The following is a 72,089-nucleotide window of genomic DNA, read 5'->3' as shown; positions in this document are numbered from 1 at the left end:
GGTTTTGTCCCGGGGTGGGAGGAAGCGCTCTGTCTCTCTAGCTCTCTCTTCTGGAATTTTTTTAAAGCACTTTGCTTCATTAATTTGTTCCCGCCCATGCATAGGTGGAAAGCTGCTTCACTAGTATTTACTTTGGAAAATAGCGATCTGATCCACTGCAAACGGAGAAAGATTCCAGCGCTAAAGTTAATCCGGAACATTTCCAACGTGGAATGCACTAGTTTATTTCCCTCCGGTTCTGGCAATAAAGTAAACAAACAAGCTGGAACCCTCAAGAAGCAAAATGCTCTGAGCTAAAAATATAAATTGTTTTTTAAAATCCCGTCCCACTGCATCCGCATTCCAGCTGGCGGGCTGGACTTGAGATAGAGTTTGGAAAGCACGCCGATGATTGCACCCAACTCGAGAGCAGGATGGCTCCTAGCCGTCTGATCTGACGTCAACATGTCTTTAGGCTCTTGCTGGAAGATAGAGGGAGCAGAAATGGGGGAGGGAGAGCTATAATCACTCCCAGATGTCTCTAATAGCCGATATAAAGACGTATATCGTGCCTAAGAATAAATTTGTAATCAGTGCTCTACAATCTGATCATCAAAGCAACAAAATTTCCTGGAGAAAAAACGGGGGAAAAACATCAGACTGCATTGGGGGATGCCAGGGGAAGGGCCACAGCGACTTCCCAGAAAGCAACAGGCCTTTCAAATCCGAATGCTTTGTAGAATTTATGTGAATATGTAATGCAGATAACAACTATGCTTTAATCTCGATTATACCGTGCAAACTGGAACAGCTGAACAGTAATTGGCCAATTAGAAATGGAAAAAGATTGGAGCTGGTTTTGAAGGGGAATGTATTTCATAGCCAGCAAAAAATGATAAGCCCTAGTTATTACAGAGTGGATTATAGTTGAAGAAATGTGGGATTCGTTTCCTTTCCATCACTTAATGAAGGGATTTTTTTCCGGGGGTAGAGGTGAGGGAGGAAGGATTTAAAATATGTTTCCAGGCGCAAAAGATAACATATTGTGTCATTAAAATGATGCAGCGTCATGATAGTGCTGAGGCTTCATATTTGTTCTCAGAACCAGAAATCCAGGGCTTCGCCCATTTCCATCTCCCACCTTTGCCGAAAAGCCTCATCACACCTATTCTGACACCATCTTTGAAAATGATGAATTCGCCATAATTATCTACTCGCAGATGGGTCACTGTAAACGGATATGTGAAAAATCGGCTCTTCGTAGTCTTAGTCTTCTTGCCCCAGGAAAATACAAATTAGATATAAATCTAACAGGGTGGAGTGCTTATAAACCCACCAAGAGAGACAACTAGGGTTCCAAGAAGGACGGTGCCAAAGGTACATAACACCTGAAAACTCCCACGCTCATTTCTGCTATTTAAAAATCAAACAGCTTCCTTTTAATATTCAGACTCCTTAATATTACATCAGAGCAACCTCAGTGATGTTAATATACTTTCCCAAAAGATTTGAATTGTACAAAACTTAGGGCTTTGCACACACCAATGTGCTAAGTATTACCTAAGGATAATGTTCAAGAATAACTATATAGACGGTAGACCTAATTTATCCTACACAGAGAGGTTCTATCAATAAATCCACACTCTCTACTAATTATATACTGTTAAAAGAGAGACAACCGGTTTCATTTGTACATTTGAACCAGCCATACAGTCCCCTTGTTTCAATTTCATTGCAAGACTTAAACTTTTAGAATGACATTTTAAGAATAAATGTCATCTCCCATCCATTTGTTATTATCTAAAAAACAAGAAAAGGACAAATTCTGCTCCCACTTACATCCACACAAGGGCTCGATCGACCCAACCCAATGAAAGTTTTGCCTGACTTCAGCGAAATCAGATCCCGGATTCCTGAACCCAGATTCACACCAGTGCAACAGAGCAGAATCTACTCCATTAAATATTCACACAAAGCTAATTAGAGATTCCTTGCTTAAATACAATTTTACATTTAATTTTAGAATCATTAGTAGCCTACTTCCATATTATTTTGCGTTAAAATTACGCCCTATAAACCCTTAATCACCCAGTAGTCCTAATGAATTCAGTGGGACTACTGGAGAGGGAAAAATTTCTTACTCAGGTGAGTAAGAGACTGCAAAATATAGAGGCCATCAGAGTGAAGCAATTTTAAAGCAAAGTATTTTTGTTGCTCATATTACAAAAAAAAAAAGTTACTTTGAGGCAGAGGACACACCATTTTGAATTAATTTCCCAAAACAATAAGTGAAGAAGTATTCTCTAAATATGACCGGTGAAATACCTAAAATATTGTCTAAAGACTGAAAATAGATACAAAAACTCTTTAATTTGGCAAACTGTAATTATACAGTTTGGTTTTACACCTCTGTCCCTCATTATCTTTTCCTCTCAGATTACCTGTAGATTAAGATGGAAGGATTTAGCAATTATTAACTAGCAAGAGTACACGGATATTTTCCCAGTACCATCTGTTTAAAAGTGTCTTTATATCAGCGAACAGTCTGTGTCACTGAGTAGTTATCAAGGAGGGCAGCCGTGGAATATATGAGGAGGCAAATATGTTTAGTAATGAATGACCTTAAGAACCTAGATACAGTGTCTTTTAAAACTTTTTTTCCCAGAGAGCTGGCGTACGGGAGGGAAAAAGCTTCTGGTTCACCATTCAGCATGTTATCAGCCACACAGCTCCTCTAGGAGATGTGGGGCCGGGGCACACTGACATCCCAATCTACCATCAATTTACCTTCCACCGCCCTGCTTCCCCGTTTAGCTTTTAACGTCAAAACCTACATTTTTGTCGGCTCCGGCCTGTCTAGGGCTCTTGTGATTTAGCTCCAGGAATGATTGCTCCTGAGAAAATGGCAACATCCTCATTACCAAGCAATTAAAACAGACCCCTTTTAGCGGGTGCAGCCACTTTGAGAAATGAAATGCAAAGGGAGCGTTTATTGTTCTGTGTATAGGAAACGCCAAAAAAAAAAAAAGCTGCTTTCTTCACAATGACATCCTGAATTTGCGAGAGGCATCATAGCCCAGAGAAAAGAGAGAGAGAGACCGCAGCCCTGCATAGCGTTGTAAGTAAAAGGAAAGGGATAGACCACAAAGAAACCCCCCCCCCACTTTTAAGAGCATTTTCACTCGTGCCTAATGCAGCAAGAGGGCCTTAGCTCTGTTTCTAAAGGACTGGCTTGCGCTTAAAGATCACCAATTAAACTCGTGTATTAAACACACAGCCTGTATGAGGATTCAACTGATGGGTAAGAACAACCGGGTATTTGCAGACAGTTATCGGCAAATACCTCTCTAAATTGGAGCTGTAATTAGTAACATCTCAATATAGCTCCCATTTGTATAGCTGCACCAGTGGAGCCTTTAACCTACCTTGGTAACATTAGCAATGTCAAGCACAAATGGAGCAGTGGGAGATCTTCCACTATCAACTGGGAAGCTAGCAGGGAAGGAAAAGAAAACAAAAGGGAGACTCTTCTCTCGAAGTGTTATAAACAAAGGCAAGTGTCTGTAAACATAACCCTACGCCCAAACACAAACCCAGCCTGCCTGACCCGAAGGGAGAAAGGGCACATCACTTTTGCTTAGTTGTTCTAACCCTTCAACCTTCCCATTGTCAGAGAAGACTGGCAAACGTCGTAAGGGCTCTCTTATCTTTTTATGGGCAATTGCAAATCTACCTTCTCTTATTGTCAGAGTTGGCCACAAGCCACTTAATTAGGTATTACCATAAAGGAAGGAGCGCAGGTATATGCGCCTGGACTTTGTAAGAGAGCCGGATTGATTTAGGTTACTGGCAGCCTGAGGCCACAAAAATACTAAATTGAGGTTTATAGTACAGATAGAAAGCCTTTGCCACAATTCTTGAAAGCTTCCTTAGGCAAATTTAAAATTATACTGAAAATCACTTAAAAAAAGATAAGCCGTTTACAAGGTAGGATTTCAGGATGTAAATACCGTAGGAAGAATCAAATCCCCAGACCGATGCAATACACTCAACATTTGCTTTGGCTGGACTGGCGACGTGAATGGTCAATTTCAAGGAGTGGTGTTGGACCAAGATGGTGGTTTTCAACTGCTCAAATACAAAGGCTGGAAGAGAGGGCTGGGGGAGGCAGTTTTTACGTATTAAAAGGAAAGGGGCCAAATCGCTGGCAGTTGCTAGCCTGGAGAAAGGAGAGGAAAAATGTGCTCACTGTGGCAGATTGGAAACGTGCTACCCAGGAGAATTTTGGGAACCGCAAAGTTAATATTAAGTTCACGGCACCTCATTATAAATCTTACCGCCTCCCCCCCCCCCTCTTGCCTTGTTCACTATTTCTTACTTGACTTAAAATTACCTGTTACATAATCACTTATAGCAAAGCTCTAAGCTTCCTCTGCCGGCCCCCAGCCCGGCCTAGTGAGATGGCTGGCATGAAATGGCTGGAATGAAGGTTGGAGTCTTCTCTATATGACCCCATATAACATCTCTCTCGTTCTGGGCTTTGCTGTCATCTCGGGAAAACAAATAACTTGCTCTGGTTGCAGGAAATAAGCGCCAAGATTTAATCAATGTGTACGCTTCTCCCTCTACCACACTTTTAAACTACACTTTTAGCAACCAAACTCAAATTATATTTCAAATGACTCCTGTTTCGAGAGCTCATTTTAATGCAGGAATTTGTCTTAGGAAAAGATCAATAATTACTTATTTGATCAAGGGTTTGTTACTATTATTCTTATTTCACATTAGCATTAAATCCCATGCCTGAGAAACACTGAACACAATAAATTAAAATTAGGTTAACTGTATTTCCCCCCCCCTTTAACCCGCGCAATGCTGGTGAAATCTCTCCCCCGCTTTCACTCGGTGACTTGCTTAGAAATAAATTTACAGGCAATCTTGATAACTTAGTTTACTTCCGAATATCTTAAATATTATGAAAACTATAAACAATGTCGTTATTTAAAAACATTTGAGGTATAAAATATAAAAAGATTTTTTTTGTAAAAAACACACACAGTGGTTTATTGAATACTTACAACGTTTACACCTTCAATATTAATTAAACTCCACTTTTCCCCCCCTTAAGGACGGAAGTGCACATAACAAATACCGGTTGAAAACATTTTCAAATACTGAACGACCACAACAAAATTACCATAGCAATATCAAGCCAACTGAAACATTGGTGCAACTGTTTCTGTTGAAATATAATTTTATAATCCCATGAATATTTATATCCAAAAGGCCAGGTATTAAAGATACACTTCACATACACACTAATGCCTGGGAGTCTTTGCCTCCTTTCTTTTCTATTTTTCCCCGTGTGTTCTATACAACAGAGAAATAACATTCACCAAACTATTGAGACATTACCCCTTACCAAGCTGGAGTTTCCTCTTCATATTAAAATATGGAATGCTTTTCGTCGAATATCCACATTTTGGGGGGGAGGGGGGAGAAATTGCACATAAATAAACTGGAGGATTCCAAATACAAAAAGTCCTCAGATCAAATCTCGCTAATGAGTCTAGGAGATTTCCTTGAGTCCTTCAGTCTTGCAGCGCTCACTGCTTGAGCTCCAAAGCCCAGACATGTTGCGGCCAGCCAGTCCTTCCTTTGGTTTTCTTATCGTTGCTGCTAACTGTGCTTTTCAAGATTTCGTTCTGGGAAGACAACGGGAAAGAAAGTAGAGAGAAACAAAGCAGAAGTTTAGAAATTATATTCTTATACCATTTAAGTAACCTCCACCACCCTTACTTTTCTTTCCTTCTCCCTCAGAAAAGAGCAAGCTAAAGCTGGCGATAGAAATCTTCAAAGATCTATGTAGGCTTCCAAGCTACGGGACAAACTCACAGCTAGAGAGTTTGACAATCATCTGTTCGCGGGCTTTTCGTAGAAAGCTGCGGGTCCCTTTTGTTGTTGTTGGGGTTTTTTTTTTAAACAGTTTGTATGTTGCACACTTTGCAAACCAGCCCCTGTGCTGTTACTTTGAGTGTTTGCCACCGGGACGATTATTGCAGTGTAAGAGCGATTCATTCCCAAACGTAACAAAGCTATTCGAGCTTAAAAGCACATCCACAGCCTACTTTTCATTGCTGGGTTAAATTGGCCTTGCCCATTAGATCTCAGGACCGTATATTTTATTTCCAACAGGAATTACATTGCTATATCTATAAGCTATACATTCCGACAGTTAGGGTTTCAATGACAACTTGTAAAAGGACCCACATTACAAATAGATCAATGATAAACATTCTAGTTAATGTCAGCATAACATGAAATATATTATGAAAAGTGAATAGATTATGAGAAGTGCACATCCACTCAAATAAAGCCCCAGTCTGTCGTATTCTGAGGTCAAATCCCTAATGAAATCACTGAGAATTTTGCCTGGGTAAATCAGCAGGCCTATACCCAGAGTTAGAGGCCACACAAAAAGTTATTTCCCCTTAAATAAAAGCAAAAAAGCATAAATCACAAGAACGGTCTACAGTGAAACTGCGTGGCTGTGCATTATTTGCCAAAGATTTAAAATTGTGCTACAGTTGAATTCAAGTGACACATGCCTTCCCTGCTAGCAGAAGTTTTTATTTGAGCAGATTACAATGTGATTCTGCGCTATGAAAGGCTGCTAGTCTGAAGGACGGAATTATTAGAAATTGCATTTCAAATACTATTATTTGTAAAGACATTTTAGGGATGGAGTGGGAGAAGGTCCTGAAGGGTTGCTAATAAGAAATAGCATGTACAAAATATGATTTTGTGTTTAAGACATTCGTGTTTCGCTGCAAGGCATGGCCTCGCAATTTTGACAAATCTCGACCCCACAGCCGACGCCAGGTTCCACCCCAACTGCATTTCATATTTAACCCCAGCCGCAGGTCACTTGGAACGGCTCCTACGCCGAAATGAATTGAGTCTCCCCTTCCCTTTATCAGGGATAACGCACACAGTTATGGGTCCTTCCGTTCACACGGCGTATCGCTAGGCGTACACACCACAGGTCAGGCGCAGAGAGCCCGTAAACATTCATACTCGCTGAAGGTGCATTACCCGAGGCAAACCGAGGGTGTTTCCCCCGCCAGCTTCCCTAAGTGCGGCAGCGGGTGCGCGCTGGAGAACACTCGCAAGGATCGAATTAGGTCTGGGCGAGCCGGGGCGCAGCCCGCAGCCTCTCCCCGAGCGGGACAGGCCCGGCACCCCAGGCGGAAAGGGCGAGCGCAGAGCGAGCCTGGCAAATAACCCCCCACCCAGCCACGCCCGGGGCTGCACTGACCAGCTCTTTCTTCCTCTTCTCCTCCTTCACGTCCGTCTTCTTGATCTCCGCCTTGAAGGCCTCCGCCTCCCCGTTCTGATCGTCCTTGGCCAGCAGGTCCATGAGGTAGGCGATGTAGCTGGTGGCCAGGCGGAGGGTTTTGATCTTGGAGAGCTTGGTGTCGGCGGGCACGTTGGGGATGCACTCCCGCAGCTCGGCGAAGGCGCTGTTGATGCTCTGAGTCCGGCGCCGCTCCTTGCGGTTCGCCGTGCCCCGCCGCTTCACCGGCCGCGGCCCCCCGAGCCCGGGCGGCCCGCTGCCCGGCGGCCCCGCGCCGTAGTGGGCGTGGTCGATGCCCGGCGCCCCGCTGGCGTACTCGGGGCTGTAGGACAGGGCCATGCTGTAGTCGGGCGGCGACATCTCCGGGTGGCTGCTGATGAGCCAGCCGTGGAAGTAGGGGTTCTCCTCGTGGCCGCAGCGGCTGGCGGCGGCGGCGAAGGGGTAGCCCTCATGGTGCACCACGGGGTGGTGGGGGAAGCCCCCCACCAGACTCATCCTCGCGCCCCCCTCCCGCCCCCGGACAAAGCCTCCCCCCCGGCCCGCTGCCTCCGCCCGCCCCCTGCGCCGCGGCCCCGCTCCTCTCAGCGCCGCGCCGCCCGCCGGCTCCCCATAGAGCGCTGCAGGGCCCGGCTCAGGGCCAGCGCGATCCCCGCTCCCCGGGCGCCGGGCTCGGGCCCCCGCCGCCGCTCATGCGTCGCGCCTCCTCCGCGCGGGGCCTCGGGCTGCGGCGCTCCGGCCGGCGAACTGGCTGGAGCTCGGCCCCGGGCTCGTCAGCGCCGCGGCGGGGTGCGCCGGGCCCCCGCCTCTGCTCCCGCGCGGGCTGTGGGCATGAGCCGGGCTGGCAGCGTCCCGCTCCCCCTGGGCCGGGGGCTGGTCAGTGAGCGCCGGGCGCATCCATCGCTCCTCGCCCGCGGGCAGCCCGCGGGGACGCCAGCAGCGGTGCAGCTGCCCCGGCGGCAGGGCAGGGAGATGAGGAAGGCGGCGGCGGCGGCGGCGGCGAGTCCCCCAGGCGTGGTGCTGCGCTGGGCACTGGCACAATTTCCCAGCCCGAACTCCATGTACAGCTACATCTTTAGGGCAGCTCGGGTTAATATATGTCGTCAGAGGCCGTTTCCGCCAATCCGGCGCTGCGGGGGCGGGGCCTCCGGCGCTCCGCAATAAAACTTTTTGATGTTCGCGTTGCTAATTGCCGAGCTCCTCTTTTAGGATTGGCTGCCCCTTCGTATCCTTAATATAATTAAAAGAACGGAGGAAAAAAAAACTTCTATCATGGAGGCAGAGGTTAATGCAAGTGTTTAGCAGATGCTGTACTGCAACATTTTCTTTTTAAATAAACTCATTAACTATTGGATAATCTCAGCCCAGGTACAGTATGTCGCCAAGAATTTTGATGGAAAAAAATAGCGGCTCGATCAGCTCACAAAGTGTATCGCTGTACAAAGTGCTTTGTGTGGAACTAGCAGAGGAAAACATAAAAAACAGCTTCGGGAGGCTCTTACCGATTAACCAATGCTGAATTCTTACACCAGAACCACTCCGGCTTCTTGCTGGTTAATGCACACAAAGAACTCCCTAGCACTAAATTTTCACGAGAAGAGAAATGCAATTATTATGGATAGCCAGTGGACATGAGCTGCAAGTTCAGAACAATTGGATCTGATTTGATAGCAATTGACTTCTAAAATAAGCAGACAATAGCTCAAGGTTTGGCCACGGAAATGGTTTTCAAAGAATGAGTTGCTTTAGAACAATAAAAGCAAACCAAATGATTCTCTTCCAGCTCGCTGAGTTAATGTACATACCACGACATCTATTCATCCGAACCAGTTATATGCCTGAAATCAGTTGCATGCTTGTTTAACTAGCCTGATTGGTAAGTAACTGAATATTTTTACAGCATGTTCAGAGCTTATTTTCTAGTTTTTATTAACAAACATATAAATATCGCTCTGCATTCCTCCCTCACCAATAAAAAAAACCAGGCATCCGTGGAAAGCAGGTTTAGTTATCGAAAGGGAATAGTTAAAGGTTTGTTTAACAGTCAGGCCCGGAGGAAATCTAGTAGATATTTAGCTATTTTGGTTTTGTAATCCTGCACACATTATAAGAGGAAAATGGATCTCAGGTTGTAATTCGCAGGGAAACTGCTAACTTGGAGGCGAGACTTGCGCCAAGAAGTTGCTGTCATCTTCAAATGGAGCACAATATTACTAAATGGCTGCGAAATATCAAATACTCACCCTAGGTGTCTTGGCTACTGGATAGACTGCTTCAGTGTATATTACAATGCAATACTACAATATAGTCAGTGTGGAAAACTGTGTCAACAGGAGCCAGTAGGTCGTAAATTAAGAAAGAGAGATAGAGATGCTGGAGTTTGCAAGGAGCCTAGAAGAAACTCAAGTCGAATTGCTGAAAATGCTCATTATCGGAAGATATATTTGGGTAAGCAACAAACACTTGGGACGAAAACAACAAGCAACCCCTTCTTCCTGTATATTGTTATTCCGGGGAGAAAAAGCGGAGTTAAATAAGAGCTGTTACATACAACAGCATGGTCGAGTCAGCTTTCTAATTTCTACTATGGCAGTAATACTCTATTTTTGCACTTAAAGAATTGATAGAAAACATAAAAAAGACGAGTGTGATACTGACATTTGTTGGCACAATGCTCAGTTTGTTAAGCTTGTTTCTGCTCTACAATCAAGAAATCAAGAACTTTGATTTCTAATGAAATCAAGAACTGTCTTTCGAGTTAAATTTGCATTGACACAGGCAGGAGAAAAAGCCAATGGTAGTAAATAGAGGATTGTTGTGGTGTGAAAACTCACTGAACAATGAATCCCAAGACATACATATCTCGTCCAATAAAGGAATAGAGATTAACTAAATATGCACACCGAATGATACACATTAAATGAATAGTTGATATAAATATAAGCATATTCATTTATATGTATTTGTGTGTAGAACTCTGTATGCATATGAACACTATTCAAAGGTTTAAAATGTTTCTATACTTAAAAGCAGGATACTGAAAATGGTTGACTCAAATTTTCAATATTTCAAGGAAAGAATGTGTGTACAGTACAGTACTGGGATTTTACACATGAAAAATGACCGCGTGTATAATATGCCAATGTCAAAGACTCAAAATACTGTTTGCTTGTTGCAGTGATCCAGTCTAGTGATTTTCTCTAACGTTTTGCTACTTTTGTCTTGATTAACTATTTTGGTTTATGAGGAGGGACAAATATTTGTTTCTAAATTCTCCCGCCCCGGCTAAATTGTGCTTAATTGCAATGCCTTAGGAGCTTTTCAGTATAATTCCGACTGCGTTGTAATTGTGAACGTTTCTGGTGAACCACAACTATTGTCCCGATAAACATCTCAAGTGATGAAAGAAACGGAAAACACAAGACAGAAGAAAAAGTACTAAAAGATGCTCAGATATTGATCGGAACACCAGTCTACAAAGCTAACATTGTTGCTTAATTATTTCTCTACAAAAAGGCTCACAAAACTTAAGTGCGGGACAAGATTTTAAATACAAATGTCCAGTACTTCTTTAGATACAAGTTATAGATCATGTTTGAGAGCAAATGCAGTATGTGTGCTTTCAAACATAACTAAGTTATACCCCCCAGAACAGCTTGTTTTGCAATACTCTTTTTATTTCTGATCAGCGTATATGAAATCGCTGAAAATAAAATTAATTAAAATAAAACCGAATTTCTTAGCTCACCAAGTTTCCTGTCAGAAACATAAGTTAATGACGGCATTGTCATTATTTAAAAAAAAAATAATCGTTTATTTAAAAAATTCGACTTTCCTGGCGTGTCACTGATTTAACTGTTAAAATGATCGCGAGTTATGTTATCTCGATCTAAATATAAACAGATATTTACTAGCTCACTTAAGCAAGATGTCGTGGTGCATACAAAGTTGAGCTTTGACTTTTCAAATGCCTTTTGTCTCTTGCGTTTCAGGAATAATGCAGTACATTAGGCTGCTTCGTCCACCAGTTTCAAAGTCTTTTCGAACTGGACGCCCAAGAAGGGGAGTAAAGGACGATTAGTAATGTACTGGAACCGAGTACATGGCATTTTGTCATTGTACAGTTCAGCGGATGATCTGTGCCAGCAGGAGGAATCCTACGGAGGGCGCAGTTCAACAGCGTCTTCTTCGCTTTCCTGAAGTGCAATAAGAAATGCCCAGAAGTGTATAGCTATCTGTTTTACAAGACACCGTGCACCAGAGTCTCCAGGCCAAAGAAGCAAAGCATCAGTCCCAGTGGTTGTCATTGTACTTCGTCATATTTGCACTCACACTGTACGCTGCCCCTTCCCTCTGGGCAACAGACCGGGAGCAGCTCACACAATCTATTTTACTTGTCTTCCTTCCCCCCTCCGCCGAAAAGATTAAAAGTGCATGATAGAGGCTGGAAAAACATGTTTCAGTTTTGTTGTGTGAGATATTTTTGAAAGAAGTCAGAATTAAACTAAATATTCTAAAAAGAGAAGATAGTTCACGGTTGTGTGAAAAATAAGTATCTTTTCATGAACTTCTTTTCTTCTGTTTACATAAGAGAAATAAAAGTAAACAGGCCTTAAGGTTTAATGGAATTGAACATGTCAAAGGAATAGAACTGCGTGTTGTGTGGTTTAGGAGAAAGATGTTCTAAGTCCTTTACTAAACAGTATTTTAAATTATTTCAGAAATAGAAAACTGAACTGAACAAACCACAAACACACAAACGCTCCCAAAGGGAAGAAGAGGAAAAAAACTGGATTAAAATACAAAGTAAAGAATCAGTGGAATCTATAACTTTGAAAACCGAAATATAGTATAATACCTGATAAAGTATAGAATTTCCCGCACAAACATCTTCCCGAAGGAGCCAAATTCACCCAATATTGGCCAATTGTCAAGATTAGTTTAATAACTTAAAATAATAACCAGTGGGGTACATTGCCTTGATAGCTCTATTCTGAAAAGCCTTACTAGCACGTGTAATTCTTACTCAAGGAAGTAGTTACACTTTCTGAATGGGACAATTGTCTTGAGTAACAACAGCTCAAGTAAATAAGGATTTTTCAGAATCGGGCCCAAATAGCTACATTAATAAGTTTATGAATTGGTCTACTCTGAGTTTAGCAGATAGTAATATTCTTTGTTCCTAATTAGGTTCTAAGCATTCTAAACAAAATGTGCAATTTTATGGTGTTTAAGCTCTTTCACCCTCGAAAATATTAAGGAACACAGAATCTTGGCTTTGTGAATGCGGATTTAAAATTTGGCGTGTGGCTGGAAATATTTAAAAATAGGTACTTCTAGCTACAGTATCCGGCTGAGAGCAGATGAGCAGAAAGATGGGTCTTTTTTTGTGGATGGTTAACACTGCAGGCTTTTACAAGCCAACTATGGGTTTGAACCCTTCAGTTCGTTGGAAGAGCCAGAGTTCCCCTTATGTTTGCTTGTGCCTCACTACCTCACAGCTCTGTCTCCCCATGAATCGCTTTAAAAGTTTAGACATGTTCAAATTTATAGAGTGCATAATGTCACTGACCTGAGACCAAATGTATTAGAAAGAGAGATAATTCTCAAATGTATTTTGAAGTGTCTAAGTACCAAGTGCCCTGTGAATGGCAATCTACATACAACAAAACATCCAGTTGGAAGGCCATAAACTCAACGCAACATAGAAACCCTGCAATCATATGGAGTTTTGAAGGGACGCTGGAGAAATATCATTTGAAGTAAAATCTGTCAATTCGTGTTAATGAAAATTACTCCTGCTTCGTTAGTTACACTCATGTAGTCACATCATTGATTTCAACGAGCATAGCAAAGGGCAGAATTTGGCCTTACAAGTCTGCTTTAATTGCTGTGGAGGACCGTAAAGGAACCCTGGTGTTCGTTACTATTATCGGTACTGAAGGTGCAAATATTTAAGGCCCGATAATCTCTGCCATTAAGTGTGTATTTTATACACACACGTAGATAAACCCCAACAACAAGATAGCATCCACTTTGTAAGTTTAAAGGATGTGCAATAAACACATGAGCGTACCAGTTTTACCCTTGCATGTGTGAACAATTATTCAAAGATTGCTTCTATTTGGGACCAATGATACGAAGTTGAGTTGATGCCACATAAAAGAATTTAAAAAACCCAGGGAGCGCCAAAAGAAGAATAAAGACTTCATAAAAATACTAAATCGAACAGACAGTATTTCTTCTTGCGTTTGTGGTGTTCACGTAGTTGCTCGTCCTTTAATATTGTTTGCATTCCTTGGGGACCTGTGTTTTGAGGCTGCTTTTAAGATCACTGCTGATGGAATTGCTTGGGTGACGGGAATTGTTTTGATCAATAAATATTTGTCCTGAGAATATTAGGTTTACGTGCTCGCAGGAACAAAGATTAACCTGATATTGCTTTGGTTCTAGACCAAGAAAAAGCAGTACTTTTATTGTCAATATTAATGGAAAGCCTCAATTTAGAAAGTTTGGGTTTAAGCAGTGTTCAGAGATAAAAAGCAACATTACGTGACCTAAAAATATCCCACTGGAGCGTCGACAATTAACTGTAATTTTGCCCAAACTGCACAAGCCAAAGTGTTAATGTCTTACTTTCCGTGCCTGTCGGTTCATCTACCTGCTGTAACATACTGAGCTATGACTTGACCGCTAATTATTCAAACACAGAGTAGTTGATGAAAGCAGCTGCTTACTGCAAATGTCGTGTAACACACTTGTTCAAACGCATCCGTGTGTTTAGCTGCACCCACCACAATTCCTATATATGTATATAAATGTAATTGACCTAGTTGAGTGACGTCTTTTTGGTAATTTGGATACACCAAGACTCCAGTTAATGACACATAATCAGCCTGTAGGTCACTTGGTCATTCTCTTATTACAAACCCCTCCTGCTCTCTCTGATCTCCTTTCAAACTAAATTTCACACAAACAAATAAAATAAGACAGGGACAAGGGAGAAATATTGGAAAACTCCTGATACAGAACTATAAACATTTGGGAAGAAAATCTAAAAGAGGATAGGAAAGAACATCTTATCAAAAAGAGAGCATTGTGTACAAAACATGAAGAGAAAAGGTTCTGGCTTATGTTAGAAATGACACAAAATTAAAATAAAATAATTACAAACAGAAATGTCATAAACACAGAAGGCAGAAGGGTTACTGGAAACGCGCAGTAGTAGTGTAACTTATTGTAACAGATTATACAACCGATATGTGATTCGAAAAATGTTTCTTTGACTCATTCTGAGCAGCAACAGTGGTTTATTTTTTAAATTTTTTTATAAAGAGGGACATTGAGAAATAAAGATCAGAATTTATTTTACTTGCAAAAATCTACAGGAAAAATGAAACAACCGCATGGTCATAGCATTAAGTGTTAAAGTGACAATAAACATATTTTACATAACTAAAGATCTTAACATTGTTTTTCTTTTTTTACTAAAAGGAACTAAAGAACCACTATACTAGATATTTTAACAATATTCTTTTGATCCAAGGCCAGATGAATATTTTCCGTAACAAAAACTCTGAATGTTGTATATGTACATAAGAAACAATGCTATTTAACACTATACACACACACACACACACACACACACACACACACACACATATATAACAACAGAAAGATATATGTGTCTTATGTAACCTTTTATGTGCCTTATAAACTCTCTGCAATATATTTAGAAATGATTTTAATATTACTAAATTAAACTTGAAGAACATATTATTTAAAAAAACAGTTAAAGCAACATAATTCAAGTGTTTGCACTTATATAGGAATTCTAAAACAGGACTAAATTCCAGATTGCCATTCAAATATTAGCAAACGTCAAAATATTATCAGCAGTTTTTCCCAAATATTTCATTTGTATTTAACAGCCATAGGATTTAGACAGGCGCTAATTGAACTTTTGCAACTTTTAGCATGACATACTGAAAAAAAAATGGATGGACTAATACACTGCAAGGAAACTCACAAGGCCCCCCAGTTATGGCAAACCTTGTTATGTGTTCATTACATTCACAATGTTTTCAGGCATTTCTAGAACACGTTTTCATCCACATGTGAAAAGTTCACCTCAAATAGTTGTGCTTAATAGTGCTATAAACCGGTAGAGTAAATTAAATGGCAATGTCTTGAGAAATCCTGTACAATATAAGCTTGCGTTTTTGTCTCCCTGATAAAACTCCGAAGACAAGTGTGGAAAGTGTCTGGTTGGTGATCCACGTCCTCCTTCTCAATTATATTGTCAAATATTGCATTTCAAGGGCCAATGCTTCTCATCACAAAATATCATACCGATTTAATGCCACCCACTGCACTATGAACATGGCGTGATCTGCCAAGCATGCACATCCAATAACTAACTGGCCAATTGATAACTTAGTGGGCACTCAGCTGGGAAGGAAAAGGAAGGCAGCAGTTTTAGACACTGGAGGCTGGGAACAAGCACTGCTGGAGTAGCATGCCATTGGGTTAGTGTTTCGCTCCTGAATTAATATTTAGGCTGAGTTTTGACCGAGAAATTAAAGGAATTAGGGTTGGAACAGAAGCCGTTCAAGGCACTCGATTTACGCGGGCAAGGGAGTGCACCAAAATGCCATCTGCGAGAGGGGTGACTGCCAGCGTGCAGCTATGTCACTCCTACAGTACCCCTAGCGTGGCTTGTCAGAGGACACCCCCCGCTCTCATGCGATGGACCAAGGCAGGCCCCGCTAGCTCAGGTAGTGCTATGTAGGCTGGGGACCTCGGGCGCGCGGGTGTGTGTGTGTGTGTGTGGGGGGGGGGGGGGGATTTACAGATTCTTTTAACCCCTCGTGGTCTGTTATGGGCGAGGTCGTTGCTTGACGCACTCTCTCGGGGTGGCGGTGGGACACTGCGCAGCTTCCCCACCAGCCCCTCCATTGCCCCCGGCCTTTGTCTCCCACCAGCCAGTCCAGCTGGCAAACGCTCCAGCCCGGGGAGCGGGATTTCGCCTGCTGGTTCCCAGGGAACGCCCGCTTTGCTCTCCCCGCAGCCAGGTGCAGCGCAGAGCGGGTGACGCGGGTTCCCCTTGGAAAAGGCGTAGGGCAGGGAGAAGCCAGCCCCGTGCTGCGCGCCCCAGCTCTGAGGGTTGCTCCTTGAAAGCTGCGTTATACGCCCCCCCCCCCCATAGCCTTGCGTCCTCCCCCCGCGGCAGCAATCAGCCTATGGATTGCTCTGGCCATCGCTAGAAGAGACAGACCTCCCCCCCCCCTTCCCCACAAATACCCCTGTCCCAGAGTGAACCCTCCCTCCTTTCCCCCTTTCAGTGGGTCTTGCAAGCGGGCGATCAGCTCTCGTCGGCCCGGAAAGGGTTAACTGCTGCCCCTCCGCCTCCTTCACCTTCCTCGAGCCCCCTGAATGCCACCGCTTTCCTCCAGAGGTCTCATTAGGGAAACCCTAACTGCTATTTTCAACATTTCCTCAATCAAGCGCCTTTAAATAGAGCTCCACAAACAAATTGGCGGCAAAAAGCGTAGATCTTGTCACGAGAGAGCCCAATCCAATATTTCACCCTTGTTTGCTTTGTAATTACTGCCTGGCTTGTGGCTACCTTGCCCCAGTGGAGCAAACTCCCCCCACCCCTCCGCCCTTTAAAATGTGGGATGAACCAGCCTGTTGTGCTACTAAATAAGTGATCTCAGAAATTTAAAACAAAACCCTCCCACATGCAGCCTTCGGGCCATTCACTGCAGTTCTAAGCCAACTGGCCTGCTAGTCAGGCTTGTGAGTTTTCCAAGCCACACTCTCTGCACATACAACATTTTTGCTGCGATTCACAAGCCGGCACGCTGTGCCCTTATAGGTATTTGTACGTGGTTAGTCTTCAGCTTACTGGAATGATTCCCTCTGTCTCTCTGTTAAACTGCTCCTATGATTTGTGATCTTTTCCACAGCTGCTTATTCTTGTTCGACTGTTATACAAAGCCGCTTTAAATCTGCTGCAGGGAGAATAAAACTTAAAGCTGCTTGAATGGATTCCTATAGACTTGTGAGCTAGCCCTGGCCCACTTTAGTTCCTGCCTAACAAGCCCTCTGCATAAATCAGGCATGGAATTTCTGCAGGCAGGGGCAACAATCAACTAGCTAATATCAACAAAAACAGTAGTTAACTCAAATTATATAATAAGCCTTGCATTTAACAGAGAAAAGGCGGCACACTATTAACAAAGTGGGTATATTTACTTTGCTGTGAACTGAAAGAACTTTTATGATAAAGGCAAACAGTACAGCACAAAAGGGAGCTATGACCATAAATCTCTTTTTATGGATTCTCTTTTTGGCAGAAAAACATAATAATTCACAATTTTATGATTCAGCTATAGTGCAGGTACATTTGAAGTTATTTATATAGTGAAGTATGAATAACACACAGCACACACTCTTTCTTACTTATAAGGGACTGAATCCACTTCCATTGAATTCAGTGACAAAACGCTCACTGACAACCATGGGATCAGAGTTGATTCCTATTTAAATATAGTGCACATATCATCACTGTGGGTACACATTTTGAGATTGTCACTTGTCTCATATGAAGCATCCTTTCAAAATTTACACATCTATTATGAAGTTATAATTCTGCAATAATTCTATCAGCTAATCTAAAATGGACGCATTGAATTGTCTCTCTTTTTACACCAGAATTACTGTTTGAGATTAAGCCACCCAATACCATACAAAGATAAGATATTAAGAACATAGTGTCTTCAGTGTCAGAATTTATATGTTCAGAATCTTGTCTACTATAAAACAACCTTAATACTTTACAAAGCTGTTTCATTCACTACTAGCATGTTAGCTTCATTAGCATTCATTATGAATATTTTGATTAATCCTGCTTTCTCTGTGTCTTGCTTTGGTTCCTGTTTACTATCCTAATGCACAATCCTGCATTCCCTGAAGACCCAGGCCACTGATATAAATGAAGAGAATAGCAAGGAACACAGGATGGGGCCTATGGTTTGGAGTTTAATACTGCAGACCTGGGAAATGATTATTTTCCCTAGAATCCTGTAAATAACACACACACAACAGGAAAACCTCCATAATAGATGTGTAAATTTACCAAGTTTTGTAACTGGCAGTTTAGAAAAGCAAAAAGCAGTATTAGTTTATGCAGTTTAGTTTAAGAGATATACTCTTTAAAAGTATATTTCTTTATGGAAGGACTATTCCCACATATTGTTACATAAGAGATGGAAAATTACTTCCCTGTTTTTATATTGTATAGAGTATGCAAATTATTACAAACCCCTCCATTTTTTTTAAAAACATTTCAAACTGACTCAGTGTGTTTTTAGCACTAGTATATGATGGTTATATTTTGGTTTTTTAATCCAATACTGCAAACTGTTATTCACATGTGCAATTATTCTTCCGTTCAATGAATCTCATTAAAGTCAAAGGGATTACTTATCTGAGCAATGATTAATCACATTAATTAGGGACTCAGGATTTAGCTCCTGACACCATGAAAAACTTTTGACTTCAGATGAACTGCTCACAGTGCATAAAATTGAGCATGTCTGTTGTAGTGGAAGTCCAAGACGCAGCACCCATTGATTTCAGTGTTACTCTATTAGGTTTTTATTCATAGTGCAAAAATATATGCACATAACTGTGTCATGCCCAATGCACATGACCAAAAGAGGGTTAAATGTGCGTGGAAAAAATGGGCATATATGCATCAGGCTTTTTTGCATATGCACTTTTAAAAATGTGGGGTCTATAAGGGTATGTGTACACTACAGCGTTATTTCGAAATATCTTATTTCAAAATAGTTAATTTGAAATAAGTTATTTTGAAATAATGCATCTACACACAAAATGCATTTCAAAATAGCATTTGGCTATTTCAAAATAGTGCATCCACACCAAGTGGACGCTGAATAGCATTTAAGGCTGGCCAGAACCAGGTCCGGCAAGACATCAGGTCAGGAATTACTTTGTGTGGCTGCTACCTGAGGCTATCTGAGGTCTGTGCTTAAAGCGACCCCACCCCTGGACAGCCGGTTCTCAGCTTTCCCTGCTTGCTTGCCTACCTTGATGAGGGACAGCAAAGCATTTTGTCTCTGCGTGCTCTGATTGCCCTCACTTGGGACACCCTACCACTCTGCAACATGGAGACAGAGCTGCCCCTGGGCACTCTGGTGCTTCTCTTGGATGCGTTGCTGCGAGCCTGGCTGCACTTTCTGCAGGCTGCCATTTGGGAGGTCCATCGGGGGGCTGTCAGTATCCTGGAGGCCCTGCGGGAGAGCTTCCACCTTGAGGAGCACTAAGAGCCTCTCTGGGGGCTTGTGCCTATTCCTCCCTCTTGTCCTTCCACTTATGCCTCCCTAACCCCCCTTCCTGATGTCAAATAAAGTACATGTATTTTCAGGAACACAAACTCTCTTTATTTAACAAAACTGGGGGGAGGGGGAATGAAACTCTGGTGAGGCTGGGGAAAGGAGGTGGGAGAGGGGAGAAAACACCTGGGAAGAGGGAGCTGGAAGGGGGAAACAAGAGGAAGAAGGGGAGGGGAAGCTCAGGGCTCAGGGTTGGGGGGCTCGCTGGACCAACTTGATTTTCATGCAAACCTGCTCCTGGGTTTACATGTGGCCTTTTGTGGCCAGGCTGGTAGCTATCCTGTGATAGATGGCCGCATTTCTCCATCTAGTGTGGAGATCATGGACATTGGGGGCATCCCCCCCAAACCTGAATAAGGTCCATGATCTCCACCCTGGACCAGGAAGGCACCCGCCTTCTCTGGGGCCTGGCAGGCTCCTGGGAGCTAGCAGACTGCTCCTAGGGAGTGGTGGAGGGCTGGCTGCCAGTGGCTTTCTGGATCATGTTTTGGGGCCACTGGTTCAGGGGCAGTGACTGCTGGCTTTGGGCTGGAAGGCTTGGAGCTGGCACAGGCATTGTGGCCAGAATCAACCCCTTTAAGGGCTCTGGGGAGGGGAGAGGAAGAGGAGTGTTCTTGGTTGAGGCTGGAGTGGCCACCAGGGCACCCTGGGAAGGCTGGAGGCCCCCTATTTCGATATAAGTGTCTACACAGCACTTATTTCGAAATAGCTATTTCGAATTTGGCGTTATTCCTTGTGGAATGAGGTTTACCAAATTTGAAATAAGTGCTCCGGTATTTCGAATTAATTTCGAAATAGTGGTTTGGCTGTGTAGACGCTAGGAAAGTTATTTCAAAATAACGGCTGTTATTTCGAAATAACTTTGCTGTGTAAATATACCCACAGTGTGGAGTAGGGATAACTTTTTACTAAATGGCCAAAAATGTTTTTTTAAATATATGGGCATTTTTAAGTGACTTTTAAAGATTTTTTTTCTCTATAATGTTATGCTGAGTAATGCTGTCAACCACAGCAACTTTCTTCTGAAAGTACCATAATTTCTTTTTATTACTCTGCAAATGCACAAAGATGGAGTGCTGTCCCGAACAGCAAAAGGCACACAACTAGCTTTATATTTTAGATATTCATTGCCATAGGCTGATGTTATTAAAATTAAAAACATGTGTTTTAAGGAATGCAGGTTTTCTGAAGATAAATATTTTTCTGCCTCCTCCTCCCAAAACAATTCAGCTTCTCATGAAACAAATTTTGACTCAGTCATTGAATTGTTTTAAACAGTAGCAAATAATACAATGATGACTTTAATGCTTTAGTTGTTGAAACAACAACTGGATAAACACTTTCAGCTGGGAGCACTTTTCTAATACTTTTGTAGGTAATAGGCTTCCCATTATGTGCTCCTGCATGACTATCAAAGGCTGCACTTGAGGAAGCATTTACCATTCTATCCAAATGTTACAAAGAAGATAACGCAAAAATTGAATGTCAGTGGCTACACTAAGCATTTGTTTCCTTAAGGTTTCCCTCTGCTGCCATCACACCAAGGCAACTCCCATGATGGTAACAATGATGGCAACAGGAGTGCGGACTTGCTGCTCTTCAATCCCTGTGTCTTCCAACTCTGATCATATGTCTGGATGGTATGTTAGCTAAAATATAGGTGGCCATTACTGACTTGCTTATACGAAAAGGCTGTGTCTAGATTGGCAATTTTTTCCGCAAAAGCAACTGCTTTTGCGGAAAAACTTGCCAGCTGTCTACACTGGCACCTTGAATTTCCGCAAGAACACTGACTTCCTACTGTCTGAAATCAGTGCTTCTTGCGGAAATACTATGCTGCTCCCGTTCGGGCAAAAGTCCCTTTTGCCCAAAGCTTTTGCGCAAAAGGGCCAGTGTAGACAGCTCAGATTTGTTTTGCGCAATAAAGCCCTGATCGTGAAAATGGTGATTGGGGCTTTTTTGCACAAAAGCGCGTCTAGATTGGCACGGACGCTTTTCTGCAAAAAGTGCTTTTGTGGAAAAGTGTCCATGCCAATCTAGATGCTCTTTTTCGCAAATGCTTTTAATGGAAAACTTTTCCGTTAAAAGCATTTGCAGAAAATCATGCCAGTCTAGACGTAGCCCAACTGTTTTTAACACTGGAGCTGCCATTTGTGGTAGCCACAGTGGAAATTTTTAATTACAGAAAAAGGCTAGTGTAGACAATCATAGAATTGTAGAACGCTAGAACTAGAAGGGACTGAGAGGTCATCGAGTCCAGTCCCTTGCCCTCATGGGAGGAACCAGTACCATCTAGACCAGTGTTTCTCAACCAGTAGTACGAGTAACCTTGGGGTACTTGAGAGAAGTCTGGGGGGGTATGGCAACAAAACTGAAATTTGGAGAAAACTGAATTTTTGTTTTATGTTTTACAGCATTTTATTAATTTTGTACTTTTTACATCCAAAAATTTCATTGCCCACCTTGCTTCATTGCTACGATTAAGTTGTTTAAACAAATGTGTTGTAATGGTAGAATTTTTGTGTGTGTGTCTGAAAACTATAGATACTGGGGGTACTTATAATTTTTTTTTGGAAAACGGGGTACTTTATAAAAAAAGGTTGAGAAACACTGATCTAGACTATCCATGATAGATGTCTATCCAACCTGCTCTTAAATATCTCCAGTGATGGAGATTCCACAACCTCAATAGGCAATTTATTCTAGTGTTTAACCACCCTGACAGTTAGGAAGTTTTTCCTAATGCCCAACCTAAACCTTCCTTGCTGCAGTTTAAGCCCATTGCTTCTTGTCCTGTCCTCAGAGGTTAAGGAGAACAATTTTTCTCCCTCCTCCTTGTGACACTCTTTTAGATACCTGAAAACTGCTATCATGTCCCCTCTCAGTCTTCTCCTTTCCAGACTAAACAAGCCCAATTCTTTCAGTCTTCCTTCATAGGTCATGTTCTCTCGATCTTTAATCATTCTTGTTGCTCTTCTCTGGACCTTCTCCAATTTCTCCACATCTTTCTTGAAATGTGGTACCCAAAACTGGACACAATACTCCAACTGAGGCCTAATAGACAAGATCAAATACAAATGTAACATTTTTGGAAGGTTTAGACCTCACGAATGAAAATATTTTAATAGTTAAAAGTCAACAAAAAGATCACAAACAAACAAACAAACGTGGATTTAGATGTCCTGTGACAGAGCGGTGACTTCGCAAAGAGTGACCAGTTCTTTGGAAACAAATCTAATCTCAGACATGAAAAACATGTCTTGCAGGATACCTACCATATGTTTTATAGAGTTTGCACTTTTATCTGTCTGTATGTCTGTCCGTCCGTCTGTAAATCCATTTGTTCAAGAGCTCCTCTTAAACGTTAAAAGCTGTGACCACCAAATTTGGTATGCAGTACCCTTTTATAGTAAATGAAAGCAAGAGCAGGGCTTGGTTGTACCAGGACAATGATGCAATTGTTTTGCATTAAATGGAAAGGGAGGGTTGTGAGAGCAGGTACAGTTTAGAGTCCAGACTGACCACAAGGGGCAGTAAGCACAGGGACTGTTATATTCACAAATGACCATAGGGAGGCAACAAGCATTCCAGCCCCGGGGAGCAGCCGCTGGTGAGTAGCATGGCCCTGCTACTTTGGCCTGCCCCAGGGAGAAGCTGCCAGCTGCCGCATGACCCCCCTCCAGCTTGGGCCAACCCCAGGCTGCCATGGCATGTGGCTCACCCCTCTTGGGTTACCCCGGAGGAGCAGCTGCATAGCACCCCTCCATGGGCCAGCCTCACGGAGAAGCCAGCAGGCAGCTTGCATGCCCTCCACCCTGGGATGGCCTTGGGGAGAAGCCAGCTTGTGGGCCCCAGGCCAATCTGGGCTCCAGGCAATTCCGGGTAAGTCTTCTAGTTTATCAATAAAAAAATAATGTGAAGTATTTACAGCAAGCTTATAACCTGTCAAGCAAGACTCATAATGTGAGATGTATGCATAGGTAATACTTAAGGAATAATAGATTTATACTAAAAGTATCCTTTTATGGACCTGGGATAAAAATTGGTCACCAGGAGATAATGTGTCTCCATGCCTCAGGCAGGAGGGAGTTGTCACGCAGGCTTGTTTAGCTGATAATGTACTGCAAGGCACAATTATTTAGGCTTGCTCTATCACACATCTTTCACTAGACAATCGTGAAAGGCAATGGCAAACAACTGAAACCTCTTGAAGGTAAAAAAGGACCTTGACAAGATATGAGCATGTCTCGTCTCAGCAAAGAAACATGAGACTGTTTCAGGACAGCACAGAGAAGGGAGAGGTACCCTGAATCTTTTCAGTAAGGGTGACACCTTGATGTGCAAGGTATTCTCATGAAAAATTGGATCCTGATGTTCAGCCAGCTAGCTCTGCAAGAGACTGACTGTGTGTGTGTGTGTGTGTGTGTGTGTGTGTGTGTGTGTGTGTGTGGGCGGGTGGGGGGTGGCAAAGGAAGATGGGAAGAAACATACTTTATTATATAGGAAAGGTAACTAATGATAAGGGTAGATCCCGTTTGCATTTTATCATTTTGCTTTGCATTTAACCACTCGTTTGTATTGCTCTCTCATTTCTAATTACATCTTTAGTCTTTCTTAAATAAATCTACTTTTGTTTTATTATAAATGCTCAAAAGTGCTCTGTGGTTTGTAGGAGTGGTTTCTTAGGGTATGTCTACACTACCCTCCTAGTTCGAACTAGGAGGGTAATGTATGCATACCGCACTTGCTAATGAAGCCCGGGATTTGAATTTCCCGGGCTTCATTAGCATAAGCGGGGAGCCGCCATTTTTAAATCCCTGCTGCTTCGAACCCCGTGCAGCACGGCTACACGGGGCTCGAACTAGGTAGTTCGGACTAGGGTGCCTATTCCGAACTACCGGTACACCTCGTTTCACGAGGAGTAACGGTAGTTCGGAATAGGAACCTAGTCCGAACTACCTAGTTCGAGCCCCGTGTAGCCGCGCTGCACGGGGTTCGAAGCAGCAGGGATTTAAAAATGTCGGCTCCCCGCTTATGCTAATGAAGCCCGGGAAATTCAAATCCCGGGCTTCATTAGCAAGTGCGGTATGCATACATTACCCTCCTAGTTCGAACTAGGAGGGTAGAGTAGACATACCCTTATAGTAAAACTAGCAAACTAGGACACACTACTTCTTTGGGGGCAGAGGAGCTGGAATTTCTGTGAGTCGCTAGCGGCAGGTGCTGGGTATCACAGGATGATTCTAAGGGACTTGGGGACCGGTGTGCACTGATTGTGAACCTGCAAGGTGAAGACAGTGTTGGGAAAGCCCAGAGCAGAGTGAATGAATGACTGAAAGGCCAGTAGTGTCACAGCTGACACCAAGCCAGGCAAGACTCCCTCAAGTTAGAAGAGGCAATGTTAACAGTATTACAGTCCTGGATACACTTAGAACCACCACAATTCTCCTGCTGAGTTTGCATCCTAATCACCATGCCATGGCAAGAGAGACAATGGATGGTGTGGAAGAATTATTTCAGGATTAGCTGTCATTTCTGAAACGTTGGCCTCATTCTGCTGTTGGTAAGGACTGGATCGTAGTCCCATTGGACACTTGTCACTGACTTCAGTGAAACCAGGATAAAGCCCAAAGTGTGTTACTTCCTACTTGATGGGTCTCATGAGAATAAACTAATTAGCATTTGCACAATGCATTGGAAATGTAAGTCATGATGTCATTGTTAAGTATTATAACTTAGCAACTTTGTAGGAAAATCAGCAATGAAAGTGACTGGAAATACAATTGCCATGCTGAGAGAAATGCCATAAGTAAAACAGTATACATAGCAGAAAGTAAGCCAAGTTTCAACAAACATTTCAGTTGCATTGTGATATGTGTGTGATAACACAAGTAAGAATTTGAAAAACAATTAAGATAATTTTAAATTTGACAGTGTCTCTTTAAGAAAGTAAACCAACAGCTCAACAATAAGTCAACAGTAAACCATTACTAGTGACCAAGTAATGACTAATTTTCTTTCTCCAGAATGATAAGAATGTCTCAAAGACAGGAATGAAGACAGTGTCATCCTTTTATCAATCATAGGAACTTAATTGGGTATGATATGCTCATCTAAGTCCAATAGATCTATTTGTTTTTTAATGTTTCATTTATTTCCAACATTTCTGTGATTCATAAAGAAGAGCACTTCAAAAAGATTAGAGCACAACTCTAGCAATGTCTGTAAAATCCATAAGAAACAGCCTGCGTCACTGAAATCAATGTAAATTTTCCCTTCAGATCAAGGTACAGCAGCATCAGACAATGGGGTATAATGAAAACAAAAAGCTAAGGTTAAATTTTGGAGGACAAGCTTTGTGTTTATGCTTCAAGCAAACATAAATGCCATTTTTATTTTCTTTATAATAAAATATATAAGGAGGGTGAGATGATCAGTGTTGGAAAGAACCACACTTCTGAAATACAGTAATAAAACTAAATTAACAAATAACACACATTTAATTGTTACTGTCAATTAGACACTTCCCAGGAAGATGCACTCTGTAAACAGAAAGTTAGAAAAGTTCTTTTTGTAAATTAAAAATGCTGTAATTAAAATTATTATTAAACTAGATTAAATAAAATGGAAAAATTCTTTCAAGTTTTAGAGTCAACAACTCTTTCTGTGTCTTTGTGCTTTTCTGTGCTCCATGTACTCTGTGCTGTTTACCCAAGGATTATCTTGTTTATGTTATGGTTATTATACTTCATAGAATCTAATCAAGGGAATATTTCTCTTTTTATGACAACGTGAATGTTGAATTGCTTAGTTGATTTTATACAACATTCTTGGATTTGAGATAATATGATATATTTAATAAAGTGTTTATAAAAGAAGATATAATAGTTGATCAGATCTGAGGCAGTTGTAATAACAAAGCCATCCTTAATCTCAGTGTTATGTACTGTACTTTATTATTTACAATACCGTACTTTCTAAATTACTTCATAGATTTGAAATTTGCCTACTGAGGAATCAGTCTTATAGGAACTAAGGAACTCTCTTCCTAAATATTTTTGTGTTACTTGTTCTCTCACAAATCATAATTTATAGCTTAGATTCAAACACAAAAAATGCCTCCCCTACACACACACAGAGCAATATATCCATTCTTCAAGAGGTTTTGGTGAAGATTAATATAACTTTTAATTTCCAATGGAACATTTGCAATGTTTTAAGCTAAAATATTATCTAAAAGGTAAAATATGTAATTAATATGATGCATGATGAAATGGCTTAAACTGGGTGTTTAATAACTGAGTGTGAGACTGAAATGGTTTAAGTAGGAGTGAATAGCTCATGAGAACATTAATAGGGAATGGCTGTTCCGTTGAACTGGTTGTCAGTTCAAATCCGCAGCAAGTTCTCATCGTGTTCAGTGGGCAGAGCATATTCCTCCAGTTTTGCATCAGACTGCTGAAACGTTCTGGAGAGAACCTTTCTAGTAACCTATCTGCAAACCAGTTCTGGAGACAAAATATACAGGTCAGTGCTAGTTTCTTCTTATGTTGCACTAAATTTTATAGGGGCTGCTTACCTCTTATGCATCCTCTATTTGCTACTGTATGGAAAAGACAGAAGGGAGAATGCTGGATATGTAAATACTACAAACACCGAACTTGCAAATTGACTGCTAAACCTTTGGGACTCTGGTATTTAGTTCAACTTCACACAAGAAGTTACTGTTCGTCTATAAAATAACAAATGGTCTGCTAGCACATTATAGACTAACAAAACATGTAGATGGTATCATTAGCTTTCGTGGGCACAGCCCACTTCTTCAGATGACTGGAGTTTTGAGTTTAGGATATGCAGACCCAAAATAAATAGGACAGAAGGAGGAGAGGGGAGGAAAGAAAAGGAGGGGGTGGGAGACAGGGAGTTAGAGGGAATCAGTAAGTATCTGAAGATTTGGTAGTTAAAAGGAAGCAGGTAAGAATCAAACTGAATTGACAGTATCCTTCCTGACATAGGAGTCTACACAAAGAGCTCTTTGTATCTTCAACGACTATTAAGTTGATCGTGCCCCGACCATTCTTTATCACAAATGAGTCCACTAGCATGTGAATTGAATTTGCAGATGAACTCTAATTCCAATGTTTCTCTGTGTATCTGGCTAGTAGAACTAGTTTGTGGCAAGACAGCCACTTGAACATCTTTTAAACAGTGATTAGGAAGATTAAAGTGTTTCCCAATAGGTTTCTGTATGTTTCCTTTATGTATATCTGATTTGTGTCCATTGATTCTTTCCTGCAGAGACTTTCCAGTTTGTCCAATATATATAGCAGTGGGGCATTGCTGGCATTTGATGGCATAGATCAAACTACTGGATGTGCAATACCATCTACATGTTTTGTTAGTCTATAAAATGCTACCAGACCATTTGTTGTTTTTTCTGTACAGACTAACTCGGCTACCTCCTCCCCCAGAAGCTTCTGTTTTTCTATAGTGACTGCTGATTTGGGTTTGCAGCTCTTTTGGTCCGGGGAGGGCGGGGGAAGAAGGAGGGGCTCTGACTCACAGTCAGGGGCCACACAAAAGTGAGAAGCAAAACGAAACCAAACCGAACCAAACAAAACAAAACAAAAAAAAACCAACCCTCACTGATAACTGAGAAGAAAAGATACTTCCCACAAGCCCCTCACACCCCAGAGCATAGGGGGCCCAGGCTAGTAGATTTTGTGGGCCTCCAGGCTCTGAGGTGGGGCCAAAATGAGAGGTTCAGAGTGTTGTAGAAGGCTGCTGGGAAGTAGGCTTAGGGTGTGGGGTCTAGGCAGGAGTGAGGGTGCATGACTGTGTTGGGGGTTGGTGGGTCTGGGAGGGTGGTTGTGTGCAGGAGCAGGCTGGAGGTGGGAGGGCTGGAGGGGAGGGAGGGTGCAGGAGTGCAGTGGGATATGGGATCTGGATGGGAGGGGGTGCAGGAGTGGGCTGGGGATTGGGGTGGGGAGTCAGGGTAGGAGGTGGGTCTGGGAGGGTGGTAGTGTGCAGGAGCAGGCTGTGGTGGCTAATGATGTACAGTATGCAACGATGTAATGATGAAGTTTAGGTGTGCTCCTGGATGTTTCATTGACACTGTGATCTCACCTAGAAGCATCATCTAATAATTTCTCCCAACACCAGTTCATGAGGAGGTGCTGCCACAGCCTCGCCAATGATGAGCTGACCCCACCCATGCACACTTTTGTCATCTGCCATCTGAGCTATAGAGAGGCAACATACCTGGGAATCAGGCAAGTTCTGGGTGTCAACTTCCAGGGAATGCTGCCTGCTTGTTTTGTTCTTTGTTTTGCTTAGCCAATTTGGGAAGTGTCAAAATATTTTCCCTCACCTGGGTGGCAAAATGCCTTGGGCTTGCCTATGTAGATACAAAGGCTTGCTTAGGAAGCTCCAACAAGAGGTGGAATGGAGCTGGAACAGTCTACATCAGATGTGCACCTTAGGCCAGGTTGGTGGGGGGCTTTTTGGTAGCATGTAGCCCATTCAGGATTACATGACTGAGTTGAACTGGTACAGAATGCTGCAGCACATCTTCTCAGCAATTTGGGATATCATGAGCACATCACATTTGCCTTTTGTTCCCTATGGGCGCATCCACACAGAAGGTCAAAAGTCAAATTACTCTGTGTAACTTCAGCTAGGTCAATTGCATAGCTTAAGTTGAAATAGCTTAATTTGTCCTTTGGCTCTGTCTATACAGCAAGAAGTTGAAGGGAGAACACGCTTCCTTTGACTTCCCTTATTCCTTGTGAGATAGGTTTACCATGAGTTGGAGTAAGAAGTCCTCCAGCTCAACATTATTTTGAAATAATGGCTTGCTGTATAGACACACTCTTTATTTCGGAATAACATGAGTTATTCTGAAATAATGCTGTGTACACGTACCCTACGATGGCTTCCCATAAACTATTAAGCCAAAATTCAGGGTTTATGTTCTAATCTTCAAGTTGCTCATTAGCCTGGGTACAGGATACTTAAAGACTGAATAAAGTTTCACGATGAATACTTCAGTAAACAACTTTGCTCCTCAGGCATATTGGAAATTTCTGATAAGAGGGCATAACCCATCTATGAAGGAGACAGAGCTATGTTGAGGATAGGTCGGAGAGTGCAGGATGATCACAAATGTCACCATCTTTCACTCCAAGTGCAAGGCACACTTCCTTGACTTTGTCTTCTGTAGCAGAAACATATAGCAGTGTGTACATATAAAAATGAAAAACAATACTCTCAATTGCCCTATCAACAAAACATTGTGCTTCACACACAATTCTATTTCTGGAGCAAGTATGAGAGAGGATGAGCCATACTAGAGATGTGAAATCCTGTTTAACCCCATTGTGTTTAACCGGTTAACAGCTGCTACTCCAGCCTCACTGGGTTATCAGTTAATTGGTTACCAGTAAGCATCATCCAGTAACGTGACTGATTTTAGTCAGGTCACTTAATACATCCTGGAAGATGCTCAGAGGTCTGTATAAAGCCCAAGTATCATAGAACAGAACAGAAATCAGTGCATTCCTATTGCATTCCTGATAGCATAAGCCCACTTCTCCTGCATATTTGCATTCACAAGTTTCACTAGTAAATGATGTAACTATGAGCAGTATGGCTACGTCTACGTCTATCCCGCGTCTTAACAGCCAGCCCATTATTTCGAAATATAACGGGCTCGCTATTCCGACATCCCTGTAAACCTCATTCCACAAACACTTATTTGAAATAAGTGTTATGTAGACAGCGCTAAATTACAAAATAAGATATTTTGAAATTGACTTGAAATAAGCTACACAATTTGCATAGCTTATTTTGAGCTATGGGTGTAGTATAGATGCTCCTTATGAGAATAACCATGTTCCAGTGGTGAGGCTGATAGCTGAGACTTGCACTATCCATATTCAGCTCCCAGATCTGCTACAGAGTTGCTGTGTGACCTTAAGTAAGTCAGTTAGGCACCTAAATACCTTTTGAAGGCCTGGGCCTTAGTCTCTCTCTGCTTCAGTTTCCTATCTGCAAAATGGAGATATTAGTACCCCTAGCTACCAATAGTATTGTGAGGCAAGTCTAGAGTGGTGAGGGCCATATAAGGACCATTTCACACTCTTTAAAAAACAAAGGAAAACCCCCATAAAATTGAGAACACCTTTATACTGAGCTTCACCTTGTACTTGCAAAAACATTTGGTTACAATTAGAGATGATGGGTCAAACCAGACCTGTTTATCCAAACCTTTGTGAACTTTGGTGGTTCAGATAAAATGAGCCCCAGACCTGAAGTAGCTTAGGGTTTTGGTTTTGCAAAATCAAACCTCCACCCACAAGGTTTTCCTAAACCAAAACCATCCCAGTTTTGTCCATCTCTAGTTGCAGTGCAACTCAAATTTTGTATTTTTCAGTCCCCCCCCCAAGAAAAAATATGAACACATTAGAAGTCAGACTGATTTTGTGAGGTTGACTTGAGGTCAGTGAAAAATTGATAGCAACTTTTGAGATGAAAAAATCATCAAAGCTAAAGGAAGCTTCCCAGAGTGGGATTTAATAGCAGCTATCATATTGCCTTCAATGCCTTGTCCATTTCTTGTGCAGCTGTTTTATTTTAAAAGATTTCAACCCTCACCCCACATGTACGGTTCTATACACTGACCTAAGTACACAAATCCAAGTACTTTGGTCATTCTTGATAACTATAAACCCTTCAGTGAACTACCAGAAAGGTAGTTCAAATGAAATAGTGAAATTCAATATAGCGTTTAACTAAGTCACTGTCTAAGGTTAAGCCCAAAAAAACAATCAGCAACACTGGACGGAAAGGCAAATATATATTAATTAATTGGAACCTCAGTGCCAGATATATAGCTTTCCCTGATTTCTGTCAAGTAACCATAAGAATAGTTCAGCGTGAATCAAGCAAATGTACCTAACCAAATGCAGAAGGCTAGGTTTGTGCTATGAACTTTGTAAAATCTCACCCAAAGTACTTTAATACTCTCCCAATAGTTTGTCCAAAAATCAATAAATTCTTTAGCATCTAATCAAGCAATGATTAATACATTTCACACAGTTATTTGGCACATTGAATATTTACAGTAAGGTCATACACAATATAATTAATTCTCCCCAAATAATTAATATTAATATGTTAGTTCAGGAGTTAGAAACTAGTTTAACTCTGATTTACACTCCTGGAAAGGAGGTCAAAAGCAGGATTTCACTGTGTTAAACAGCCCTAATTGGAATGCATTCTTCTCATATACAGATTTTAATAATTAAAATAACCTTTGACAGCTAAAAGTGCAGTCATGCTCCCCCTGAAGTCAATGGGAATTTTGCTATTGACACCAGTAGAGGACTCTGTTAGAGGGATGGAACCGAAGCTTCTTATTTATGTCTTTCTTTCCCATCCCCAATATCCTGTCTCTCTTGTATAGCACTTAGATCCAAGGCATTACTGGTTCAAGATACTGTGATCCTCAACCTCCAAACGTTTCTGTGATCCACAACCTCCTATGGCCCAGAGCAGAATGCTGTGCAAAGGGGTGTAAAGCTCCATTATGATTGTTCAGAGGGCTGGATAACAGCAGAATTAGCAGCTAGGGTTAGAGCCATTACTGAATGAATCCTTCCTGGACTTCCACCAGGCTCTTGCCGGGTCCAAACAATCAAAGTATTCTGCCAATTTATTTCTCATCCCAAAGGCTATGTCTACACAGCACAGTTATTTCAGAATTGCTGTGTAGACTCTAGCACAGTTTTTTCAGAATAACGGAAGTTATTCCAAAATTAGTTTGCTGTATAGACACACCCTTAGGGTGCTTGGCAGTGCACATCCTGGCCTCCTTTGGTCCATCTGCACCATTAGCTGAGACACTCTGATTTAGAAGATCAGAAATCTGTGAACATGATGTTCTGATTTATAGCTATCAGAAACCTGGCGCAGAAATCCTAAGGGTGCACTTCCTTAGCATTGTTTTTAATAGATGTGTGGGACAAAACAACCAGTTAGCAATAACCAGAACAAAACAGTATTCAGAGATTACGTATACAACCTCTGGGTAAAAGAATCTCCTAATGCAGTGTTTCCCAATTGGTGCTCCGGGGAACCCTGGGGTTCCGCGGAGCAAAACTAGGGGTTCCGCATGGAGCCGCCACTCCCCCGCCCCCTCTGAAAAAGAGAGAGAGAGCCAGCTAGCCAGCAGAGGCATGGGCGGCGAGTTGTGTGGGCTCGTGGTGCTCATGCTCCAGCAATATTTGGAGCGGGAGCAGGTCCCGACCCCCCCCCCACACGAACTCCCACCCCGGCCCCAGAGCATCTCTCCCCTGTCCCGGTCCCGTCCCTGCCATGCGCAACCTTCACTGAGCTCCCCCTTGCTGGCCACTACTGCCCTGCACAGCGTGCTCAAACCAGTGGATGGGGAGACACCCGGACGTGACGTAACATCATGGCCCGGGATTTTAAATCTGCTGGGCGCTGTGTTGCGCCGCATGGCCGAGTTGCAGGTTTGGAGTCCAGGGACAGAGCACAGACTCCGGCCCCACAAAGTGGAAGGCAGAAGGTACGGGAGAGGGAGGGAAGGGGCTTGTGCAGAAGGAAAGGGGGGAAGGGCTGGGAGAGGAAAGTGCTTGTGCAGAGGTGGAGGGGAAGGGGAAGGCACCAAAGAGACAGGGGTGGAGGAGAGACAAATGCCAGGGGGCCAAGTGCAGACAATGAGGAAAAAGGCAGGAGGGGAGGTGTCAGTGGGAGGGGGACAGGGTGATGCTGGGAGGGGACAGGGTAAGGGCATTGGGGGCTAGCAGGGTGAGGGGAGGTGCTGGGAGAAGGCTTGAAAGGAGGGGTGGGCATGAGGAAGGCCGGGATGGAGCAAGTCATGTGAGAGGGCACAGGGGCATGAGAGGAATGGGGGCAGAGGATGGTGAGGGGTGGGCATCAGGGAAAAAGGGGGCAGGGGAAGTGAGGGAAGGGGGAGGCACCAGGAGGGTGCAGGGATAAGGGAAGATGCAGGTGCCAAGAGATTCTGGGGTTGAAGCAGAAGGGCAGACACCTGCAGTGGAGGGACCACCATCAGAGGAGAGACGCAGGGCACGTTTGTAGAGGGAGGTGTTAGAAGAGGGGATGAGGAGGGGTAGCTCACATGATCAGAGTGGGGCTACTGGAGGAGTGGACAGGGAAGAGAGAAGGGCTGGTGGAGGGGGGGAAGGTTGCAGGAGGGCTGAGGACAGTGAGAAGAGCAGGAGTCAGGACAGCAGAGGAGGGTGAGGAGTGGGAGGGCATCAGGCACCAAGGGAGCTGATGGAGCAAGGGGAGGAGACATGGCAGCAGAGGGAAAAGGTAGAGGTTTAAAAATATTTATTAATAACTTGGGTGCCACATCCAAACAAGCCACATGAACTCAGTACTGGTGCACAACACAAAATTCATTTTGCTCATGTGAGGAAACTCTTAGGCTATGTCTACACTGGTTGTTTCTTGTGCAAGAACATCTTGTGCAAGAGTTCTTGTGCAAGAACACATCCACACTACCATGTGCAAGCTGTGCTTTTGCACAAGAGCATCTATGGCAGTGTGGACGCTCTCTTGCCCAAGAAAGTGCCAATGGCCATTTTAGCCATAGGGCTTTCTTGCACAAGAAATTCATGTTGCCTGTCTACACTGGCCTCTTCCGCAAGAATAGTTGCGCAAAAGGACTTATTCCTGAATGGGAGCATCGTAATTCTTGTGGAAGAAGCCCTGATTTCATACATGAGACCGACAGTGTACTTGCACAAGACCACACGGCCAGTGTAGACAGGCAGCAAATTTTTGTGCAAGAGCGGCCGCTTTGGCGCAAGATCATGCCAGTGTAGACACAGCCAAAGGGAGGGAGGAAGGCAGAGGCAGGGAATCAACACTGGCTCAGCATGTCTGCATGATTTGGGGGAAGTTGCAGGAAAATTGAGCTCTTCTGGGTTGCATAGTGGAGAGGTCTGGGGAGCTGGGCTGGGTTGGGCTGGACTGTGGAGTGGGGTGTATGTGCGTGTGGAGCTCAGAGCTCAGTTTGGCTGCAGGAGGAGGGAGGTGCCGGAAACCGGGGCTAGACTCAAGGGGAGTGAGGGGCAGGGAATTGGCTCTTGGCTCAGCAGTTTTGTGGGGCTTGGAGGAAGTGCAGGGAAACGGGGCTCAGCTGTGCTGTGGGGAAGGCATGCAGGGAACCAGTGCAGGGCTCAGCTGGGCTGAGGTGGATGGGGGAGAGCATACAGAACAGACAGGTAGCTCATCTGGGCTGTGAGGGGCTGCAGGGGACTGGTGCTGCACTCCCTTGGATTGTGGGGGATGGTTTTGGAGGAGGTGCAGAGAACCAGCAGGGGTGGGCAGCTCAGTTGGGTTTCAGGGGATAGGAAGCCTAGTGGGGATGGGGGATGGGAGGTGGGGAAAACCAGGAGCCCTGAAGTGACCTCCCCTGGACCAAAAATTCCTCATCTGGGACCAGTCAGGTCCAGAGGGTGCCAGATCAGGGAGGCTCCTTGCACTCTTCCTCGTAGCCAGACACCCTATCCCCAATCTGCTCCTGCTCCCTCCCCCTGGCCAGACACCCTACATCCAGCCTGCTTCTGCACCCTACCTACCACTCAAACCTTGCCCCCTTCCGCCCCCCACCTCCTTCCCAGATCCTGCACTCCATCCCTATCCTGCTCCTTAGCAGCCCTGCCATCCACCCTAGCACCTAGTACTGCCCTGGCCCCAGCACCTTGCCTCACACCCCAAGACTCAGCACCACCCTGGCCCTGGCCCCAGCACCCTGCCATCCATGCTAGCACCCAGCAGCACCCTGTTCCTTGTCCCAGCACCCTGCCAGTCATCCTAGTGCCCAGCAGGACCACGTCCCTGACCCCAGCACCCTGCCACCTGCCTGCCCCAGCACCTTGCCCCAGCACCCTGTCACCTGAGCCAACATCCTTCCACCCAACAGCACCCTCTCCCCAGCCCCAGCACCCACTAGCACTCTGTCCCCTACCCCCACCAGCACATCTAGGACCACATTAGTGAGGCTTGGGGTTTTTTGGAGGGTTTTTGTTTTGTTTTCTGCATCTCACTTGCGTGGCCCCAACTGACTTTTCTGTGGGTCAGTGACCTTTGACTCAAAACAGGTTCCTCACCCCCCTCATATATAAAGACAACGCTAAAACCTTTTGAGTTTGACATATTTTATTTAAAAATGAAGCCTGGCCAACAAGACCCCAGTTGGGATCAAACACTCCTGCACCACCTGACCCCAAATCTGAGCCTATCATACACTGGAACCTCCTGTCCTGAGCCTCTTACATCCCCACACTCCTGCATCCCCACATCCTCAGTCTTCTGCCACAACATTCCTCCACCATCCACACATGACAAATCTGTGTCCTGAGTCCATCATACTCACAACCTTCTTGCCCTGAGTCCCTCACATATCCAGCCCAAACTCCTGCACCCTCACATCCACAAGCCCTGGCTTGCTCAGCACCCCAACCTTCCACCTGAACCCAACACTCCCCAGCCTGGAGCCCCCTCCCCAAGCCAACAGCCCCTTCTCCTGCATCCAAATTCCCTCCCGGAGCTTGTACTTCTCACCCCTTCCCACACCCAAATACCTCATTCCCACCCCACACCTCACTCTCACTAAGCTGAGACAGGTATAAGGGCTGGGGATAGCAAGTGATGGAGAGGAGGGGAACAGAGCAAATGAGGCCTCATGGAAGAGAGGTGGGGGGGGTCTCGGGGAAGGAATGTGATTTTCATGAATTGGTGGGTCCCTGTCTCCTCCCGCCCCCCTCCCTTTTTTGTTTGTTTGTTTGTTTTGTTTGACAAACCTAGGGGTTCCTTGAAATTCCGAAAAGCTGAAAAGGGTTCCTTGGCCAAATAAAATTGGGAAACACTGTCCTAATGGATAAAGGTAAGTCACATCGCTTTACTGTAATGAAATGCACAGATTTCACTCCCAGTAATCTACAGTTCTATTATCCTAAAGGGTTGGGATGGTTCTGAAACCTGCAGATGAATGGAGTTGCAGTGTTTTACACCTTTTATTCATAAAGAAACATATGAGAATAATATTATGTTTGTCTCCCTAAAGTGGAAAATAAAAGAAGACATTTGTCTGACACTTTAGTAGTATCTGGTTATTTAAATCTACAGTATGGTTGTAGAGAGGAGGGGGGAAACCACTAATAGGTAAGGTTAAGCTATAATAACCAGAACCACATTCTTAAAATCCTCTTAGCATTTTTTAGATCTATAATTATGATTTCTTAATTCTAAACAACCTGTTCCTGAAGAATCAGTGCTTTTCAGATATTTTTTTCTTAAACCAATTCACAAAATGTACTGATTATTCTCTCAAAATACTTTAAAACTAGTTGGTATATGGGCACACTGAAATTTAATTAGTGTAACTGTTTAGTAGCACTACAATGTAGAGCAGGGCCTATCGGTAGTTTTTTTATTACACACATCAAAGCTCTTCTGTGCTATGCAATTATAAAATCATGATCAAATCTCATGAATGTCTGTTTTGGAATGTACTCTCAGCTAATATTTATAATATTTTAAATTGGCTAACCAGATATTATTTGAAAACTGATAAAAATATTCACCCCTGAGCTGAGACCTACTAGGTCAAATTTCAGCCTGGAGTGCACTTTTACAACCAGTTCATTAGGGCTTTAATGATAGAAACACTGCCATAACCTTAAAAATCCATATATAATGAGTCTATAATACAGACTACTCCCTGTCAAATGAGATGGAAAGGAGACTGGTATCTGGAAGGCAAGATACAACCATTCACTTAGTTTGCATCAAACCTTCGGGAGACACTCACAGTACAACAGTTTGTCAAATTAACACAAATTGCTTTTATTTAATTTGTGGTAAGTACAATCAGAGTTGAAATCATTGTAATAAATGTGTTTCTAATCAAAAGGTTTGATCTTGCAGCCATTCCTTATTGGAGAAAGTCCCAATAGCCTTAGTATGGTTTTAAATACAGGCAGTCCCCGGGTTACGTACAAGATAGGGACTATAGGTTTGTTCTTAAGTTGAATTTGTATGTAAGTCGGAACTGGCTCCAGATTCAGCTGCTGTCACTGAAACTGACCAGGGGCTGACTACAGGAAGCCGGAGGCAAAGTTGCTCTGCCCCCAGCTTCCTGGAATCAGCCTGATCAGTTTCAACAGCTGCTGAATCTGGAGCCTGGGACAGAACAGCTGGGGCGCTGCCCAGTAGGTTCCCACAGGACCAACCCAACAGCACCCCAGCTGCTCTACCTGAGGCGTCCCGCGACAAAAGCCTGGTCTGCTGGGGGGGACGCACTAGCTGCGCCCCCTTCCCCCAGCAGACCAGGGAGACCAGAGCAAAGCCGCACAGGCGGCGGAATGCCGCCTGTGCGGCTTTGCTCCTGTCTCCCTGGTCTGCTGGGGGGGTCCAGCAAAGCCGCTGGACCCCCCCAGCAGACCAGGGACACCCGAGCAAAGCCGCCACCTGGGCGGCTTTGCTCGGGTGTCCCTGGTCGGCTGGGGGGGGGGGGTCCAGCGGCTTTGCTGGACCCCCCCCAGCAGACCAGGGAGACCAGGAGAAGCTTTTCTTGCCCTGGAGGACACGGGTGGTGACCCGCCGCCCGTGAGCTCCGGGGCGAGAAAAGTCCCGTTCGTAAGTGCAGATCCGAGATAAGTCGGATCCGCGTAAGTCGGGGACTGCCTGTACATTGTGTGGAAAATCACTCTCTCTGAATACATTTCAGAACTACACATACCTGTGAATTTCTGAAGGGTGTTGATCGACTTCAGAATAACAGAAGAGTTAAATTAATGTAATGTTCCACATTTTTGTCACTAGGAATTAACATTTTGGTCAATTTTAATATGTTCTATTAATAATTACATATATAATCATTAAAATATTGTTATTTAGGTAGCAGAGTCAAGCAATTGGAAATTAAGAAATCGGAGTTCATATTTCTTATGGAACCTTAATTCAAACACTGTATGCACTGTGATACAGTCTTTAATTACATGATCGTGTTTTTTCCCCCATGAGACCCTCCTTAAAAGTTGTCCAACTGCTTTTCATTTACTGCCACTTTACAAACTCACAAACCTACTGTGGAATAGTTTAATATATTTTTCTGTCTCTTTATTTTACTACATTGCTTTTGGCCCCTCTACTGATATTGAAAAGTATACTAGATATGACAAGGAGTCCTGTGGCATCTTATAGACTAACAGAAGTGCTGGAGCATAAGCTTTCGTGGGCAAAGACCTACTTCTAGCCACCATCCTAGCCACCATGGATATAAAGGCTCTCTACACAAACATCCCACATGTAGATGGAATACAAGCTGTCAGGAACAGTATCCCTGATGATGCCACAGCACAACTGGTGGCTGAGCTCTGCGACTTTATCCTCACACACAACTATTTCAGATTTGGTGACAATATATACCTCCAGACCAGTGGCATTGCTATGGGCACCTGTATGGCCCCTCAATATGCCAACATTTTTATGGCTGACCTGGAACAACGCTTCCTCAGCTCTCGTCCACTTACGCCCCTTCTCTACCTACGCTACATCAATGAAATCTTCATCATCTGGACCCATGGGAAGGACACTCTGGAAGAATTTTACCACGATTTCAACAGCTTCCACCCCACCATCAAGCTTAGCATGGACCAGTCTACATGGGAGGTCCATTTCCTGGACACCACAGTGCAAATAAGTGACAGTCACATAAACACCACCCTATACCGAAAGCCTACCGACCGCTATGCTTACCTGCATGCCTCCAGCTTCCATCCCGGACACACCACACGATTTATTGTTTACAGCCAAGCACTGAGGTACAACTGCATATGCTCCAACCCCTCAGACAGAGACCTACACCTACAAGATCTTCAACAAGCATTCTGTAAACTATGATACCCACACGAGGAAGTGAAGAGACAGATTAACAGAGCCAGATGTGTACCCAGAAGCCTCCTGCTACAGGACAAGCCCAAGAAAGAAACCAACAGAACACCACTGGCCATCACCTACAGTCCTCAGCTAAAACCTCTCCAACACATCATTAGTGAACTACAACCCATCCTGGACAATGATCCCTCACTTTCACAGGCCTTGGGAGGCAGGCCAATCCTCGCCCACAGACAACCCGCCAACCTGAAGCATATTCTCACCAGCAACTATACACCGCACCATAATAACTGTAACTCAGGAACCAATCCATGCAACAAACCTCGGTGCCAACACTGCCCACATATATACACCAGCAACACCACCACAGGACCTAACCAGATCAGCCACACTGTCACTGGTACATTCTCCTGCACATCTACTAACGTAATATATGCCATCATGTGCCAACAATGCCCCTCTGCTATATACATCGGCCAAACTGGACAGTCCCTGCGTAAAAGAATAAATGGACACAAATCAGATATTAGGAATGGCAATATACAAAAACCTGTAGGGGAACACTTCAATCTCCCTGGACACACAATTGCAGATATAAAGGTAGCCATCCTGCAGCAAAAAACCTTCAGGACCAGACTTCAAGAGAAACTGCTGAGCTACAGTTCATCTGCAAGTTTGACACAATCAAATTTGACACTCAGGATTAAACAAAGACTGTGAATGGCTAGATAGCTACAAAAGCAGCTTCTCCTCTCTTGGTATTCACATCTCCAGATCAGCTACTAGAAGTGGGCCTCATCCTCCCTGATTGGATCCACCTCGTCATCTCTAGCCTGATTCTGGCCTGCATATTTATAACTGACTCTAGAAATTTCCACTACATGCCTCTGACAAAGTGGGTCTTTTCCCACGAAAGCTTATGCTCCAACACTTCGGTTAGTCTCTAAGGTGCCACAGGACTCCTCGCCGCTTTTGCAGAATCAGACTAACACGGCTACCCCTCTGATACTCGACACTAGATATGAGGTTCTCAAAAATGACAATAGAAGGTAAATGGACATGGATAATGGAAACTTCTACTAAAGCTTGTGAAGAAGTGCTGGGATTCAGAATGAAATATCACAACAAATAGTGATCTAAGGAAGCATGGCAGAAAATGGAAGAAAGTTGCAAAGCCAAACTGAAATTAAATCAGTCATGAACAAGAACATAGACACGTGACTCGAGGAGAAATATGCTGTGAAGAACAAAGAGTACAAAAAATTGTGAGGAAAAACAAACAAGACTTTTTAGATTAAATGGCAACAGATGTACAGACCACTGTTGCAAAAAATAACATAAAGACACATGGTACAAGATTATTAGGTAGTTGTCAGGAAGAAAAATAAATATCAGTCTACCAATTCAATATAATGAAGGCAACTTAACAACCAAGGGTACATCTACACTAACTTGTTAGTTTGAGCTAGGTAGGGTAATGAGGGCAAGCAGAGTTGCAAATGAAGCCTGGGATTTAAATATCCCGGGCTTCATTTGCATGTTCCCGGGTGCCGCCATTTTTAAATCCTCCTCAGTCTGAACTCCGTGCCCACAGCTATACGCATCATGGAGTAGGTAGTTCCAATTAAAGATCCTAATTCGAACTACCGTTACTCCTCATGAGGTAACAATGGAAACGGAGTTTGGACTGAGGGGGGATTTAAAAATGACGGCGCCCGGGAACATGCAAATGAAGCCCAGGATATTTAAATCCCGGGCTTCATTTGCAACTCCGCTTGCCCTCATTACCCTACCTAACTCGAACTAACGAGCTAGTGTAGACATACCCAAATATATTAGAACTATTAAATATGTGGAAGCAGTACTTTAAATAACTACTGAATAGTGAGTTAGGGGCCAATCCCCCAGTATACAGGAAGGAGACGATATCCTAATTTTCAGCAGTAGAAGTAAAGAAAGCAGGCAATCAGTTGAAAAATGGAAAGGCATCAGATGTGAATAACATTCCAACACAGTCTCTTATTAGAAAACATAGTAGTCATTTTGATAAGTATTTTACAAAACATATGGAAAGAAGAAAAATACCAAAACAAGTGGAGAAAGGGTCACATAGTGAAGCTGCCAAAGAAAGCCGACCTCAGTCAGTGTAAAAACTGGAGGGGAATTCAATTGCTATCTATCCCAAGTAAGGTATTTACACAAATTATTCAAGACAGAAGAAAGGAAGTGCTAGATTCAAGGTTGCAACAAGTATTGAGGAAAGAGAAATCATGAATAGATCAAATACTACCCTGCTTATCATCGTATAACTGTCTATTGAATGGCAGTCACTACTTTATGTGAATTTTATAGATTTCCAAAAAGGCTTTGATGCAGCGCATAAAACAGGTTTGTGGAAGTTGCTATGCCACTATGGAATCTTTAAGAAATTTGTGAACATCATTCAAAGTTTCATGAAAATATGATATACTAAGTAAGACATAATAGTGAACAGACTAGACATTCAAGTTTACTACAGGCATTACACAAGGATGTCTTATATCTCCCATTATCATTTTACTGGAACAAGTTTGTCTAATGAGAAGGACTGCAGAATAATCAAGGACCATACAATAGACTTTCACCGAGATGTCAAAGGACTTTGACTTTGCATATGATATCAACTTGCTATCCTATATCCACAAACACATGCAAGCCAAAATAAATGATCTCTATACCTATGCACAATTAGTAAGGTTGAAAATGAACACAGAGAAAACTGAAATCATGAGAATCAATACATAAAAGAAATACAAAAAACACTTTCGGAGACTGACATAGCGGTCTGATAGTTCACATATTTTAGCAGCATTGTAGGTATAATGAGTGAAATAGATAAAGACATTCAAGTCAGAATAGTGAAAGCTAGACATGCCGTTATAACCCTAAAGCCACTCTGGAAAAGCAAAAATCTTACCCTTCAAATGAAACTTAGAATATGTAACAATAATATTGTGAAGTTGGTCTCGCTATATGGTGCTGAATCTTAAAGACTTATTAAGATTTTGCTATCTACACTCCAAGGTTTCATAACTTGCCTTAGACAAATCTCCAATATCAGATGGCCAGAAAAAAATCACTGATATAGAACTCCAGAGGAGGACAAAACAGAAAAAGATAGGATGACACATTATGGAACAAAAATGGACATGGCTAGGACATACCCAGAGAAAAGGCCTGAATAACATAACAAGACAAGTGTTGGACTAGAGTCCCCAGGGCATGAGTTGATGAGAGAGACTAAGGATAAAATAGAAAGCATAATAGAAGCTGAATGGAAAGCTATCCAAATGACATGAGTATATACTAATCCTGAAGCAGAAGGCTGGCAAAGATAGAAGGCACACACACACATTACATACTACCTTATGGTAATGCGAAAGCATAGGCCACTGGTACTTGTAAGAGAAAGGGTCCAGGGAGGGCCTTCCAGAGGGACAGGAAGGGGCATATGGGGCACCCCATTTAGCAATTAAGATTGTGATGAAGAGGCAGGGGGTGGGGCATCCCCAGAGTGCTATCACAAGTGTAAAGGTAATTAAGACAGCAGAACATAACAAAGAGCCACACAGGGCTAACTTGTGTTCCTAGGATACCATCACAAAGGATAGTAAAGGAAGTTGCTCTGCTCTGTGCCAGCAGTATATTATAGTAATTCCTGCCTTTTGCTTTAATGGTAATGGCTGGTGAGTACAGAGGGATGGAGCCACAGTTCTGGCCATTCTCTGCCTTCCTAATCATGCAGAGGATTAAGCAAGTGTAAAGGGGACTCTTATCCCCACACCTTGCCTCCAGATTCCAGCAAGTGTGCAGTCTAGGCAACAGACTACTCCATGATTACTTCTGAAAACTTCCAACATGGCTAAATATTGTTTAAAATTAAATAATTATGCTCACATTTAAAGACACAAAACAGAAACTTCCATAGCAAAGTGAAGTTTTTAGAATTAGGTGATGTGAATTGGGTCCAGCAAAATAAGAAACCACCCTTGAACCTGTGCCAGCGTTCAGAACCACGCCTAAGTAACCACACCTAAATAATTAAACACATTCTCGTTTTGTGTGTGTGTTCTTTTGTTCTTTTGGATTCTGGACTGGAAAAAGACACATAACCCAAGAAAAAGTGTTCTCATATCATTTGCAACTGGGACTAAGAGCATATGAATCAGAAATCTTATGAGAAAGAGCCTGTTTCTTGTAAAATTTTCTACTTCCAAGAAGGTCCAAGGAGTGAAAATGAGTTTTGGAAGCACTGGAGAACTGTCTGAACTCATCCTGAATATCAAGCCTCTGGAGCTTTGCCCATCCCTATAGTTACATTTTGTATTTGCATTTGCTTCTTATGGTTAAATGGATCATACATTGTATGCAAATACCAATTGTTGACAGATCATTTGTTTTTATGTGGACAACTCAATGTTCGGATTTAAGCGCTCTTACCAGTTATCACTGGCGGGACCAATGCTAAGAAAGGACATGCCCCCCAAACCAGTGAGTTCAGTGAGAATATGAGGTAGTAGGACAGGGATCTAGATGACAATTTAATTATGTAATTGCCAAGAGACTCTGGGCATAGCAACTGAAGGCTATTACAATATATTTTTTGAGTGACGTAGTCAATCACTCTATGTCAAATGAATAGCTTCAATATTTGAGTTGCTACATGGATCTATTATAGGTATTACTGTTAATATTTTCAACATTAATATAGTAATTTAGGCCCACATTTATAAAGATATTTAGTGGTTGCTGCACTCAGCATCACAATACCTATTGTTGATGGGATTTAGACTCCTAAGTGCCTAACTCCTGGCATAAAATGAGGTTTAGGCTGCTAAATCAGTTTAGACATTGTGATGCTGAGCAAGCAATGCTGAAATACTTTTAAAATATGGGTTATAAGGCCTAAACTGAGAAATTCAAGGTTTTTTTTAAAGTAAACATAAGAAAATATTTAATGCCCCAATGTCAACATATAATGAAAGATGCTACAATATTGAAAAAACTTTAACACATGCATATTTGTTAAAAAAACCTACATATTCTGGATGAGACCCTATCCACATTTAAATTAGTTGCAAAACTCCCCCTGAGACTTCAGTTGGACTACTTGGACTACTTAGAAATAATCATATAAATTGTCTTTGCAAAATTGGGACCTAGAAAAAGCAATCTGAAAATATAAGAAGGATAAAAGAATAAATGAGAAGTCTTGTCAACTGGATCAGTGAAAATTGGAATGGCTGTGTCTAGTATTAGGCTGCTTTAAAGAAGCATTTATTGGAGAGAATTAATCTCTAATTATATACACCATACTTTTGAGAGAGATCACTTATAGTGATAGGAATGATTAATGAGGCAAAAGATGAAAGACCTTAATTATGTTTAATTGAATCTAATTGAAATAGCCTCCTTGATTAATTGAGTAAAGCCCAAAACAAACGACTGTAATCAATGACATGATTAAAAAGCTGGGTGATTCTTTGTGCTCCACATAAATATTCGGAGCGGTTTTTTAATATAAAAGAAATTTTAAAATAATTTTTTAGGTTCTAGTCATTCACTCTTAGAAAGTTTAATCAACACGAGAAAAACTTCCAAACTGTAACTTACTTTTGCTCTTGATTTCTCAAGACAACATTAATTGTGTAAGGGCATTTATCTAGTGAAACCTGTTACATTAATATCCCCAACCCTGCCTTTCTGTGTGAAATCCTGGCCCCACTGATGTCAATTGAAAAAAATAATTATGTCATTGGGGCTAGGGTTTCACTCACTGGCTGTGTCTAGACTTCATCCCTTTTCCGTAAAAGGGATGCAAATTAGACACATCGCAATTGCAAATGAAGCGTGGATTTAAATCCCCCTCCGCTTCATTTGCATAAAAATGGCTGCCGCTTTTTTCCGGCTCGGGCCTTGCCGGAAAAACGCGCCAGTCTAGACGCAGATCTTTTGGAAAATAAAGCCTTTTCCGAAAGATCCCTTATTCCTTATTTTAAGAGGAATAAGGGATCTTTCGTAAAAGGCTTTATTTTCCGAAAGATCCGTGTCTAGACTGGCGCTTTTTTCCGGCAAAGCCCCGAGCCGGAAAAAAGTGGCAGCCATTTTTATGCAAATGAAGCGGGGGGGATTTAAATCCCCGCTTCATTTGCAATTGCGATGTGTCTAATTTGCATCCCTTTTACGGAAAAGGGATGCAGTCTAGACACAGCCACTGTGTCTTAACCTCTCTACATTGGTTTCCATACCTGTAAAGTAATACAGGCTAGTGTTACATATTTTATTACTTTAAATTACTTTGCAGGGTAGTAATGTATACTTATCTATTCTACATGGTTTTATGGACTATTGTCCACGAAGGGAATTGGAAATTTAAAACTTTCATGTAAGTGGTAAGTGTAATTATTTGAGGGGACCTAGCCTATCTCAATATGGACAAAACTTCCATTGAAATCAGCTGGATTTTTGTAAGCATAAGGAATGCAGGATCCGATCCAATGGTCAGAAAAAAGTCACATAGTTGGCCTAGAAAACTATATATTCTTTGTCTTATGTGATTGAAATAGGCAATATAAAAATCTAATTCATGCCTTTTTGGTTTTTATGTTTGCTTTAGAGTCACAGCAGAACCACAAGTGTTATCCTTCAAATGTTGTGAACAATAAAGTGGTCTTATATAGAGTATTAAAAAAAGTAGCTTTGTGGTTATTCACAACTGAATAACAAATTGCATGTTATACAATGCATGATAGTTATCTATGTTACCAAAGCTATAGCTGTGTAGTTATTAGGCTACATTTATCTACAAGGCCCAAGAAAGATGACATAGATTTGCATGAACAGCCGAAGATCAAAGAATGCAATAAATGATGCAGGAAACAACGATTTAAAAGAAAAACCTCTGTGGATCAAAAACTTGTTTGTTAATTTCAAGATTTTTTTTAAATACTGAGGAAAAGCATCACCTGCAATAGGCTGCAGGTTTTCCCTATAAATGATGGCTTAAACTGTATCTGCATCTTTGTAAAGACAGAACTATATTTGTACAAACAAAAATAAAATAGTTGCACAGATGAGAGATATCATAGGTTTCCTCCTAATTTTAGTGTGTAATATGTGCTTGATCCAAAGACCATGTAAGGAAAAGGAAATCTCATTGACTTCACTGGGCTTTTGACTGTGCCTTGTCTGAATGTGGGGCTGAAAGTAAAGGTGAGTATAACTCCCCTTCCTTTATTAAAAGCAGAAGGAGAGATCCTTCTCTTCTTCCTCTATTTGGCTTTTATAAAACCTCTAATTACAGAGCTTTTCATCCTGGGCTTGTGAGGTGAAAAGTTACCAGGCAGGGCAATCTGAAATGAGAGCAGCAGAACCTGGTGCCTGGCCTTGGACTAGGGCAGTAGTAGCATCAAAGGAAAGGATAAGAGGTGCCCTAGCCAGTGGTTTTCAAGTTTTTTTCTGGTGACCCAGTTGAAGAAAACAGTTGATGCCTGTAAGCCAATGGAGCTGGGGATGAGATGTTTGAGCAGTAGGAGATGGGAGGGGGTAGAGGCAGAAGGTTGGGGTTGTGAGAGTGAGGCTGCAGAAACGGAGGTGGCAGGTTTTCAGTTTTTGGAGCAAGTTGTGTAGTTTTAAGGATCTGACAAACTGGAATGACATCTGCTCCAAAATATATTAACCAACTGGTACTATTGCAACCTTCTGATCAGTGGTGAGAAAAATCCATTACAACTGTTGTGTGTAACTGTCCCCAGTGAAGTTGAACTTGCTATTCATATGAACATTAGTCTATCAAGATAATTTCCAGATTTTTTTTTAAATGATCAGAAGAATTATTATGTAGTGGTTACCATCAAGAGTCCACTTCAGCTCATGCTGATTCTTTTATTCTTTATTGGAATGATTTTGCTTCCTACCTTAATGTAGGCATTATTTTTGGATCATTTAGTGAACCAAGGAAAGGTTAATTTTTATGTAGCTTGAATTGGAATTTTATTACAAGGTGAAAAGACCTTTTAAAAATCTAAGTAAAGATTTTTCCCTCCCGAAATGTATCCCTTCTTTGGTCTTCAGTATGCCCCTTTCTTTGTTTTTCCTCTGGAAAAGTTACTACTACTTTACTTAGTCTCTATCTAACCTCTCATCCACAGTATTTATTTAAAAATGTGTAACAGCCCCAATTGCACCAGAACCTGGGACTGTTGTATCACTACAAAAAAAAAAGTTCTTTAAACTAGAGAAGTTAATAATAATATAGCTTCATTTCTTGTTTTAAAATAAAATCTTAACAATGGTCATCAAAAGGCCCTGAAGTTTGCCAAAATTGAGCTCTGATGTACCTTCAGACAAAATATAATCTACAATCACAAAGAATCCATTGAGAGAGTTTAATGAGAGCAAAGAACATGAATATTTAACATCAATAGTTACAAAAGTGTTTGTAGGTCAGAAATTTTCCTTTTGTATCAATAGTTTAGTGCATTCTCACAAAGGAAAGACTGAGGACTTATGGGAAGTTTAAAGATTGCTAGTAAAGCCTGCAACAAGAATGTAGACAGTTGTGAGTACAAACATGGTAACTAAACTTTGCTCAAAAGAAGTTAAAGAACCCTTACTGTTCTCCTGAAAAACTAATCTGCATGGGAATAAACAGGAGGACTAAATTAATACAAACCCGCAACAACCCAAAACAAAAGTATATTAAGAATTAATAGGAAAGTACTGTATTAGACACATTGAAAAAGTACCCCAATAGTAAAACTGAATGATTCAATAAGTTAATGCATGATACTCTGCCAGTTGAATAGATTTGTTTCCTGGCAAGAAATGACCAGAGCTAACCACTCTAGCTTAATGAAAAATTGACCAGCAACTGCATGAGTTTCCAAAAATGCATCAAGTCCTTTAACACAAAATTCATACTAATTTGTTTGGCAGCAGATCTTGCAATCTGCTAAGAACCTGAAAGGGAGCGGTTAGTTCACCTTGCAGCATCAGTCCTTGGTGAGCTACAAATTTTCCAGGCCTACTGCTCAAATAACTTCAGTAATGTTTCTGAAGCAGACAGCAATGACTGGCGTTCTTTGTTAAGTTAACGAATTCTACCTCTTAGAAAACTGCAACCAACAGACAATTAACAGTTTTACAATATATCAGTAACCGTATTCTTATTGAGGATTTAATCTTGTATTCATTTTCTGTTCCTAATACAATAAAACCCATTTGCTGGAGTACAAAGGGAAATACAGATAAGGTGAGATCTTTCAGTGTAAATGGTGCATGTCCAGAGAACTAAGCCAAGAGTGCATAATAGGGGGATAAGAGGGTGTAGACCATGGAATGAAGCTGTTTTTTTCTGCTTAACCAGCAAGATTTTTCCCTTAAGGATTAGTATTTATAGGAAAAAAGTAAAATAGCTAGTACAAGGAGAAAATAAGCAAAAAAGCTCTCTTTCTTGGGGTTCCACCTGGTCTTTATGATCCTTGGGTTTCCTCAGATATTCACCTTCTTGTGTCTTCCAAGCAGCTGCTTTTATAGCTCTTCCCCTGAGCAACTATCCAATTAGAAGAAAAAGCCGAGTTGAGGTTAACCCTTTGTTTATTGGGAATGATATAGAACTCTACCCCCCCATCTTTCTGTATCACAGAGGGTTCTGACAAATGATGAAGTTTTATTGTATTTAATGAATCATCAGAGTATTTCCCATAGAAATAATAAAAAAGCCCCACATAATCTTTTCTTTATAAGCCACAATCATCGTTTATTCCCGTAAAAACAGACCCTCGGGAAGTAGCTATATACCTAGTTCACAAAATGGGAAGAATACATCATTGGAAATCTTGGAAACTCTTCAGCAATGTATATGTTTCAGAATAAATGAAGGCCTCTGAACTAATCCTCAGATGAAAAGAGGTTCATATACGTCTTTAATTAGATCATGCTATTGGAACACACTATTGTGATAAAGAAGATTTAATAAAGCATTTTGTTCTTTTATTACTTTCATTTCATGCAGCATATCTGCTTATCCAAGCAAGATGTTTGACTTCAAAGGAAGTGCTATCCGCCCTCCCTCTGTCCAATAAATAACTCCTAGAGGAGTAAAAACAATATATGTTCGTAGCTTCGCTGGTACTGCTGAATGGTGAGAAGATCAATCATTATCCTTCTTCTGTAGTTAGGGCTATGTGATGGGCCTCTTCCTCTATTACTCTTTCTTTAATGGCAATTTTTGTATATTTTCTAATTCAGTAGTTGTTCAGTTACACTTCTCTATCAGAGTCACTAGCGACAGTGTGACAGACTCTTGATGGCAGACTGAGATCACCTAACGCCCTGCTAGTCTTGAGAGGTAGAATTAGTCCCATGCAGAGGCCTAGCAGAAGGCCTACGCACCACTTTAATAGGCCTTCATCCAGGGGTGTCTGGTAGCCTATGTGGGGAAAGACTTTGCCTTCCCAAACCACCAGACATGGCTCTGCTCACAATCTGCCCCCAGAACACCTGCTGTAGGCAACCTGGGGTGGAGTGTTGCTGTCTCCAGCACCTACCGTTCCCGTGGTCTGGAGGGAAGGAGGCTAGAGGTGTGTGCCTTCCTCTCTCCCCAGTGCTCTGAGGATGGAGAGGCTGGGGCAAGCATGCACCCTCCCCCCATCCCAGGTGTTTTGCGGCTGGGGCGAGGGTGTACCCACCCTCTCCACTCTCATGGGGTTCGTACTCATGGGGGGAGAGGATGGGACCTCAGCAGAAGGGGTGAAGCTGGAGGTGGGGATGGGCCCATGCTTTCATCTTTAAAATAAATAATTCTTTGAGGGCATCTTAAGGGACATTCAGGACTTATTCAGACCTGCTGGGTTCATTTCACATATGGTTTAGTTTTTCCCCCAGCATGACTCTACTTAGTGGGTTTAGGATAGAAAGTATAAAATACCCACTGCCTCCCAAAGTTCCCAAAGGGAGGGAAGCCAACCTGCCCTCAGGGTTGAGTGTGGCTCCCTACGCTGTCAGAGGGAATGTGAATCTTACAAAACCTCCAAGAATATTAAAGTATGGAAATGTGCAGTTAGTGTACCCAAACAACTTTTACTCCACCCTGAAATTACCAGGAGAGTATGATCAGTGTGTAAAAGTGTTCATGGTCCCAGATTATATTAAACTGATTTTTAAAGTCTCGTTAGATTTTTGTTTGGGAAAAGTTAAGGCTGTCTGGGTGCTTTAACTGTTCTACCTGGATTTCTTTTAATCTTTAAATGACTTTTTTTTAAACACTACAGAAGAGGTGGGGAACCTTATTTGGGTAGGGGGCTGCTGACCTACAGAAAAATCCACACACAGGTCAGAAGGAAAAAACAAAACAAACGCTCACTGAGGTGGCCCCCAGCTGAAAAGGAGAAAGACACTTCCCACATTTTCCTTGCACACCAGAGTCTAAGGGGGCCCAGCCTGAGGGGCTGTGTCCAGACTCAGGGTTTTTTTCAGGAAAAGTAGCCTTTTTCCGAAAAAACTTCACCTGCGTCTAGACTGCAGCCGCGTTCTTTCAAAATTAAATCGAAAGAATGCGGCTTTTCTTTCGACGGCGATAAACCTCAATTCACGAGGAAGAACGCCTGCTTTCGAAAGTGCTTCTTTCGAAAGAAGGCGTTCTTGAATGTAAATAGGGCTTCTTCGAAAGAGAGCATCCAGACTCACTGGGTGCTTTCTTTTGAAAAAGCGGCTTGCTCTTTCGAAAGTTCCACGTGCAGTCTAGACGCTCTCTTTCGAAAGAGGCTCTTTCGAAAGAGGCTTGCAGTCTAGACATAGCCATAGAGTGTGTGTGCTCCAGCCCTGCAATGGGGTGGTGGGAAGACTAGAGTGCCAGCGCAGGCTCCCCAATTCTGAGGGTCCCCTGAGTCTCAGGGGCCAGATCCAGGCAAGCCAGGGAATGCATATGGCCTCTGGGCCTTAGGTTCCTCATCGCTGCATTAAAGGAAAAAAACAGAGGTTTTTTTTTCTATAATTACAACACTTGTAATACCTAAATTAGTGAGATGTACTTTCATCTTTAACTCCACATTGACAGTTTTTAATTTGGAAATATGAAAATCAGGGCCATGTTGCTTTGAAATTGGTCCACTGCTTTGTTTCAAACACTTGTCTGTCATCAAATCTTCAGATGAACAGGATCTGGGTTTAAGTTTGTAAGGAAGCACAACTCAGTGAGACTTTCAAGTTTTTGTTTTTGTTGCTGAGCACCTGCAACTAACATTGACTTGAGGGGAATTTGTAAATGCTCCACGTTTCTAAAGATTTTGCCTGTTATGATTGAATATTTATATATAACATTTTAAGAGATCCTGAAGAAAATTGAAGAGGGAATAAAGATAATCACTACTCTGTAGTGTTTACAGTCTAATTTATATTAGGTACAACTTTGCATTATACAAACAGGATGTCAGGCAAACACGAGTGAAGGAAAGTTTCATAAAACCTAATTTTGTGCTTTTCCATTCTTTCTTTTTTTGGTTTACTTTTAATTCATGTAGAATTTGGCTAGCTGGTGAGGGGGTATAGGCTTTGCCAGAGGTTTTGTGGTAGAAAGCAGGATGGAAGAATCAAATTGTTTCCTTTATGGAATGTACTAGAATTAAAATTTGGAGGCCAAATTTTGCTTCTAGTTTTTATGCTGAAACATAAATTCAGGTACCCACATGTGCTCTAACCCACTATTCTATTTAGGATGCTTGAGTTAACCTTCAATGAATTTAAATTAAGTTTACCCTCACCTGATAAAATCAAGCAAATTGGGATTATTTAAAAAAAAAAGCAAACTTGCATGCTAGTTTTCCTTCAATTTGCTCACCTTGGTTTAATACTGTTTGCTTTTCTTTTTGTATTTTAACAGGGTTGCTGCTTACGTTCTGGAATAATTTGTATTTAACAATAAATGCAAGTTTATTTTATTTTAGTGGCTCTTTCACAACTAATTTGAACTTATGTCTGCCTTTAAATAAATATTTACATAAAAATAACATAAGATTGCATGGTGTAAATGTAGTGCCATTCAACTATGTAAATAGCAGCAAAAATGTTTAATTGAATATAAAACACTGGTAAAATGTAAACATCATTTTATTCCAGTTGCCTTTTGCCTGAGTTTTGATGACACAATTGAACAGAACTAATTGATAGTGGAAGTTATAGTTTGAAACAGGGTGCCATAAATTTGCTTTATGTCTGGAAACCTTTTCAGTAATTGCTTATGCCTTCCAGTGCTATTCACTTTGCTTTGTAACCCACTCCACTTTCTACTGCATGGTGTTCGGTACTGGGCTTATTAAATAGAATCAGTGTGTGTCATATATACAGTATCATAAATCTAAATAGAAAACAAAGCTGGCTACAGGTCTATGAAATTTGACTGCAAAGAACATGAAGACAACAGTCAAAGGTTGTAGACTGAGCTGGTTTCATTTTTGATTGCCAGCTATTTGTATTTTTCTGATCTGTAGAAGACCAAAGCTAAGAATCTGATTGAAAGAGTATAAGTTCAAACACATGGGGTAATAGCCACAAGTTTTGGGACATGAGTGGAGATTGGGGAGCCCTTTGCTACCACTAAGATCTGATTGATCTTTAGGCCATTGAGGCTCAGGACTAAGGTCTGAGTAGTTTAGGGAAATGAACAACAAATCAACCTAAAGTGATACTCAGACACTCACCTATTATATTTGAAAGGGGCTTTCCCTCTGTTGAAAATGGAGACTCATCTCTGTTCTGTAAAGTGCTGTTTTATGATGCTAAACCAATTACAGTATTTGATTCTTTACTATATTGTTTCCAGGGGCAACCACTTTCTACTCTGGTTTGTGGCTTGCTCTGCATAGTCTTTGGCAGGAAAGACTAGAAACAACAGGAGGCAGTGGCATGCAGAGTTGACAGGCCAGCCAGCTCTGTGATCAGAAAGGATAAGGGAGATATGAATATGAAGAGGGAAGGAACTGTGAGGGAGTGGCAAGAACAACTGTGTCTTAGTGTATGGAAGATATGGGAGAAAGCAGAAGAAAGAGATGAAAGATACTGAAGGAAGAGAAGAAGATGAAGGCATGATAGAGAGGCTAGGAGGGTAAGAAGAAAAAGGATGTGGGAAGGAGGGCAAGAAAGAATGAGGGTAGGAGCTGGGTTCTTCCTGCTGATTACAGAGTACATTTGAATGAAATTGACTGAATTTACTTCACAGAAGTTAGTATGGAATCTTTTGTGGTTTGCATGACTATGCACCCTTGGCTTCATTTTGAATTTTGAGTCAGTGTGAATTCTCAAATCTCATAAGTAAATCTCAGTGGACAGTCATCAATTATACCAGCTCTGAGTTGGAAAGTAGGTGAAACCTTTGTGTTTCTCTTACTGGGACACAAAATAAATTGTACAAACTACAGTTACTCTTCAGTGACCAAACTATGGCTGCCCCAGTACAGCTAATCCTGAGTGTGGAGAGAGCAAAGAGAAGCACATCTAGTTCACCTGACACTACAATAGTTTGTATTTGTCAGAGTTTTCAGCCCAGACCATAATCATCAAATTAAAAAATGTCATGAAATTTGGTGAAGCAAATCTGAGCCTTGGGTTCTAATAAACATTTTGGGTTTTTGGCCAAACAACACAATCAGGCTCTTACGGCATGGATCTCAGAAAGTGGTCTTTGTTTTTGTTGTTAAAGATCTGATAGCCATTTCCTAGCTTAACTGAAGATCTTCTATCCTTTAAAAAAAGAGGATACACCTTGACATCCATTTTACCTGCATTTTGTTTAAGGAAGTGTAGTCTGTCTGGCATCCACAGCTGTGCTAACAGAAGAAAGTTATTTGGCTGACATTTTTTCTTCTCTTAACACCTGTTGTTAAATCAAACTAGTACATCAGACACCAGCCCACACAGCAACAACAGGAAATTCAGACTTCAGGCTTGATATTATAGCCACTATATATGATACTATCTTCCTTGTGGGATTGTATATTATATGGTTATATGTATATTATATTATATGGCTAGATACTGCAAAACTAATAACATTTGCATTATGTAACCCACCATATATGTTGGGACAGTTAAGAACAATGGAACAAAATAAGAATGCTATTTCAACCCTATGACCGAATGGATTTGCTTTTGTGGGTTTACAGTAGCTATTTGACAAGACTTCAACATGGGGCAGTGTACACTTACATAGCTGCAGTTGCCTGTGTTGATTTGAAACCACTGTACCCAGTCAATTTCAGTGAAATCGCTAATATGCCAAGAGAAGAGCTTTTCCCAACAGTGCAGTTAATCCACCTCTGTGAGATACAGTAGCTATGTTGATCGGAGAAGCTCTCCTGTTGACATAGTGCTATCTTCACTGGGGGTCAGCTCAGAAAAACTGCATTGCGCCAGTGATGTAGTTGTACTAATGTAAGTTTATTGTGCAGACCTGGCCTTAGGGTTTTTTTTTTAATTTTCATTTCCCTTTGACATCTTTTCAGAGTTTAATTTATTTTAAGCTAAGTGTCTTATCCTGTGAGGTGCGGAGGACAGCCCCTGCATTGACAGCAATGAGCATTGCAGACGAGAGCCCTAAAACAAGAGAAATGAAAAAATATATCTGATCTGATGCATGAATACTTTGGGTTAAATTACGACTTTTCAGATGCAGAAGCATTCTTGGGTGTGGAGTAATCAACTGTAATGGTTGAGTGGCAGTGGCTAGAGTTACTATGCTGGCATAGTGTCACGTGAACTGGATGTGCTTCCCTTTGCCCTCACTTCACTCTGGATTATCTGTGCTGGAGCAATCATAGTTTGCTCAGTAAAGAATAACTGTAGTTTTTACAATTTATTTTGTGTCCTAATATGTTCATTAGCCACTGGCATGAATGGGGGGTGGGGGGGGTGGGGGGAATGGAGCAGTTATTTCCTCAATGTGGCCCGGCAGTAAAAGAAAATGCCATTAAACCAATGGTCTGCTATTAACAGATCTATAGTATGAGAGAAAAAACTTGGTATAAACAGCCTGCCAGCAGAATCACCATAACTATCATTAGAGCTGGACTATTATTGACAAAAACACCCTATGAATATTCATTCTGGTTATAAAATGAATTCATTTCAACGGTATTAACTCCCCTTTTGTTCATTGTGCACGAAAGTAATGCTGCTCCAGAGGACTTTAACGATTCACAGACATTCAAAATACTTGCTGTGCAGAGTTCAATTTCAGCCTTTCAGTGACTATTCTAATAATGAATTTGTTATTAACAAAATGTGTTAAAATGGAACATTTTCAGTAAGTTTTATAGAATATGCATGGAAAGCATACTTTGAATTTGAATGTCAAATTTAGCATTGAGAGTAATGCTCATCCAGTTAGAGCACATTATTATTCAACATTTATATGGCAGTAACACCTAAAGATGATGCAAAGTCAGGGCTCTGTTATGCTAGATTCTGTACAAAAGTTTAGAAAATGGTTGTCCTGACCTAAAGAACTTAGGATATGTCTACACTAGCCCCCTAGATCAATCTACCTGGTATTCCTCCTGCAATGAGGTTTACCAGCTAATTTGAGTTAAGGCTTTATTTCGGAATCCTCTTTCACTGCCGCATGTAGATGCGGGCAGTTACTTTGGGCTAGTAAATTTCTAAAATGGCGACCAGCCGGGAACATGCAAATCAAGCACGGTATATTTAAATCCCACGCTTCATTTGCAATTTTGGTCGCCCTCATTAGCCTCCTTAGATTGATCTAGGGGGCTAGTGTAGACATACCCACCGTCTAAAAGACAAGGCTATATAAGGGTGAGAAAAAGAGCTGGGGTGGACAATTGAGAAAGAGTAACAAAAAGAGCAGAGGTTCACAGTTCTTAGCCAATTAGGAACAGTAGTTGCTACTCATCATCAGTATAGTCATTCCTAGCATGTGATTTGACTCCAATTAAAACAACTCAAATTTTGTCTTTTGAATTCTGAATACTTCCAACAATCTGCCTGAAACAAGCTACAGAAAAAGAAATCATTTGCAGAAACTATCAAATAATAGTGACTATATTTAAATGATGACTTATTTTGTGGGATAAATTACAATAATAAATAGAAATGTATTAAATTAATGATTTAGGAATTATTCAACCTTTGTCAACTGTGACAAATAATTCCAATTCCAATTCGACTTAGACATTTCTTCAAGACTCAACAAAATTGTCCTTTTCTCTTTTTTCTTGCTCTTTTCTTTTGTGCTGCATGGTATTGAGGAAAGTCATACATAACATTGAAATTATTGACTTCAGCAAGGAGAAGCAAGGACATTCAGAATTAAGGTGGAAACTTCATGTTTCACCAACCCGTTATGGCTTGGTACAACAGGAATCTATAAACAAGGGGTGATTTCACTTGCAATACAGTTTGTACTGCGACACAGAAGGGTAGAGTTACAATAGGGTAAGTTAAGGACAGCGTTTCAGCCTTGGCGCTGATTCTTCTTGCTTTTGCAGACTTTAAGTCAGTCCTATGACATTTGAATGAGAGTCAATTTTTGGTAATTTAATTTGTACATAATCCTTGTTTTTGGAAAAATAATATGTCTGCAGTGATGCTATTAGCTTGGGTAACTGCAGATAATTCTGCATGTCAGGGGCAATTAACACATATCCTGTGGCTCTGATTACTAGGTTCAAGGAAGTTCTGCTCAGCAGAAATTCTCTTACTATAGCCTCATGGAAAGTTAAAGGCCTCTGTCCTACAATTAAAATGGTAAAGTAAAGTACCCCCCACTTTTTTTTTGATTGACTATAAACTTGACTCACAGGAGTCTGCTTTCAGAGGATGGTGGTTCAAAGCAAACATGAATGAAAAGAAGTTATTGTAGCTGAAAATTCTTCTACATGCTCTCTTAATTGTTGTCCTAAAGTTTTTCTAAAACTAAAATGAGATAATACTACAGTCCAGCTAACACAGGAAGCACAAGCAATGCAAGTGAAACTAATCATTTGTTGCAGCATTATAAAGTGTAAACTTCCCCCCCTTTTGTGTACTATGCTAAGACACAGCCCATATGTACAGCAAAGCTATTTTACATAATAAAGGCTACAGAGAATGCATTTCCTACTAGCTGTAGCACAAAATTGTATGATTAACTGACATAAAGGGAAAATACATTAATATACCTTCTACTAAGGTTGGAACTCCCTGGCTTGGCACCCTCAGGACTGGGGATTTGCTGGATCAGGTGAGGTCACCTGTCACTGGCCTCCCAGCCGGCCTCTCTTCAGGGCCTGTGCTGTCCTGCTGCCCTTGGGCTGGGGCTCTGCCCTGCTGGGCTCCACCCTCAGCCTCCCTGCTGCCTGCCCAGCAGTGGCTCCCCGTGGATGGAATTCTCTAGCTGCAGCCGGCCCCATTGCTGGGGGGGGGGGGGGGGGGCAGAGTTCCCTGGCCAAGGCTGGTTTTCTGCAGCTGGGGCCAGAGCTCTACACCACAGCTAGGGCAGGGGCTAGGGCTCCCTGGCCGAGATCAGGGCTAGAGCTCCATGATCTCTGCTGACCCTGGCACCTCCAGCCACCACGGCCAGAGCTCCCTGCCTGATGTGCTGCTGCTCTGCCACCAGACCTCCCTGTTCCTGGGCTCTGTGATCCTATATTGCTGGGCCAGAGAGTCCCAGTTTAGGGAGGTACAACCTGTGTAGCCAATAGTTTGTATTTCATTGTGCAAAGTACAAACTAAACCCACAAACATGGCAGTAGGGAATTTCAAAGTTCTAAGTTAGTGATTCTTAATCTTTGGGTCATGACCTACGGTTAGTTTTTAGCAGGTATTTTTCCCCTGCCGTTACAAGACTTCTTGCCAATTCATGCTGAGACACTGGCAGAGCCAACTAATTGGTGCTCCACATGCTTTCTCTAGTTTTTAGAAAACTATACTATGCTCTCAAGAGTGACTATAACTTATATTTCTTGCACGTACTGTTCTATCACAATCCACCCACCTTTGGGATATGTGTGTATCTTCTTAGGAGGCATTTGTTTTCACTTACTTTCTACTGTAAATTGTGCACCTGACACATCAGACTAATCTAATAAGGGGGAGGGGGGGAGGTTGTCCCAATCTCAGTTTATATACTGAATGTAAAACTGCTTTATTTCAGCAAGGGGATCCATAGACCTTTGAGTGAGGCCCAGACAGTACAGCTAGACCACATCAGACCAGATGTCAATCTATTCCACCTGACAAGAAGTAAAAACTAAAAGCTGAAGAGGATTTGTAATGTAAAATATTGGGAATGTAAAATATATATAATAACAGAAAATCAGAGTTATTGCTTTAATTAATTCAGTTTAATTCCCATTGGATTGTATGCGGGTGTGGGAAGGCTTGGAGAATGTGGCTGGATGTGTGTGAGGGAGGTGCAGGATGTGCAGATCAGCGTGTGGGAGGCACAGGGCAGGGCCTGGGAGGTGCTGGAGTCATGGCAGGGGACTGGGCGGATCATGGTATAAGCACCTACAAAGAAGATAAGATATGGAGAGTCAGATTTGCATAAAGGTAGTAACTGAAATCAGTGGAGTAGAGAAGTTCAACTGGGGCACAGTTACTAAGGTGAAAATATAGGAAGCAATAAGCAATAAGAAGGAGCAATTGTCTAAGGAGGAGGAGGAACAGAGTGTGTTTGAGGAAAAGAGTGTTGTTCACTGTGTGTTGAAGCAGCAGAGAAGTCAATGAAAAAGTGAACAGAAAAGAGCTGCTTAAATTTGATGAGAGAAAGGTAATTTATGAGTGCCATAGAATAGACAGAAGCTAGATCAACACGCTATTAATGTTAACGCCTTTCCAGTAATGTGTTTCCAGTGCTACATTTCTTCTCTGTAGATTTTTTCCCTTGGACACAGCCCAAAGGTGAGCTCGGCTCCTCATACCATAAAAGGATAAACCCTTCACAAGATGATTACTTCTACATCCCACCCCTTCAGAAAAAAATCTGTGGTTTTAGGGAGAATGAATTATATGCTGTAATGTTACTGGGAGCTGGAAGAACAGCAGTGGCTTCTCCATTACATTTAAAATAAATAAGCAAACAAAATGCATATTTTGTTTGGCAATATGTACATTCACAATGAGAAGTTAGCAACTATTCACCAGTGATCAGGAAGTTATTTTCAGTTATTTGTGCACCAAATTTATCTGGTGCAAATTAGCACAGGCACATTGAGTATTTGCACTTAGAATAAGTGGGGCACACATGAATGTGTGCACACAATTGCCTGAGTCTAACTTTGCAAATCCAACCCGTTAGCTGCTAGCTAGCTGTTGAAGTGTTTCTACAGTGTCAATGACACATAGCAATATAAATCATCCACGGAGAAAAAACCCACACATTTGCTATCAGATAACCACTCCATTCCCCACAAAACAATGCAAACAAATATTAAGCATAGGGGGTACACTTATCGTTTATTTCAGCTAGATTTACTTTCTGATTCAAATAATTGTGTATGTTACTGTAAAATCTGTGTAGAAGTGTGGGAAGAATGAACTGAAAGCACAATAAATAGTAAATCTGCTGGGCCGCGTAGTCTTTCCTTCAAACAAATTCTTTTTAAGAACTCTGCTTGCACATACTTCATCAGAAGGATTTGTGCTAAGGATGTACTTTTGAAGTATGGCCTGTACCTGAAGGCATGAATTCTCTCTAAAAATCTGTTTGTTCTGTTTGTGCTAAAGGCATGGAGTTGCAGTTTGGGCACAATGCAACACTTGTATAGCTTTCATCAAATGCTCTGTCACATAGTTACCATGATGATTAAGACCACTTTGAGACGTCTACCACCTCAGATTGTATAGATTTACCCTGACCTTTTAAGACCAGATTGGTACACGTAATAAATTTATCAATTCACTAAATATGTCTCTAGACATTTTAGTTATAAGATCTTGTTCTTCGTACATATCTAAATTAGTTGCATGCTTTTCTCATGCTTGACTTAACTCTTAGCTCCCATGTAGCAATTATCCATGGGTGCAATAACAGAGGCACAATCCTACAAAACCTGTTTCCTATGAGACATAGGGATAAGGCCAACTCACATGACTAAGGGTTTGAAAGACATGACTCTTAATGTCAAGGATACAGCCTTTAATTATCTTATCACCAGATATTTCCTGGAAGATTAAAAAATTCCCTTTTCCCAGAAGAACTAAGTTAAAAGTTGTATGCACTGGTGTTGTAGCCATGATGGCTGGAGGATATTAGAGCAGGAGTGGGCAATAATTTTTGATGGGGGGGGGGCACACCAAGAATTTGGTAAGTGGTCAAGGACTGCAACCTTCTATGCTATTGAAAGAGGCATGGGGTCTGGGAAGGAAGTTGGGTGCAGATGGGAGCTTGGGGTAGGGAACTGCGGTGTAGGAGGGGGTGTGGGGTCAGAGGGAGTTTGGGTGAAGGAGGGGTTGTGACTGGGAAAGGGGATTGGGTGTAGGAGGGGTTCAGGATCCTGGAGGGGGTATGGGTGCAGGTGAGGATTCTGACCCAGGAGAGGGGTGCAGGAAGGGGTGCAAAGGGTTTGAGTTGTGACCTGGAGCAGGAGGGGTGTGTGACCTAGGTCAGGAGTACAGGAGGAGAGCAGGGGTTTGGTCTGTGACCTGGGGCAGGGAGTTGGGTGGAGGGAGAGAATGGAGTGCCAAGTGCAGGCTCTGCTAGGGGAGTGCTTACTATAGGTGGCTCCTGGCTAGCAGCCCACTGGGACCATCAGGTAGGCTTCCTGACTGCCGCACTCCCTTGCGCCGCTCAAAGTAGCTGGCTGCTGGGGCTATAGATGTCTCTGTGTCACGCAGCCCTTGGGGGTGGGACATCATGTGCTACATGTACCCACAAGCATGGCTCGAGCAACTCCCAGTAGCTATAAGGACTGTGCTGGGGGCAAGCGCAGCACAGAGTCCCCCCTCCCTGTCCATGGGCCACATGTGTGGTGCAGAGATTCACACTCTGGCCCCAGCAGCCAGCCGTTGTGAGCAGCGTGCAGGGGGCACGGCAGTCAGGTAGCTTGCCTGAGGGTCCTGCTGGGCTGTAGGACATTGAAGGCCCAGAGGATCATGGTGGGCTGGATCCTAAGGTTTAGCACTCTGGATGTGGCCTGCAGGCCCTATTTTGGCCATCTCTGTATTAGAGAGACCAAGCAAATAAGGTAATGCCTTTTATTGGATCAAATGCTGTTGTTCAGAGAGACAAGCTTTTAACAGGGCTGCTGATGGGACAGGTGGGAAGGGGACAGTTGCTCCAAGGCCTGGCAATTTAAAAGGGCCCTACACTCCCAGCCCCCACTGCCACTACCACAGCAGCAGCCATAGCCCCGGGCCCCTTGAATCACCACTACAGCCCCATGCTGTGTGGTCCAGGTGGTATCGAGGGCTGGGTGGGGGAGGCTAGCCCCCAGCCCTACGTCTTCCATCCAAGGCCCTACCACTTCTGTGGGGACTGGGGCTGAGGTCTCCCTCATCTTGCCCAGGGCCCAGCAAAGTGTGTCGCAATCCCTGGCTTTTGAGGTTACACAGAGCTCTAAATCAGAAGTTGAGCTGAAGAATTTCTCTCTAGAAGCTCAAAAACTCACCTCTCTCATCAACAGAAGTTGATCCAATACAAAAAATTACCTCCCCCATCTTGTTTCTCTGAGTAAGAAGTGGCTAAGTTCTTGTTCTGAATCCTACTGGCTAACTTCTCATCTAGCAATAGCAATGGTCCTGAATATAAACTGTTCCATACATCTGAGGAATTACTGAGCATTAAGTGTATTATTTGTACATCAATTTCCTGGAATGGAAAAAAATAAATGTTCACAACATGATATCAGACTATATGGAGTTATAGACATGGTGAGCTTTTTTATTAGGGTAAAAAAATCCAGACCTTTCATGAAGAAAATGCTTCAGCTTCATGATTCAGCATGATTAGATCACATATTTATCTGACATAGTTCTTATTCCCACTTTGCTTTTGTAACGATTAGCATGCCACCAATCATGAGTAGCTAAAGAAGCTCATGGGATGTAAGTATATTCAAAATTTAAAGGCCGATTTTTTCAATTTTTTTATTATGTGTCAGACTTTAAAATGGAAGGCAACATACTACACATGCGATGACAACCAAACTACACATTTCTCACAGAAATGGATGGTTGATAGTCTGTACTTGTCTAAATATCACTTGTAGTAAAGGCAGGTTAAGTAATGCTAGCATTGGTAATGATTGTGGGTGTCTTGTGCATATCTCAAATCAACAATGACAGAGGTAGTATAAAAACAATTTATGAACCCTGGTACTCTTGGGAACCACATTTCAAACCATAACTTCATCTAAACTGTTTATCGGCTGCTCTTATGTAATGTATGAAGTGTCAAAAAGTTTCTTTGACGCTAGGCTTGTTATTGTCCTTTGATTTATGTATTTCAAGCAAAGCATAGTAAATACACAGATTGCCTAGTGGTTTTGTGTTTGAAAAATGATTGGAAACATTTGCTACAGCTCTGCAATCATTTATATACACGTTTAAAAAAACAAATAGAAGTCATGAGCCTATTTCAACCAAGGATAACAATAAAGATGAACAGCAAAGTTTTGTTTTTGATACCAAGTTGCTAACTTTCAACTACAGCTACTTAAAATAATGCACATACACATACAAATAAGTGTTGGGTATAATTTTTCACAACTGTGAACACAAAATATTCACATGCCTATTTTGCAGAGTTAGCACATGTTTGAAAGTGTGGCTAAAGATGAACTGAAAATGAAAAAAGAGGGGCTGGAGTCTGGCCTCATCACTCAAAAGATTTTCTCTGTGTGCTGTGTGTTACTAAAATGGGCCACATTAACCCCTGGGGCACCTCCAGTCAGGTTAATGGAACTACACCAATGTATTTATTTTATTTGACCAATGGCTAAGGGCATTCTCTTATATCACATGTTTTCATTAGTTAAAGCTGCTGAAATATTATTGAAACCTCAAACAACCTGGAAAGCCTAAAAAACCTTAAGGTGGGATGCCTTGAAACTGTGGCGTTCCAAATCTTGGTCAATTTGCCATTGTGTTATGCTATGGACCATCTGCCAGGAAAGCAGTGATAGCAGGGTGCTGTTTTTAAAGATGTGCTGTAACTGTCCACTGAGAAAGCAGACTTAGGCAATGCTTTCTCAGACGAACAGAAGGAAAAGGAAAACTTGACTAGAAAAACACATTGAGACGGTTGGCAGAATAGGGACACCTGTATGACAACTAAGGAAGAAAATAGCTGAATCAGCACAATTCACTTTGCAAAGCATCTATATCTTTTAAACAGCTACTAGCAAAACAGCAAGGGTCACATCCTGAAATCCTAATACAGTGCTAATGGATGAACACTTTCATGACCACTGGTGCCAAGTTCAATCTGCTATGAAGTGCGGGTTGAAGTACACATTAATTATTAATATTCTGATAGCTACAAGGTATTTGTGCAAAACTGGTGAGAATCACAAATCTGAACACATTTTTTATACAAATGTTTATTCATCCAAAAATTCTTAGCATACACTCACTAATCATTATTTCTCGGTTTGAATGTTTACCTCAATCAATCAGATAGTAGAAAATAAACCATGTGACTTAAGTGACCAGCCACAACATGAGTAATGAACATATAAAAAAATTAATATTCTTCAAACAATCTGAGTAGTTCTTAAAAATAATGACTGTATTAAAGGAAATTCTCTATCTTCTTACACATCCCTGGCTCTCTTTATTTTTCCTTACCTTCTGTAGCCCTGCTTTTATTTCTTCTCTCACTCCTTTTAATGCACAGAGAATGGAACAGCTTTTTAATTTTAACTCAGTGTCCTAAATTGCAAGAATTCCTAGGCTTTGCAAACAAACAAACAAAAACCAAACAAACTGCAATTTTCCTCTCTCCCCATCATTGTGTTACCGTGCTTTGATGGTACATACACACTATCTCAGCTCCTTGGTTTTGCTTTAGTTCCCAAATTATATATATTCAACTTTCAGAAATAGATTATTTTGACTGAGCCTCTGTTACCTCTCATGTGTTCTGTGAGCCTCTCATGTTCTGACTAGTAGTTAGAGTCTCTTGGATTGGACACTATCAGGTCCACTTCTCCCAGCGATTCTCTTCCTGTTGAAGACAGAGCATTCTCATTGTAGAAAAAGCATTATTTAGAGCGTAGGGCTCTGCTTGGGATTTTTCATTAACAGTCCTACTACCATAGTGGTCCAAACTAGGGACAAGTGCCTTGACCTGCAATTTTCCCTTTCTAGACCCCAACTTACTGTCTGATAGTAGTATATTTAGTACTCCATAGATAACAAGAATTCACTTGGATGCCTCCTCACATTTACATAATATCACCTTAATTACTTCTTATCAGTACCTCCATAAACTGCTATCGGTTAGAAGTTCAGATAAGCCATATAACTTTTGGATATTTATCCATCTGAGCTGCTCCATTATTTTGCCTAGGATTGGTCAGACTGACAGACCTATAGTAACTTGGGTCATCCCATCTGCCTTTTAAAAAAATATGGTACAACATTAGCTTCTTCTAGTTTTCCAGAACTTCTCCTGTGCTTCAAAGCTTACTAAAAATCAGTATTAGTGGTCCAATGAACTTCTCAGACAGCTCTTTCAAAATGTTTAGATGTGAGTTATCTAGACCTGATGATTTAAAAATGACTAATTTCACTAGCTGTTGCTTAATATCCTCCTGTGATACTAGTGGAGTGGAAAGAATGTCATCATATGACATATGACTATATTTTTCTTCCATGTACCAACCAGAAATATTTATTGAAAATGGTTGTCTTTTCCTCATTAAGTACTAGAAGACTTACCCCATGTTCAGAGCAGGTAGCTGGCAGTGTGGGGGTGCAGGGGTCAGGGCAAGGCCTTGGGGATGTGGTGGGGGACAGGGCAGAAGGCTGAGGGTTTGTGGGGATGTGAGAATGAGGGTTGGGGGGTGAGGAGGGGCTCAAGGTGGGGTGGGGGTCCCATCTGGTGGGACTTTCTCTTCCCCCAAGCTGCCAGGGGCCTTCTGTTTGCCCCCATACCTTTCTGGTTGCCAGGGGCCTTCTAACTCTCCCCAACCTCCCTGGTGACCAGGGGCCTTCTTCTCCCCTGGTGCTGTAGCCAAAGACCTGGGGGAAAGGGTTTGGGGCAGGAGGACTACTTACCCAATATGACGCCAGGCAAGATGATGGAGCCCCAGCTCTGCTGGCCACTTATTTGCTGGTATGGGTGCACCGAATGGCCACTCTGAATACAGCTTTCACCTGAGTTCACTTCCCCCAATATTGTGTCTCTCCTCTCTCTGCCCCCTTCCTTTTTCCTGTTATGGAAAATAGTCCCATTCCTGGCACTTTGGATTTTATTAGCACAACCAAACTCTTACCTTGCTTTAAGTTAGGATAAGAGGAAGCTGCATTTCAAATTTGGTAGTCCCAGCTCTTGCCATTTAGAAAGAGTTCTTGAACAAACAGACTTACAGATGGACAGAGATACAGATGTACATTTCTCAAATATATACCATTCTATCTAGTAATGGACCAATATTACTGTTAAATTAGGCAGCAAAGAATCCCTCTTAATAACATTTCTTTTCATTGCCCTGAACACTGCTGACCATAGAGCTCTCCTTCTATACCTTTCCTTCTCTTATCAATTTTCTACAATTCCTAGCTTCTGTTTTATGCTGCTACCAACTTCCTCTTTCTTCCAGTTATTATATATATTTTAAATTTTGTATAGATGCTTTCACTTCCCCTCCGAATCAATTTTTTTTTTAACAAGTACATTAAGTCAGCAGTTGCCTAAGCCTAGCTGAGATATGTGCTTTAAGGCACCCCCCCACCATCCCTGGATAGCTGTTTCTCTGCTTCTGCTGCTTGCTTGCCTACCTCTCCAAGGGACAGCAAAGCGTTAGCAGTGCATGCTGTGGTTTCCCAGCTTTTGGACACCACAGCACACTCCTTAACATGGAGCTGAAGCTGCCTCTGGGCATGCGATGGCCCCATGCTAATGTGCTGCAGTTTCTGCAGCACTTTGTGCAGACTGTCTTTGTGGTCCTGCAGGAGTTCGACACAGATTTCATCCACAAGACCCTCTGCCTGGCTGTGGGAGCAATGCCCTTGCAACTGCACCCCATGGTAGAGAGATGCTTCGGGGGGCTGAACACCAGTTCCGACTGGTGGGACTGGTTCATGATGGAGTGGTGGGATGACCAGCAGTAGCTCCAAAACTTTTGAATACGGAAGGCCACCTTTATGGAGCTGTGTGCCTGGCTTGCCCCTGCCCTCTGACAATGGGACAATCAGATGCGACCCACCATTTCCCTGGAGAATTGGGTCACCATCACCGTCTGGAAGCTTGCCACCCCAGTTACCTGTCTGTGGGCAATCAGTTTGGCGTGGGAAAGTCCACTGTAGGGGCCCTCCTCATGGAGGTAAGGCACTCTTGGGCTGTAGTCCCTGTAGGGGGGAAGTTCTGGAAAGGGGAACCCTAGGGAAAGGGGGGGCCCCAGGGAAAGACTCATATTTAGCTTGTGGTCAACTATGACCCCTAGATCTCTTTCTGCAGTACTCCTTTGTAGACAATCGCTTCCCATTCTGTATGTGTGAAACTGATTGTTTCTTCCTAAATTGATTACTTTGCATGGATAAGCAGGCTAGGAAAGTGTCCATCCACACTGGGATCCCATGGGTGGGAGAGGGGCTTGGAGCAGCCTGGCCTTCCATGGGGGCTGCACACACACCTGGCAGTGCAGTCCACGGGAGCGGGTGGTGCCTTGCACATGCAGGCATGCCCATGTGCTGTGTGTAGCACTCTTAGGTCTGTGTGCGGCCGTGTGTGTGCCCTTGTCCCCAGCCTGCTTCCAGCAGTGGCTAGTGATGGTAAGGCGTCCCGCCCCCCTGTGCTCAGAGATATGTGTGGCCTTCCCAGAGCCTGTAAGCAGGAGCCCAAGGGTGCTCTGGGGCTGTCTCTTGAGATTATGTGAGACAGTGTGGCACTGTACATGCTTCTACATGCACAGAGTACAGCACGATGTCCAGGCTGAGAAGGCCAAGCAGTGATCGCACCCCATTCCCTCTATGCCTGCCTCCCCCACCCTGTGTGTGTGAAAAACAGAGCACTAACCTGATGAACCCTCCCTGCCCTGAGAGGATGCCTGGGAGAGATCCAGACTCTGGGGTACTGGCTCCAGAGTGAGGGTGACCGTGCTGGCCATCTCTTCCTCCTCCTGCAGCTCGTCCTCATCCTCCTCGTAATCAGGGAGTCCCGCGTGGGCAATGACAGGTGTCTCTAGCCCTGAGTCCACCACCAGGGGTGGGGAATGGGCTGCACCACCCCCCTAGATACATTGGCGCTTGTTGTAATAGGGGCAGGAATGGGGTACTGCCCCAGAGCGAGACCTGTGCTCCCTGGCTCTGGAGTAGCACTGCCACAGATCCTTCACTTTGCTCCTGACCTGCTCAAGGCTCCAAGGGTGGTGTCCCCTCATTGTCAGAGCCTTGGCCATCCAGCCATAGATGTCTGCATTTCGGCATCTGGAGCGGAGATTCTGCAGGGCCTCATCCACTCCCTAGACGTCTAGGAGGGCTAGGATCTCTCCCCAGGACCATGATGGGGCATGACTTTTGGTGCCGCTGGTAGGCTCCTGGGAGCCCTGTGCATGCTCCCTATGAGGGCCAGTGGACTATCGGGGAGGGAGGGTGTTGAGGCTGGCCCATGGCTGTGCAGCAGTGTGGCAATCAGAGCCATATGGTGAGTGCAGCTCCCAGGCCCGGCTTCCTGCCACAAGCCTTGTCCTGGGTGTCACCAGCTTTAAGAGCTGGCAGGAGACAGGAACTATGCAGTTCTGATTAGTTTGGACAGAGTGGCCACCATGGCACCTGTGTTATTTCCTGGAGGCCTCTTTTTTTTAAAGAACTCCCTCTTCTGCATCCACACATGCCTTTTTCTGAACAAGCTTTTTTGGAAAAGGCATCTTCCTCGTAGAAAGAGGTTTACCATGATTGAAAAACCCCTTCGCTCTTTCAACTTTTTGTTGAAAGAATGCAATAACTGGCTATGTCTATACTGCAGCCTTCTTCTGCAAAAGCTTATGCAAATGAAGCGCAGAGTAGAATATTGCCGTGCTTCATTTGCATAATTAATTAGCAGCCGTTTTTGCGCAAGAGGCAAAAAATGAGGAAGAACGGCTCTTGCACAAGAGGGGGGTTTTGTGCAAAAAGGAGCTGTCTACACAGCTCCTTTTGGCACAAAAGCAGCTGCTAATTAATTATGCAAACGAACCCATTTACACTTCACAACATCCCCATAGAAATGCGTTTCACAGTTTGACTGTGCATTGCGTGAAGAAGCTCTTTTTAAACAAACCAACCAACCAACCAACCAGAAACCAGATCCAAACCCAAACCCAAGCCCAAAACCAAAACAAACAAATGCTTATTAAGTCTGTTGGATGACCTCTGGTTCTTATATTATATGAAGGGGTAAATAATACTTCCTTATTTACTTTCTATACATTATTTCTAATTTTATAGACTTCTATCATATCTCCCTTTAGTTGCCTCTTTTCTAAGCTGAATAGTCTAATATTTTTAATTGTTCCTTATATACCTCTAATCATTTTTGTTATCCTTCTCTGTACTTTTTTCAATTCTATCTTTGTAAGGATGGGGGGGACGAAATCTACATGTGATAGTCAAGGTGTGGGAATATCATGTATTTATATTTGTGGCATGATATTTTCTGTTTTATTATCTATCTTTTCCCTTTTGAATCATAATATTCTGTTAGCTTTTTTGACAGCTGCTGTTCATCAAGATGTTTTCAGAGAACTATGAGTTTTGACTCCAAGATCTCTTTTTTGAATAACAGGTAATTCAGACCCGATTTTTTTATATATGTAGATACATTTTCCACTGTGTTATTACTTTGTACTCATCAGAACTAAATTTCATCTTCCATTTAGTTTCTCAGTTTTTGGAATTCCTTTTGTAATTCTTTGCATTTAATTTTGGACTTAACTATTTTTGATAATTTTGTATCATCTGCAATTTTTACCACTTTACTGTTTGCCCCTTTCCCCATATCACTTATGATATGGGAAAAGGAGCGTCTCCCAGTACAGGTCCATGGGGGACTCCACTATTTACCTCTCTCCACTGTGAACATTGACAAGTTCATCCCCATCCTTTGTTTCCTATCTTTTCAGCAGTTACTGGCCTGTAAGAGGTTTTCCCCCCTTATCCTATGATTACTTAGTTTGCTTAAGAGCTTTTAATGAGGGACCTTGTGAAAGGCTTTCAGAAAGTCCAACTGCATGATATCAACTGGATCAACTTTGTCCACAGGTTTGTTGACACTCTGAAAGAACTATAGTAGATCGGTGAGGCTTGATTTCCTTTTATAAAAAGTGTATTGAATTTTCCCCAACATATTGTGTTGTTGATATGTGTCTGATAATTTTGTTCTTTCCTTTATTCTTTGCTATAAACCCAAATTTACCCCAAGTATGGTAGCATGTGCCTGTAATCCCAGATACATGGGAGGCTAAGGCTGGTGTATCTCTTGAAATCTGGGTTTGTGGGCTATGGCATGTTATGCTGTTTGGTGTCCAGTACCACTGATAACCTGGCCAGTGGGTATCTGAAGGAATGTCTAGAACAATACAAACAACATGGTGTGATTGACACTCTCTCTGACGGATTGAGTGATCAAGGTGATATATCCAAACTCATTTACATTTTTTTGATTTCCCAGTAGATTTCACTCAGGCTATGTCTAGACTACCACTTTTTTCAGGAAAAGGTGCGCAAATTGCACTCTCCAATAGTTTTGTAGGAAGAGACTTTTCTGAAATTTGATCTATCTACACTGGGCCAAATTTCGGGAAAACCTCCTCTTTCGGAAGACTCCTTCTTTTTCATGGTATGAGCTTCCGAAGGTGCGTGTCTTCTCTTCCGCAAGAAATGTCAGAAGAGCAGACATAGTCCCTGAATGCAGTGGAGTTTTTCTGGGATTTCTCTAGTATTCCAGAAGAATTCCATAGTCTAGACATAGCTCCATAGTTGTTTTCAGATGATTTTGCTCATAGTTGTTTTCAGTTTTGTGAAATTAGCCCATTTAAAGCAAGGGCTTTATATATATTACTGGCCTGGATTGATTGTGTTTGCACAATATAAATATGATCATGTCATGATCATTTTTTTAATGTAGCACACATGAAGGGTGCAATTGTGTCAATATTGTTTTCCCTAAAATATATTTTAAAAATGGAAAGAGACAAGTACATAGCCTGCTCATGTGTCACTAATGCTGATGGATGAAGACATAAAAAAAATCCAGGAATATTGTTGATAGTAAAAATGCTCCCAAATTCTTGAAATTCTATAAAAAGCAGATCTCCTCAATGTCATTGGAACATAGAGGTACCAGAGAGCTTTTTGTATGTGAATATTGTACACTCTCCAGGACTGTAGCAATGTTACTGTTTATATAAGCGCTATGGAAAAAGAACTAAAGAAGAATGTTTATGAGCCCATGAAAACCTTTTGGGGTAGGAGAGGGAGGGATGTTGTTATATATCTCTTTAAGACAACTAAGTTATGCATGGTTTTGCATCTTAGTTCAGTGGTGGAGCTGTTATGACTGTTGCAAAATAACCTAGACTTAATCTCACAATCTCTCTTCAAAGATCAATACCCACGGTATTTACAAAACAAGAATTTAGAAAGTATAGCTGGTTTCAAAGCCTGGAAAATGAATATGTTGAAATAGTAAAAAAAAGGAAGCTATACTTCCAGATCATGAGTTGGTTTTGCTATCTTGTTAATGTCATTTTTTCCATTGTCAGGATTTCCCATGCTATCCCACAGTGAAATAAATTAACCAAGACTTTCTCCTGCCTCCCCAATCGGGACAGATTGAGATTGCTTAAAAAAAGTGAATTTAGTACTTTTGTGCCAGATTAACAGTACAGGAAAGTGAAGTCCTTTCCTTGGGGCAAACTGCTTTCATATTTGCCCCAGAACATATCTTTAGTCCTGACTTATAGGATTAATTTCTAGAGCTGAGAGGGCAATTATGTATGTGATTTTGTGGACAGTAGTGTAAATCAGGCCCTAGGAGGGGGAGGGCTGCAATTTCCCACTATTAATCTCCTAGAACAATGACACTCTTTGCTACTAGAATAATAAACATTTGCTGCCTGGATAAGACAATAAATAAGACAATTGATTGTGATCCATTGGTAGAAGGTGATCATGGATTAATGCTTTCTGTACAG

The 72,089-nt window shown here is 42.2% G+C and overlaps 1 protein-coding gene and 3 long non-coding RNA genes across 5 annotated transcripts in view; 3 read left to right on the top strand and 1 right to left on the bottom strand.

Moving 5' to 3' along the window:
• The window catches only part of LOC149524532 (uncharacterized), a 3,924-nt gene extending 2,874 nt beyond the window's left edge, over positions 1-1,050 (top strand). Inside the window, exon 2 of the long non-coding RNA XR_016349427.1 lies at positions 1-1,050. This exon is cut by the window's left edge and continues 1,569 nt beyond it. This is a non-coding gene — a long non-coding RNA (uncharacterized LOC149524532).
• A 3,865-nt stretch (positions 1,051-4,915) lies between these two features.
• HAND2 (heart and neural crest derivatives expressed 2) lies at positions 4,916-8,356 on the bottom strand. Its single transcript, XM_075930209.2, has 2 exons — positions 7,298-8,356; positions 4,916-5,684 (listed from the first exon to the last, which is right to left on the bottom strand). Exons 1-2 carry the CDS (start codon positions 7,829-7,831, stop codon positions 5,586-5,588), a joined length of 633 nt encoding a protein of 210 aa, XP_075786324.1. The 5' UTR covers positions 7,832-8,356; the 3' UTR covers positions 4,916-5,585.
• A 174-nt stretch (positions 8,357-8,530) lies between these two features.
• On the top strand, positions 8,531-11,788 carry LOC112546401 (uncharacterized). Of its 2 annotated transcripts, none has more exons than XR_012904238.2 (2): positions 8,531-9,209; positions 11,326-11,788. It is a non-coding gene; the product is annotated as an uncharacterized LOC112546401 (long non-coding RNA). The 2 variants fall into 2 exon arrangements; XR_016349430.1 differs by lacking the exon at positions 8,531-9,209 and adding an exon at positions 9,226-9,781.
• A 15,338-nt stretch (positions 11,789-27,126) lies between these two features.
• LOC142829625 (uncharacterized) lies at positions 27,127-60,572 on the top strand. Its single transcript, XR_012904241.2, has 5 exons — positions 27,127-27,285; positions 36,625-36,703; positions 46,888-46,968; positions 49,772-49,900; positions 58,904-60,572. It is a non-coding gene; the product is annotated as an uncharacterized LOC142829625 (long non-coding RNA).
• Positions 60,573-72,089: the final 11,517 nt, after the last annotated feature.

Source organism: Pelodiscus sinensis, chromosome 4, assembly GCF_052426305.1.
Source record: "Pelodiscus sinensis isolate ZL-2025 chromosome 4, ASM5242630v1, whole genome shotgun sequence".
Lineage (NCBI taxonomy): Eukaryota > Metazoa > Chordata > Testudines > Trionychidae > Pelodiscus > Pelodiscus sinensis.
Note: the sequence above shows the minus strand (reverse complement) of the source record. Positions and strands in the feature narration are given on the sequence as shown.

Excerpts from the sequence above, each read along its gene's own strand:
- HAND2 (XM_075930209.2), bottom strand. The coding sequence starts at position 7,831 with ATGAGTCTGGTGGGGGGCTTCCCCCACCACCCCGTGGTGCACCATGAG. Across the intron at positions 5,685-7,297 it reads AGAAGAGGAAGAAAGAGCTG|AACGAAATCTTGAAAAGCAC; the intron begins GTCAGTGCAGCC and ends TTGTCTTCCCAG.